The following is a 60,948-nucleotide window of genomic DNA, read 5'->3' on the forward strand; positions in this document are numbered from 1 at the left end:
ATTCCATTGATGTATTGAATTGCATTTATAATATTGGTGGGTTTTATGCATATCTACATTGTATTTAGGTGTTAGATGTATTTGTGGATGTGAATTAATGGATGTTTCTGGGATGATAGCCTCTATTTACTGCTTTCTTTTACATTTCAAAGTTAATTTGTAAGGGCACCTGTGTTTTTTGGCATAATTGACTTTGCTATCGAGTCTGTATTCAAAGTGTTTAGAGTGTTTTGAGTCGTTCGTGATGAAGCTTCAACGCATGAAGATGCAGTTCACATCGAGGAAGAAGACCAAGAGTTGGTCAGATCGTGTAACCCAGGCTAAACGATCGTTGAGAGGTGGCTAGGTGATCGTATAAAAATGTTCTACTCGATCGTGTAACATTTGCTAAACGATCACATGCCTGATGCTAAGCGATCGAGTAAAGAGTTTACTCGATTGTGTTGCGTTGGCTACTCAATCGTGTAAACAATGGGGGTAAACGATCGTTGAGTATGGAATACTCGTTTCATGGTAGGCGCGTGCACTAAATGATCGAGTAGGCCAGCATACTTCATTAGTCACTGGCTACTCAATCCTTGGTATATAGTACTCGGAGCATGCTCCTTTATCGTTTAGACGATCATGCTTCATCGCATAGTTGTCGTCTACTCGATCATTTAGGCATGTGTTATACTCAGTGCGCTACACGATCAAGTGGCCTTCATGCTTCATCGCATAGTCAAAGGCACTCGGTCCATGCTACACGATCGTGGTTACTCGGCCAATGTTACTCAATGATCACAAGGAAAAGCTACATGATTAGGGAGCGAGGCTTCGCCCGAGCGGTTCAAGACCCGGTTCGCCTGTTTGAACCTGTTGACTCGATGGATTTATGTAATAGATAGTTTTAATCTCCGGTTCTTGAGGCAAATCATCTTAGTCCATTAATTTTATGAATGTACATGTGATGTATGTTTGAATTATATGTCATAAGGTATGCCATATAGTTTTAAGTCCCACCATATGTTATGCATTTATTCATGCATCATCTTTATATTATAAGAGTTATAATATATAGTTTGCATGATTAAATTACTTTAAAGCATGCTCGTGAATCATATAATATAAGAGTTATAATATATGCATGCATTAAACATATCAATGCATCATCTTTATATTATAAGTGTTATAATATAAGGGTGTATGAAAGCATGTATGCTTGGTTCATTACAATTTATATAAGAGTTATATATACTAACGAATGAATATTGCATGAGGCATGACACATAGGTTAATTTATAAAAGTTATAAATACCTAGTATAGCTTAGCAATGTGGATGGTTTTAGTTGTTTCCCTTTATAAGAATTATAATAGAAATTAGAACTAAAATCAATAAGAAAGACATGCATTCAAACTTAGGCTATAATCATGTTTTAAAAGATTTTTAAAATTTGATTGAGATAGACCTAAGATCACGGTTCTAATGAGATTAGAAACGTAAGTTTAATATTTTACTCAGTTTAATAGGATTAAATTGACCAATAAAAGATTAAATATGTACCAAATCTATCTATAAGGGACCTTTTGTCTAGGTTGGGGTATTTAAGCTAACGGAAACGGAACACTCCTACTTGGGAACCTACGTGGAAAAGTGATTTAGGTAGATTTGTTGCATGCATGCAAATTTGATGATAACCTGTTAAAGTGTTTAATGGGACTTGATTCGAACTTGTTTAGTTATCAAAAGCAAGAGTTGTTTTTTAACAAATTAAACTCACCATAGATAAAATCAGTAGCTGGATTGTCTAAGTTAATGAATCCCTATGTAGAACATTCAGTGGGAGGTACTTAGGGTATATGATACTTCACTTAAACCCCTACACGTTTCTCCCTAAATTTCACACCGTGAGATCTATCCTCCGCCCACCCTAGGAGTGTCCCCCTAAAGGATGGTGTTTGGGTAGATTAATACCAAGGTGAATGGAGAGAATGTTCATAGTAAGTGGAAGCAGGACGTGTGACAACATATCCCACGATCTCTTTCATTAGGTTGGATAACGTTTTCGTGCATCACTTTGAGGCACCCTGGGAGTGTCCCCTTAAAGGATGGCAGTATTGCACAATTTTTTATCTAATCTCCTGAAAATGATAGAGTTGCTTTAGTTTCTTGTCCTAATATGCTTTTTCCTTACGGAGGGTGCATTAGAGCGGGACTCTAGGGCCTAAAATCAGGGTTACACTTACGCAGAATTGTTAAGATTGTTAAGAAATTCTGAACCGAAAATGGTGATTGTTAAAGTTAGTTACAAAAGTTGTTTCAATCTAATGGTTGAGAATATCTCATCCTAGTGAAAGGGCACTTGATCACCCCATCGGTGACTTTTTTCCTGCCTTACTGGGGCATCATTGTAAAATTGATATCTTTTCACTTAGGGTACACCAGAACTATTTTGCTCAAACCTAAAATTGGTATTAAAAGTGGCAATGTAAATAGACTTATTAAGTTTGTTCTTGTTTTCAGCAACTTTTAGATGGAAACCACCACTTTAGCTCTATTATCTACTGACAAATTAACTGGCAAAAACTACGCTAGTTGGAAAAACATGATTAACACCATACTAATCATCGACCACCTCTAGTTTGTCCTTACGGAGGAGTGTCCTCCTATTCCAACTCAAACCATCGCTCAATGTTCGAGAGGCTAAGAAATGGACACGGATGAATTAGAAGGCCCGAGCTTACATCTTGGCCAGTCTAAACGACGTCTTGGCCAAGAAGCATGAGCCCATGGTCTCTGCTCGCGAGATCACAGAATCCCTGAGGGGAATGTTTGGACAGCCATTCGGGCAACTCAAGCATGAAGCTTTTAAATGCATCTTCAACTCCAAAATGGAGGAAGGTACATTTGTTCGAGAACATGTTCTGAACATGATGGTCCACTTTAATGTGGCGGAGATGAACGGGGCTCGCATTGATGAGGGCAACCAGGTTAGCTTTATTCTGCATACATTGCCAGAAAGCTTTCTGTTGGGTTTTATGTCCTAAAACTCGCAGTTTGTAGAATGATAAACATTTTCTATAATCAATATACTTGTTATTGATTTCATAAATTGTATGAACGTCTAAATCCAATAAATTAAGACCCATGACTATTGTATGAGTACTTGAACTTTATGTGGAGACATAAGAGTGGATCGGGTTCGAGTAAATAGTCAAAATGATCTATGGTACATGAATGAGATTGGGTACCTTATTCTGGTAACACCATTGGATGCGGCCTACTCTGTAGTTATTACGAAGAGTTGTAAAGTGTTGCATACGATGTGATCTTAATTCGTACATGTTATGACATGAGGAGTGGGGGCGTCCTATGCAATGAGTTTACATAAGATCAGGACCAAGAAATAAGTCATTCTTACTTTATAACGTTGTTTACTGTTTAAGACTGACTATTTCACCTAGATGACCTAGGTAACTCGATCTTAATCCTGAGCTAACTATGAACTCCTATTTATTCGGGATTGCCCTTAGATTTGCATAGTTGAGGGTTGGCTCAACAGCACCGGCTCAATAAGACTTCCATTTTAGGGGTAAAACCGGATAGATAGCTGGGGACATAAGGTGCAAGATGGAGTTCACGCCTACCCATTTAGGGATAGGAGAAAGGTTTTTCTCTTAAGTACTGAATCTAGGTCTTGAACAAGGGGTCCATCCTCTCACTGGGCTGAGAGAGTTTGGTTTATGGATTGGATCACAAATAAGTTGTTCATTGGAGGATTAGTAGGGATTTGAGGAATAAGACATAATCTCAAGGGTAAAGCAGATATTTGACCCAGCCGTTATTACGAACAACCTGTGAAGGGTCGACTTGTTGATTATGATTAAATCATGTGGACATATTACAGTGAGTGGAGTGCAACTATGGACTTTAGTGGAGTGACCCATTAGTTAACAATCGTTGGAGCCCATGATCTGTAGGTCCGCGAGGTCCCCCTACTAGCTCATAACGGACTAGCTCTATAATAGCGTGATAAGTTAATTTGAATCGTTCAAAATAGAATTAAGGAAATTAGTAATTATATGAGATATAATTACATATTTAATTTGAGTATTAAACGAAATAGGAGAATTTATATATTTAAATATGATTTAAATATATAAAGATTGATATGTGTTAAAATTAATTTAATATTTGATATTAAATTAATTAAGTTTTATTTAATAATTAATTTATGAAATTGATTAAAAATTTTATTTTTAAAATTAAGATAGATTTTATAAAATCAAATTTTGATTTTTGAGATAAAATTGAATAGGAAAAGACAAAACACACAAAATGGAAAAACAAGATTTTCCATTATCCATCTCCGTAGTTGCTCACTCAAAATGCATCTTCCTTGCCTTGTCTTCTCCAAGCATGTGCTACAACTCATGCAAGTCTCTCCTTTGCATGTTGATCTGCAATATAATGAAGAGATTGGAGTGAAAATCGGGCATGCAATCTACAGAGAATTTGAGAGAAATTTCAGTTTGAAGAAAGAGTTCATCAACTAGATTTATGCAGTGAGCATTTCTCCTTCATCCCTTGATTCAAGCTTGTTTTGAGTCCCACAACTTAATGTAGAGCACCAAGAGAATAGTGGGGAAGATCTTGAGATGGTCTGCAACAAGATTTGGAGAAGATAGCAGCTAGAAAAGGAGTTTTGAAGAAGTTCTACAAGAGGTATGTCTTGAAACTTACATATTTATAGCAAGAGCATGCTTTATATTTTGCCAAAATTAGTGAATTTGAGTGCTTAGATGATCATTGTGCTTCCATTGTTGCTGATACTATCCAACACTTTCTACACTTCTTAAGCAACGCTGTTCTGAACAAAGTTGATTACACCCTTACAACTCTCCTCAGCGAGTTGCAGACATTCCAATCCTTGCTGAAAAGCAAGAAGAAGAAGGTTGGTGAGGCAAATGTTGCTTCATCATCTAAGAAGTTCCATCGGGTTCGACCTCAGGAACTAAGTCTGCACCTTCTACTTCCAACACTAACAAGTGGAAGAAGATGAAGGGTAGTAAGGGGAAGGCACCGTCTAACCCACAACCTACCACTCAGCAGGGTAGGCGACCAACACCGATTGAAAAAGGAAAATGTTTCCACTGCAACCAGGATGGGCACTAGAAGCAGATATGCCCACGCTGGTTAAAGGAGAAGAAGAAGGCTAAGGCCAAGGCCAAACAGGGTAAATGTGATTTACTGGTTTTGAAAACTTGTTTAGTGGAGAATGATGATTCTGCCTGGATTATAGACTCTAGGGCCACTAACCATGTTTGTTCTTCTTATCAAGGGATTAGATCTTGGTAGTAGCTTGAGGCTGGTGAGATGATAATGCGAGTAGGCACTAGGCACGTTGGCTCAATTGTGGCAGTGGGAGGCTGTCACACCCTACACTAGATTACTCTCCTAACCTGGATGGAATAGTGACTGTAACAGTTACCAACCCTTTTGCTGGCACTTACTGCCTATTTTACTTGTTAACTAATACTCAAACCTTGAATACATACATATTAACTCAGAACTTAATACATTTACACTACAGAGTTCCGCAACATTGATTATACATGGATATTACCACCTAGTGAGCCCTATCAAGAATACTAGTCACTAGACAGACACATGTGTACTAGCTAATACAGGTCTTCAATTACGATTCCCTCAACCTGTTTCTTTGAGTGGCAGAGCAGCAGCAGAAATGTCTTCTGGGAACTGACCGCTACCTGGAAAAGAAAACATTTCAAAACGTGAGCTAGAAGCTTAATGAGTGACTTAATAAACGTAAATCTCATACTTAAACTGAAAGCTTAAAAACATAATGTTGGAACTTAAAGTATACCAAGTAGAAGTGTACTTAAAACCTTTTAAACCAATGTATATGAAACCTGAATCTTAGTTGAGAATGAACATTCACCGCTCTAATTCCCAACGTCAAGCCATGGCTAGATGAGACCTCTACTTCAACCTGTTTACATTAAACTATGGCTAGAAGAGATCCCTACGTCGATCTTTTTAAATATACCGATGGCATCTCAAGAAACATCCCTAAGACATAAATGTTGATAACAACTTTTATACATCAATAATCATCATTACATCCTGGTTGAGAACGAGCATACATCGTTCAAGCTCCCACCGACTATTACCGGCCAAAAGACCTATACCTCGGCCTCTGAGTCAAACCTGCCTACATACACACGGAGTTTGTTACGTACCGTTAACACCTTAGGTACATCTATTCAGATACCTTCTCTACCAGTATCCCTACTCATTATGTTTAGAAATACCAACGCATGTACTTTGGCAACTTTAGGTATTTAAAACATAGTACGTCAAGCTTCATTCAACCTTAGCTTTAACCCTAACGCATGCTTCATATTTTGTGAAATAAGTTGGATTAAAACATATTAAACTAGCTTGTAAAACCACTAGCATGCGTTAGACATGAAAAACATATTTGGAAAACTGATACATTAGTAAACATCAAGCATTGATAAACATTCACAAGCATTAGAAATTTCAAACTATCCTTCTAGCCTAGAAGAATATATGGCTGCCTTTATCCTTAGTTGAAAGTGAACTAATAGTTATAACCCTCAACGTCAACCTTAGTCGGGGAGAACTCTTTTGCTCAATCCCTCGACATCGTATTACCTACGTGCACGTGGTTATAACTGAGTACCGTCATACCTTATGTACCTGACTAGAATACCTTCTCATTGTCCTTCAGTATCCTCAAGTACTTCTGCTCAGATACCTTCTCAAATGTCCTTCAGTATCGAGCTGCTAAGATACCTACTCATATGTCCTTCGGTATCAATTTGGTCGGATACCTTCTCAAAAGTCCTTTGGTATCAAATTGGCCAGGTACCTCTCAAATGTCCTTCGGTACCAAATTGGTTAGATACCTTCTCATATGTCCTTCGACATCAATTTGGCTGGATACCTTCTCAAGTGTCCTTCGGTACCTCGTTTTAAGTAAAACTAGTCATAAACATTTAATTGAAAGCATACCTTCTCATTGTCCTTCAGTATCTGTCACATAACTAGTCACAACATTCAGTTGAACACTAAAGATTAATGCTCAGATCATCATACTAATTCATCCATCATACTAGTTTATCATAAAAATAAAGTTACTTAAACATGCTGAAAGCATTTGGAAAAGATAACATATTTAAATCATATCAATTCCATGGAAAAACATGCTTTACATAGCATGAGAGACAGTTCCACAGTTACGTTGCTTGGCACTTCATCTATACACTTAACATGAGAATAACTTTAAAGAAATCATAATTTCTAAATCATTAAAAACTTTAATTCATCACATCTCTCACAACTTGTTGGCCTCTTAACGGGTTACATGCTTCTTCTAGCTCTTCTTGGCCTGTAAGGACATATTTCCCAGTTAAACCACTGAGAATTCCTAGTAAAATACCTTAATTAATTCATTTATTAAAGGAATTTTACATTGGCGGCTCTACTGGTGAGATCCCCATGAGCCACACCAGCGAGATCACCACAAGCGACACCAGCGAGATCACCATGAGTGACACCAGTGAGATCACCTTGAGCGAGACCAACGAGATCACCTTGAGTGAGATCTCATTACCAACGACACCAGTGATACCCAGACCCCCAACGATACTCAACCACTAGCGACACCAGCGATACCCACTCACCTGCAACACAAGCGATACCTGCCCAATTTCTGGTGAGATTCCCCTCTAGAGTGAGATCCTCTTCACAAAATTAGCGAGATCTCCTTCATTAGCGAGATCCTCTTCACAAATTCTCGCTATAATATCCACTGTAAGCTGTTTGCTTGTTCTTCCCAAGTAGCTGTCTGCTTATGCACAGGTTCTCTGTTACAACTTTAAAAATTCATAACTCAAAATATAGACCTCTTTTGAAGAAACTCCCTTCTACAAACATGTTTAGAATTGAGTAACTTTCTTACCTTAAAATTTCAGCCACAAATTCCTTATATTTTGGCCTAGAGATCCCAATCTTCACCTCAGGCCCTGATTAACCCAAGATTCCGTCCCTCCTGAAATTTCATCACTTTCCATTCTTCTTCTTCTGCCATCTTTCTCCAGCAAGACAATTTTGAAAATTAGATTCTCTCAGCTTTCAAATGGCACCGATTTCACTAAATTTGTTCATGTAGATTGCCAAAACCAAACTTTCGAAGTTCCTTTTCCCTTTTAATCTTCCTGTCGCCTCTCAAATTCAAGGATAATTCGCCACGTCAACTCATATCTAATGACTCAGCCCAAGCCAATAAGTGAGTTTCTTTATTTAATACGTTTTTCTTTTCCTTTCTCCTCAATCTCTATAATTTGCATGGATTTTCACTTATATGATATTTAATATATCATTCCTTTGGCAAAACATACTTGTTTAGGAACATAGATTTCGGGATTTATACTTAGCTTACACGAGCTTATTTCTTCATGCTTCCACCCTCTATCCTTCCTAAGTCATGGCGTCATTCAACTCATTAAGAGACGTCTCATTACTTTCTCTTACTTAAAATAATTAGGGTTCGAGCTTCACAAAGGCCTTCAGTTGACTTTACATAATAGATTTATCATTTTGAATGATGTGTATGTTGTTCCTGAATTAAAGAGGAACTTGATTTCTGTAAAGTGTTTGCTTGAATGTAAATATACTCTCAACTTTCCAGTGAATAAAGTGTTTATTCTGAAAGATAGTGTTGAGATATGTTCAGCCATACTGGAAAACAATTTGTATGTGCTAAGGCCATTAACAAGAAATTCCTTCCATAACATAGAAATGTTTAAAACCATCGTAACTAAAAAAAAAAAGACTTATAGTTTCTCCTAAAGAAAATGCTCAACTTTGGCACCTTCGATTAAGGTACATCAATCTCAATAAGATTAAGAGGTTGGTAGAGAATGGACTTCTAAGCGAGTTAGAGGAAAATTTTTATCGGTGTGCGAGTCATGTCTTGAAGGTAAGATGACTAAAAGACCTTTTACTGGAAAAGGTTATCGAGCCAAAGAGCCTCTAGAGTTAGTGCATTCAGATTTTTGTTGTCCGATGAATGTGCGAGCCAAAGGAGGCTACGAGTATTTCATCACTTTTACTGATTATTATTCAAGGTATGGGTATGCTTATTTGATACAACTTAGTTAGAATCCTTTGAAAAGTTCAAAGAGTTCAAGGCTGAGGTTGAAATCGCATTAGATAAATGGATTAAAACACTTCAATCTGATCGGGATAGAGAGTTTTTTGGATTTTGAGTTACAGAACTATTTGATAGAATATGGAATCTTTCCCCAACTCTCAGCACTTGGTACACTGATAACGGGCATAAATGCACGTTATTACAGTGTTAAGTTATTAAACAATGAAGGCTTGTGTTGATAAAATATGCTAGATTGCGTCCAAAAAGCATTAAGTTCACAACATTGCGGTTACATGCGTTCATCGCATAAAAACAATTAATTTGTGTATTTTTATGTAGAATATGCATTGACGCAAGGCGGAAAGCACGATCACAAAAAATCAATGGTCGAGTGCAACATTACTGCAAGGCTTTGTGGTGATTTTTGCTCGTAAACATCTGCTCAAGAAGGATTGCCGCATAGAGTTGGCACAACTTGGTGGGTGCATCTGGGTGAAAGGCATAATTAATCACAATGGGACAGAAAGCTGATGACAGTCGAATCCGAATTAAGTTGACAAGCCGCTAACGATAATAAGTACACTAGCTTTTCGGTGACAAATAATTGACGCATCAGTCAGAGAATTAAAGCCATCCCATTTGTGCAACCATAAGAGAGAAGTCGCCCTTCACCCCAAAGCTCAATAAATACCAAAGGCATCCTTTAGAAAAGGGGTTCAGAAAGTTTGGATACTTAGATAATTTCCTCCATAGTTAGAATAGCCTTGTTCTTAGATTTTCTTTTATTTTAAGGCGGGAGCGAGAGAAGCGAGATTATGCCGACAGATCGTTCCAGTAAACTTAGGAGAGTGTCGGAAGCTTCAAGATCAGAGAGAGGGCCAGCTCCGGTAGAAACAGGGATATCTTTTGAACCAAATAGAGTTGATAGTGTAAAAGCCTTGGGAAGCAAGAGATTTCTACCAGACTCTCTACCCTTATCTTCCATTGTTATTTTTACTCAAACTCATTCATAGAAATGGAATTTACTTCTCTATATCTGTTCACTCTCTGTTATTTACGCATAAGTAGCTAAATCTGTTGAATGGGTTAAGAAGCACTTAGCTAGCATAACTGAGGATCTTCATTCCATGCAATTATCTTGTATTATGTATGCTTCATTCGTCCATTAGAGATACTCAGGAGGGTAGTCTAAGGACAGGATCTAGGCTTGGAAAAATCAGGTTAGAATCTAGGCTCGAGAAAGTCAGATTAGAACGCATAATCAAGATATACAAGCTTAGGAATAAGCACTGTTTGCTATTAACGCATCGCATGCATCCTAGAGATAGGATATGATTGTGTGCCGTCACCTTGTCTTTGTGTACATCTTGCATCATCGCATAGGAAAAGAGTAGAGAGTTAGAAATAAGCTCTATGGACACTTTTGCATTCAACATATGCGTCCTAGACTTAGGAGCACCGCATTTGCATTGGAAAATGATTTGTTGTGCATGAGTGTAGCATGATCGCATAGTTTGACGCATTCCCAGGTAACGCTAACTAAAGACCTTCTCAACCCGTTCCTCCGCATACTCAGTGCATCTATCACATACTCAAACTTTTCTCAAATCCGCCACATTTATTTATTTTATCACTGCAACCAACAACACCAAAAAACTATTTGAGTTACCGGTTACCGCAAAGTCTTCCTGAAAATTACCATCGCATACCATTTTTCCAAGTCCTTAAGTTCGACCCTGGACTTACCAGGAAACTCAGTGGGATTTATACTTGGATTCCACTGAGAAAACTTGTTGCTTAACGCAATTCCATCATTGCATTTCATTCCATATTTCCACCTCATAAAATAATGCATCATACACCTCAGCATAATGGTGTATCGAAGAGAAGAAACATAACCTTGTTGGACATGGTTCGATCAATGATGAGTTATGCTTCCTTATCGACTCGTTTTGGGGTTTTGCAATAGAGATTGCAGCTTATATCCTCAACTGTGTTCCTTCCAAGAGTGTTGTCATAACACCTTTTGAGTTGTGGAATAGGTTTAAAGCTAGTTTAAGTCACTTTCGCGTATGGGGTTGCCCAACACATGTGCTCAAGGCTAATCCTAAGAAACTGGAATCAAGTTCGAGGTTGTGCCTATTTGTAGGATACCCCAAAAGAACACGAGGAGGTTTCTTTTAAGATCCTAAGGAAAACAAGGTGTTTGTATCGACAACACTACTTTTCTTGAGGAGGATCATATAAGATAGCACAGTCCACGAAGTAAAGTCATGTTGCATGAACTTTCCAAGAGAAACTACTAAAACTTTAATAAGAGTTGTTGAAGAGCCTGCTACATTAACAAGAGTTGTTGATGGAAGTTCATCTAGTAGGTCAAATCCACCTCAAGAGTTGAGGGAACCTCGACGTAGTGGGAGGGTTGCAAATCCACCTGTTCATTATATGGGTTTAACTAAAATCCTGGCTATGGTAGTCGATGGTGAGGTTGAGGATTCGTTGTTTTGCATGAAGGCAATGGAGGATGTTGACCGAGATAATAGGTCAAAGCCATGGATCTCAAGATGGAGTATGTGTATTTCAACTTAGTATGGGATCTTGTAGATCAATATGATGAGGTTAAACCTATAGGTTGTTAATGGATCTACAAGAGGAAACGGGGTGCTGATGGGAAGGTGCAAACCTTCAAGGCTAGACTTGTGGCAATGGGTTATACCCAGATGGAAGGAGTTGACTATGAAGAGATTTTCTCGCCTGTTGCCATGTTGAAGTCTATTTGCATCCTCTCATCCATTGCCTCATATTATGACTATGAGATATGGCAAATGGATGTCAAGACTGCCTTTCTGAATGGTAATCTCCAGGAAACCATTTATATGGTGCAACCCAAGGGATTCATAGCCTAAGGTCAAGAGTAAAAGGTTTGCAAGCTAAATCGGTCCATTTATGGACTGAAGCAGGTATCTCGATCTTGGAATATAAGGTTTGATACTGCGATCAAATCTTACGGGTTTGACCAGAACATTGATGAGCCTTGTGTCTACAAGAAAATCATCAATAGTTCAGTAGTTTTCCTTGTATTATATGTAGACGATACCCTACTCATTGGGAATGACATAGGTTTACTAACTTCAGTTGAGAACTGGCTAACGACCCAATTCCAAATGAAAGATTTGGGAGAGGCTCAGTTTGTTCTTGGGATTAATATCTTTTGGGATCGAAAGAACAAAGTGCTAGCGCTGTCTCAGGCATCGTACATCGATAAGATGTAGATCAAGTACTCGATGTAGAACTTCAAAAGGGGCCTTTTGCCTTTTCTGCATGGAGTTACTTTGTCTAAGGAGCAGTGTCCTAAGACACCTCAAGAGGTTGAGGAAATGAGATGATTCCTCTATGCATCTGTCGTTGGCAATGTACGCGATATTATGTACTAGACCTGACATATGCTATGCTGTGGGGATAGTCAGTGGATATCAGTCTAATCCAGCTATCAAGAACATCCTCAAGTATCTTTGGAGAACGAAGGACTACATGCTTATATATGGTTATAAGGATTCGATCCTTATAGGATACATGGACTCTGATTTTCAAACTGATAAGAATTCTCAGAAATCCATATCAGGATCAATGTTCATTCTTAACGAAGGGGCTATAGCATGGCGAAGCACTAAGCAGAGGTGCATCGCTGACACCATCATGGAGGTCGAATATGTAGCGACTTGTGAAGCTGCTAAGGAGGCCTTTGGCTCGAGAAGTTTCTGACTGATCTGAAAGTTATTCCAGACATGTCTAGGCTCATCACCCTTTATTGTGATAATAATGGTGTTGTGGCGAACTCTAGGAGGCCTAGGAGTCACAAGCGTGGCAAGCATATAGAACGAAAATACCATCTCATCAGAGAGATTGTGCATCGAGGGGACGTGATAGTCACAGAGATAGCTTCGAAGCACAATGTTGCTAAAAGCTATCAAGTCTTAAGCTCTCAATTCTCTCTACTCTCAAATTCTTGTCCTCCTTGCGCCTAAATTGGCCTAGAGTTATTTTTGCGAGTTTTTTTTTTTGTGCTCAACTTGTGTATTTAGCCTTCAAGAGGTAATATTGTGAGGTTTTCTTTTAATTTTTGGGAATTGTATTAAGGTATGGGTACACCTTGAGTTGTGAGAAGAAGAAATTGGTTTGATCCTGAACCAGTAAAAAGGATCTTGGGTTTCTCTTTAGCCTAGGAAAAAGAGAGTTGTGTGTCGGTTTGGCCCTCATCTGCAAGAGGATCACTTAGTAAAATACCCAAGAAGGAGTCTTGGAGAGTGGAGTAGGCAATTTGCCGAACCACTATAATTTCTGATGTTTTCTCTTCCTCTCTCTTTTATTTCTTGTTTTCAATTTTTTTGCTTCTTGTCTTAGTTATTTTTTTAATATTTCCAAATTGCATGATTTAATTTTTAGTATGTTATTTAAATTTATCCTTAATTAAATTGTCTTTAAATTTGAAGTTATCATAGCTTGCATGATTTAAGTTTTGTCTTGCATAAATTTTCTTTAATCAAATTAGTGTGTTAATTTTATTGAGCATTGTTTGAAGATAAAATTATTTAAAAAAAAAAAAAAAAAATTGGTTGCCCCTCCCCTCCCCCCTAGTGTTGTCTTTAGATTCCACAATTGGTATTAGAGTAGGTAGCTCGGTTTTCTTATTTCAAAAAGGTTTTGTATTTTTTTTTTTATTTTACATTCTGTTTTTTTTTTAATCTTATTAAATCTGGAATTTTTCTAATTTTTGCAAAAAGTTTGAAAATTTGAGTTTTAAAAGCTGTTTTCATTAGAAATTTTTTTTCTTGAAAATTGGTTATTAAAACCTTATTTTTTCCCTACTTCTTAATCTTTGAAATCTTTTTGATTAAAATCTAAATTTTGGAAAAGTATTTCTCTTTACAAAAATATTTTTAAAAAAAACATTATTATATTCTCTTCCTCTTTCGAAAAACTTAATTGTTCGAGCTTATGACAATTACTAGAATAAATGGGTATGGTGAATGTCAATATACCACTAGGCCACCTTTGTTTGATGGAAATAATTATGCATGGTGGAAAACTAGGATGAGAATTTATTTGATTTCTATTGACTATAATCTATGGGAAATTGTTTTTAATGGTCCTATAATTCCTATTAAGATAGTTGATAATAAAGATATTCCTAAGCAAGAAAAAGAATTTAATGATGAAGATAAAAGAAGTTTTCTATTAATGCTAAAGCCATGAACTGACTGTTTTGTGCTTTATGTCCTGATGAGTTTAATCGAGTCTTTGCATGTAATTATACTAAAGAAATTTGGGATATGCTTGAAGTAACTCATGAAGGAACTAATCAAGTTAAAGAGTCAAAGATTAGCATGTTAGTTCATAATTATGAATTGTTTAAAATGGATGCAAATGAAACTATATCTGAAATGTTTACTAGGTTCACGAATATTGTTAATGCTTTGAAGGGATTAGGAAAATCTTATACCACCTTTGAAAATGTGAGAAAAATTCTTAGATCATTGCCTAAGAGTTGGGAAGTTAAGGTGACGGCGATCCAAGAAGCAAAAGACCTCTCAAAACTTCCATTGGAGGAGCTCGTTGGATCTCATGACACATGAGATAATCATGAAGGCCAATGTGGAAGAATATGTCAAAAAGAAGAAGAGCCTAGCATTAAAGTCCACTCAAGTTCAAGAGGACTCTGAAATTGAAGCTGAACTAAATGATGAGGAGTTCGCTTACTTGACCAAGAAGTTTAAAAAGCATTTTAGGAAAAGGAACTTCTCAAAGAAAGTCAACAATCAAGAAGGCAAAAGAGAAAAGAGCAACAGAGATACAATCATCTGTTATGAATGCAAAAAGCCTGGACACGTGAAGCGAGACTGTCCTCAAAGAAAAGCCATTTCAAAGAAGAGCAGGAAGGCCATGAAAGCTACTTGGGACGAAAGCAATGAAAGTGAATCTGAAAGCGAGGAAGAAGTAGCAAATCTGTGCGTTATGGCTTTTGGAGACGATGACGATGATGAGGTAAGTCCTGAAAACCTTATTTTTGATGAGCTCATTGATGCATATAATGAAGTTAAAATTGAATTTGAAAAACTAGGTTGCAAATTTATGCCTCTTAGGAAGAAAAATGCTAAATTAGCTCTTGAAAATAATAATTTATTAATTGAGCTAGATAATCTAAATGAGAAAAATGAGACATTAGGAAAAGATCTAGATTTATCTAAATCAAATTTGCATGCTTTAAAAGAAGAGTATAAATTATTAGAAAATAAAAATGAAGATATTTCAACTACTCTTTTAAAGTTTACAAATGGGAAAAATAATTTAGGTATCATGATGGGTAAGCAACAATGCATATTTGATAAAAGTGGCTTAGGTTATAAACCTCACAAAAAACAAAAGGAATTTACAAACTACTTTGTCAAAGAAGGTTCTATTATTTGTCATGCATGTGGAAAACATGGTCATAAAGCTTATGCATGCAATTTAAGAAAAATCAATACTATGAATGAAAACTGATTAGAGCGTCACGCCATCCGCCACATCAGCTGCCACATCATCAATATTGACTGTTTGTGTGCCACGTCGGATGTCACGTTGGATTTCCTCTCCAATCTTCTTTTGCTTATAACTTTCTCGTTTGAACTCCGTTTTGAGCGATTAGATCCTACGCCATCCTCTCATGATAAAAAGAGACATGGTTTATTAGCTGAACTATAAACCAATTGTTCAATAGATGATCAATGGTGACTTAAGGAGCAATATGTATTTATAGGGGTAAAATGGTAATATTGACCAAGCCATAAATATGAACGACCTATGAATGATCGACTTACTGATTATGGTTAAATCAAGTGGATAGAAATATATCTACAGTGAGGTGAGTGTAACTATCAAGCTATAGTGGTATGTCTCAGTAGTTAACGAATATTGATTAATTCGGATTAAAGATTTTAACCGATTAATCTCAAATCATTGGAACTCATGATCTGTAGGTTCATAAGGTCCCTCTACTAACTCATAAAAGATCAAACCTTTGATTAACATATCGAGTGAGTTTGAAATGTTCAAATTCAATTTTAGGGTTTGGATTTGAAATGTTCAAAATCAATTTTAGGGTTTGGATAATTATATTCAATATAATTAACTTTAAATCGATTGAAATTAAACGTAATTGGAGATTTCAAAATATTTAGATAATTATTTAAATATTGATTACATGAAAAGGGATTCATTTTTTAATTAGGTGTTTTATTAATTTAATATTTGATATTAAATTATTATTTGATTAATTAAATTTAAATTGATTTCAAATTTAAAAAGGAAATTAATTTTTTTAAAAAAATTGAATTAAATTATATTTAATTTAATTTTAAATTAAATGTGATTAATTCATTTGAATTTGAATTTGGAGTTTTCGTGGAATTATCCAAGTTTATTTCTTAGTGGATTTTTCCACAATTCAACACCTAGCCCACTTCTATAATGCAATTTGAAGTGTTAAGTTGCTAAAAGACTAAAGTGCTTGCATGTTTGTATTGATTAAATATTTCAATATTTTGAACTTAGAGGCATGCATTCAATTTTTTTAGAAAAATCTGCAGATTTCTTAAGTGGCTCTCAAACTCTCTCCAATTCATCTCCAATTCTCTTCCAATTCAGAGTTCTACCACTCAAATCCAAGGTTGAGAATAGTAAAGAAGACTCTCTTGGTGGTCTATTGTAGATTTGAAGATCAAATTCATGGAGATTAGCAAGGATTTAGAGTAATTCTACAAAGGTTATAAATTATGAAACCCTCTTTGTATAAACTTGTGCTTTAGCATGCTTGTGACTCGAATTAAGTGTAATTAGAGTGCTTAATGATCATGTTAGCTTCCATTTTATGCATGTTTACTCTATCAGTTCCCCAGTAGGGATGAACGTCTTCAAACTGTTGTGGCCCACAATAGAGATGAACATCTTCAATTTGTTGTGTTGCCTTCAGTGGAGATAGACATCTTTAATTTGTTGTGTTGCCCTCAGTAGAGATGAACAACATCAATTTTTTTTGTAACGTCCCACGTAGGGTGATTGTGCCACTTCTTTTTTATGAACTGAACTTAAATTTCTTCGAGTTGCCTACGTAACCTTGAAGAAATAGATCAAGTCATGACGTAGTTTATGATGAATATTTTTTTTGCTTTTTTTTTTCTTTTTTGTCTTGACTGAACTTAAAGTTTCCTTCAAGTTGCCTACGTACCATTTATAATGACAGGGATCAAGTCATAATGTAGTTCAAAATATTTTTTTTAGGTTGTTCACCTTTTAAGCTCATGCAGGCCAGGAGCAACATGTAGTTTAGGCTCTTGCGATAAGGAGCTATTACATTTGCTTTTTCAAAACCTTTTACTTTCAACATGACTTTGATCATCCTCTTCATTTATAGGATTTTTCAATATAATGAGTTTTGGCTTCACCATCAAGGAACCTTTTGTACTTATATCAACAGACAACTTCCTTTTCATGCTTGAAGAAACACGATTGTGAATCTTCTTGTCTTGTTTTCTTCATGAAATGGTTTTGCCTGCAAGATTGTCATCTTTCTTGCATGTTGATCGCTTGTCATTTTGAGACAATCAAAAGCACATGTTGAAGTTCGATCTTTCTTTGATGTTGAGATTTTTGGCCTTTGAAGGCTAAAGTTCATGTGGAAGTAGATGTTGGACATTCGTTTTATTCTTCTATCGTGACCATACTCAATCTTTGGAAGGCTAAAGATCGAGTAGTTGAAGGCTTGATATGATCAAAGAAATAAGTTCTTTGCTTGGTTTCTTTTGAATTATCGACTTCTTCAATAGTTGTATAATTATTGTTGACTTCCACTATATGACAGCATGACATGTAATAAGTTCTAATACTTCATCTGGATGATTATCGAGGAAGTTTCTTGGGAGAAATTCTGCCAAAGTTACCGGTCATCGAAGTTGTGGGAAGTCCTCGTCTTCTTCCTTACCAGGCTTATGCTTCCATGCCTTTTTTTCCCTTTCCTTTTATGAGTCTTGTTCTTTCTTCTATAGCTCTGATAGGAGCGCGACTCTTTATGGGTGGAATTTGGTTGTCTTCTCTTTCGACAAGTCACAAGGATCCACCATTTTTCATTATCTTCAACAAGCCTGTCTTTCTTCTGGGAGTCTATCGTTTGAATCTCTTGTTGGAACCGAACAACTATAGGCTCAAAGGTTCCAAACTGGATCATGCTCTCTCTTTGATCGTAAGACGCAGACGGTGTCGAAACACTCGAAGTTGTCATTACCGTGGTGTGATTTGTTTGAGCTATTTCATCAAGATCCAACTCAATCTTTTTTTCACTAACTAACTTTAGAATCAGCTCCTTCAGAACGAAGCACCTTTCAATTGGATGACTAATGACCCGTTGATACTTGCAGTAGTTAGGATTATCTACTTTTCCTGCTTGTTCCGGTCGCATGCATTCTGGCAACTAAGTAAGCTGCTTCTCTAGCAGTTGCTTCTGAAGGTCCGCAACATCAAAATTAGATAATGGATAAACCTTGTCTTGTCTTTCTTTAAGAGTTGGGTGATACTTCTCATACCATTATGCTTTCTTTTAAATATTGTTTCTTTTCCTTTGGAGGAAAAAATTAACGGGGTCGTATTGATGATCATAGATTTTGTAATGGCACTATTCACAATTTTTTTAGTGCCTTTGATTTCTTTCTTATCCTTTTTTTCCCTTCAGGGACTAGAAAATCTTTAATTCCCCTGTTGACTCTGCTCAGTTCTATGTCATGAGCATGTGTCGCCAACTCCTCAAATGTACGAGGTTTAATTCCTTGTAGGATGTAGAAAAGCTCCTAATGCATGTATTGGATGCACATCTCCACTGCAGACAACTCTGTGAGCCTATATTTGCAATCCAGACTCAGAGCTCTCAATTGACCGATGTAGTCGATGATTGACTCTCCCTTCCTCTGTCTAATACTTGTTAGCTCCATCATGCGGACGATATGCCTTGTGCTATAAAAGCGGTCGAGGAACTCTCTTTCCAACTATTCCCAGCTATCATTCACTTCCGGCTCTAGATCAGTATGTCAATTGAAAGCATTTCCTTTCAAGGTACAGACAAAACTACTTGATTAGTTGGTCTCCTCTAGTTCCTGCATTTTCGTAGGTTTCAATGAAGTGAGCAACATGTTATTTTGGGTTGCTCTTTCCATCAAACTATTGGAACTTTGGAGCTTGGTACCCAGTAGACATTATGAGGTCGTCAATTCTCTTTGTGTACGACTTAGAGTACATAAAAGAAGCCTGAGATGAGCTTCCATACTGAGCTCTGATGGAGTTGATAATCATATCCTGCAGTTGCTGGACCTATAAGAAGACACTATAGTTGATTGTTGCAGCTGGTTTTGTTAGAGTTAAACAATATGTAATGGAAGTATCAAAGATCCATAAGCATTCTAATTCACTAATTTTGATAAAAACTAAAGCATGTTGTTCATAAAAATGGGTTTTCAGAACATACCTTTGAAGAACTCTTCAAGAAAACCGTTTGTACAACTGCTGTCTTCACTTTATATCAACATGAACCACCTCAAAGTCTTCCCTACTATGCTCTTATAGCTTTAGGCAGAGTTGTGGGACTCAATAACAGCTTGTAGATGTGGAGAAACAAGGGAAGCTCACAGCAGCAAGTTGAAGAAGACAACTTCTTCTTCACCACGATTTTCTCACAGAATTCTGTATTTCTCTCTTTTTTTTTTCATCTCCTTCTCCAACAACTCCAATCTTCTTTATATGTCAAGATGAACATGCAAAAAGATGGAATGCATAGCTTGCAGCTCATGCTTGGAGAACCAAGGTAGAAAAGTTCATGGTTTGTGTGTGAGCATAAAAGACGATGATAATAAAAAATACTCTTTTCCATTATATGCCATGCAAAAACGATTTTTCCATTTCATTTTTAAAATACAAAATGACTTTTAAATCATTTTAATTTAAAATTTGATGTTCAAAAATAAATTTTAAAAAAATAATTAATTTAATATCAAATATTACATTCATTTTTGCAAAATAATCATCTTTATATATTTAAATCATATTTACATATTTTATTTCTCTTGTTCCATTTAATTTGAACGTTTCAAATTAATTTCTCAAGCTACCCTAAAGCGTACCCATTTACGAGTTAATTGGGGGACCTCGCGGACCTATAGATCATGGGCTCCAGCAATCCGAGATTAATCGGGTAAACTCATTAGACCGATCTAACCCTCATTCGTTAACTAATGGGTGATTCCACTAAAGCCCATAGCTGAACTCCCCTCACTATAGATATATTATGTCCACTCGATATAACCATGATTAGTAAATTAACCCTTCACAGGTTGCTCGTAATAACGGTTGGGTTGAATTTCTTTTTTATCCCCGAAATTACCTCTTATTTCTTAAGTTCTACTGATCCCCTAATGAACAATTGATTTGTGATCCAATCAACAAATCGAATCCCTCTCAGACTAATGAGAGGGTGAGGTCTCTTGTTCAAGACCCAGAATCAACACTTGAAGGGAACAACCTCTCTACTGACTCTAATCGGTTAGACGTGAATTCCCTCTTGCACCCTATTTTCCCAGCTATTCATCTGGTCTTATCCCCAAAATGGTAAACTTGTTGAGCAGAGGCAATTGGTCTACTCTCACCAATTTCATATCAAAGGATAATCCCGAACAAATAGGAGTTCATAGTTAGCTTAGGATTAAGGTTAAGTTACCTAGGTCATCGTTTTGAAATCATCAGTTTTAAATAGTAAACAGCGTTATAAAGTAAGAGTGACAAGTTTCGTGGTCCGATATTACACAAAACTCATTTGCACAGGACACCCCCACTCCTCATGTTTTAACATGTACGAATTAGGATCACTTCATATGTAGCACTTTACAACACTTTGTAACAATTACAGAGTAAGCCGCATCCAATAGTGTTACCAGAATAAGGTACCCAACCTTATTCATATACTATAGATCATTTTGACTATTTACTCGAACCTGATCCACTTGTATGTCTCCACATAAAGTTCAAGTACTCATATAATAGTCAAGAGACTTAGGTTTATTGGATTTCTAAAAATATATTCAACAACAACTTTATTGAATTCTCAAAATAAGTTCTAATGTTTACAAACCACGAGGTTTAGGACATAAAACCCAACAAACTCCCACTTGGACTAAAAGCATACAACAAACCACGAGTTTTAGGACATAAAACCCAACAGGCTTTCCTGCAACACGGTGGCTACGGGTGACAGGTCCCGTGTAAGTGTCGCTTGCGACAGAAACTTTGGATGTGTCTTTCTTTGGTGCCATTTGTTGATTCGTTGACTTGGATGACAAGAGAGAGATAAGAGGTAGAAATGTCCCACTGGGTGTGCCAATTTATTCACACGAGGTTGATATTAATGCAATGTGATTCGATCTCTAGTACTTGATCCTCTAATTCTCTCTCGATTGAATGTGTAGGCTTGATGTATGGAAGCGGAGCATGTGGATATTTTTTAAGTTAGAGTCTTGGAATAATGCTTGTATCTCCAGAGGACTTAAGTCTTCAAGTTGATCAGCTTTAGGAGTCATATAGTCTTCTAATTATAGAAAATTTCCTCTAGGCTTTCTAGAGTTTAGAATTTCTGACCCCTACAAATGAGGAGAGCTCCTTTATTTATAGAGCTCTCTGCTGGGTTTCGTGAGCTTGGGCTTAGTTGGTCCATGTACCTGGCCCTTGGGCCCAATTAGTTGGATTTAGGCCTATTTGGCATTTGATCCCAACTAAACTTTTTTTTTTTTTTTTTTTTTGCTCAATTGGCATTTAGCTCAAATAATAATATCAAATTGGACCAAAATATTTTTATTCAATCTAATGATCATAAAGAAAACATATGGCATTAATGGAATTCGCCAATTTGTGTCTTCAACTTTACTTTAGGACACATGTCAATTTCTAATTGGACATAATTGGATGATTTGACAATTTTGTCATTAATTTGGTAAATGACGTGGCAATTTGCGATTAGTCTAAAATTTCTTATTCAACGACAAGTTTCTGTAATCTCCTAAAAAAAATAAAGATATATTATTTTTAGGGCAAATATCAATTTTTATACCCCTAAATTTTGGGAGTTGTATCAATTTTAAACACTAGACTAATAATTATATCGATTTAAACTTTAAAATTTGGGGTTGTATCAATTTAAACCTTGAAATTTCATGAATATATCAGTTTAAACCCTGGACTTTTGTAAGTGTATCAATTTAAACCCCAAACTTGGGTTTAAATTGATATAACTCCAAAGTTCAAGGTTTAAATTGATATAGCTCCAAAGTTTAGGGTTTAAATTGATACAATTATTAGTTTAGGGTTTAAATTGGGGTTAATTAGAGAATTAAGGTGGTTTTTAGAAGTTAATTGGGAAAAATGGCTAGTTTTCAAACTATTTAGGAAAAATGGGTGAAATTTTATTCTTATTGGAATGCATCGACTCAACATACGTATTCCACAGTTTTTTTTAATAATATGTTGACCAGTCAGAACTGAATGGGTCTAATTAAATAAAAATAAATAAAATCGAATTGAATGCGTCTTTTGAGCAAACACATTCCGCGAACGTTTTTTTTTTAATAAATATTTAATTCTTTTACCCCTAAAATTAACAATAAGATTTTTAATTGATTATTTTAACATTAAATTTACAATAGAAAATTTAATTCTTTTAATATAAATTAACCATCTCATTAGTCTCGTTTTTTATAGTGATAATAATGTTATTCATTTTAATTTGATATACACAACAATCTTACTTTGATTAAAAGTGAGGTTTATTTGCTTAATTTGATATATTCGATATTAATTTCAATAATGCTTGATAGTTTAATTCCAAACCATTGTTATTGTATTTTATATATGAAAAAAATATTCAATATTTATAAAGTTTGTACTTTGTTCCATTTTTTTTTCATAGATATACATTATTTAAAAATGATCATAGTTAATATTTATGAAATTTGCACTTTGTTCCCAAAATAATCTTAAAACTTTTAAAAGCTCCACTAATACCTTTAAACCAACAAATATATATATATATATATATATATATATCGAATATATATTCACTATTTTTTTTTTTTGAAATTGTTAAGAACTTATGTAAAAACATGGATATTAATTTTTAACAATTGAATTAATAATTTTCAAGGTGTAGACTAAAATTGCATTTTCTTACTTGAATTTGATTACAAGTACAATATCCTTTATTCATGACCAGAAGAAGATCCTCTATTACATCGAAATCAATCTTGTTGAGTCACATAGTATCCACAATCACCACAACCTCTTACACTTGATGATTGGCCCTCCTCTATAAAATGTATGCCCTCATCACGATGTCGGTATGTCATGTACTGATCATGAAAATCTCGAAAACATGTGAAGTTTGCCCTTCTTCCATACTTAGCGTACGCAGAGTTATTGATAAAAAATCAAAAGTTAAGGGGATGACATCATGGAACTATGTGCAAAATGATCGAGTGGGGTTAATCGATATTCATTGTGAACATTAGGTCAATAGAAATATCCTGATGTCTTGCTGGATCACCCTGTTCTTCGATTAGAACATCACCATCGAAATATCACATTCGGTATACAGAGATGAGTCTACGCAAGACCCTTGTAGTAGATAATATCATATTTGGTAAACTAGACTAAAAAAGAATTGAAAAACACGTTAACGCTTAAAAAATTATATTGATATGCAATTAATCAATAAAATTAAACAATCTTAGTAAATAATAAACTCGTACCAACAAGTGATAGGATGCTCATGCTTTCGTTATATATTGTTTGCTCACAATCGAATATCATTCAATATATTTAGGCTCATTATCTACACCTTGGTTAATAAGAAGTCCATTATAACCAAATTTTGTAGATTTTCCCAAATTGAATTTTGAGGAGCCAAATATATAATACAGTCTCGCTCATGCCTGCTTCTTAGATCATGTGAATGGAGTCGAACGTCTATATTGCAAAGTTGCATAATTTATTACAACATCCCATATTGATGCTTCACACAATCTGGGTGATGCCACTCCACAACAAAAAAAAAAAAAAAAAAACATATGAGTGGACATCTAGATGTCCATATCTCATTACTCTCGAGACAATATGCCAGCAATAGTTAGATGAGATGATTGTATGGTTCCAAAATACTCTGCATGTATATGTGTCAAAATATGAATGAATATAATGTTACTTGGTTAGATATAAGTGTATCCAGGATGAATCTATACTATAATATAACATGTGGAATGCATTTTTTTTAATCACAGTAGAACATGTGGAAGGCATAAGCGTATAATATTACTTGGTTTGACGTTTCGATTTTTTATTTAATGAATTGAATGTGTTTGTTGAGATATACTCAAATCTGACCGGTCAACATATTATTAAAAAAGTTGTGGAATGCGTTTGTCAAACACATTCTAATAAGGACGAAATTTCACCCTTTTTACCCAAATAGTTTGAAAACCATCTATTTTCCCAATTAAATTCTAAAATTATCTTATTTCTCCAATTAATCTATTTGAAGTGATATACCCCAAAATCCAGGGGTATAAATTGATATTTATCCTTATTTTTATTTTAACTCTAGGAGAGAAAAGTAATGTGAGAATTTTCTTTTACCAATGATTAGGTAGAGCACTACATCAGGTGAACTATACCTATTTTGATTTAAAAAATAATTTATGCTACTTATTATTATTATTTTTGCAACACATAGTTTTTAGATTTTTTTTAAATAATGTTTTTTAATATATAATGACAAAAATAGGGTAGGAGTGAAAGTATTGTCAAAAATAGGTTTTTAAATCGTGTACCCGGTACATGATTACACCTTAATCCGTACCCGATACACGATTAGCACTAAATCGTGTACTGGGTACACGAGTTCCTGTCGATCTGGCACGTGCAGTCTGTCGTGGCAATCATGCAGCGTTGCCTGAGGTAATCGTGTACCCGCTACACGATTTCCTTAAGTCGTATACCCGGTATACGAATTCCTCCTCCATTAAACCGTGTCGCGCCTCTTCTTCTTCCTCATCCGAGCTTCTGCCTTTTCCATCCAAAACCATCTTCTACCTTTTATTGTTTCGTCTTCTCCGTCCAAAATCATCCGAACGCTTTTGTGGTAAAATTCTTTCCCTACGTTGTTTTCCAATATATAATCTTCCTATATATATCATTTTGTTTGCATTTGGGCTGGACTTAATGTGTAGTTTATGGATCCATGATTTATTTGTTGGGTTGAATCTAGAAATATATGTATATATTTGTCTATTTGTTGGGGCTAATTTTGTCTAATGTAGTTTATGGACTTATAAATTAGATTTTGTTGGGCTATTTTTCTGGATGATTATGTTTGTCTATTTGTTGGGCTTTTTTTTTTTTTTTTTTTTTTTTTAATGATTAATTCATTGGATGATTATGTATTTGTTGGGTTGAATGTAGAAATATATTTATATGTTTATAAAAATGAAGATTGGTTCATATATATATTATTTGTTTGCATTTGGGCTGAATTAAATGTATGATTTATGGATATATTATTTTGTTTTTATTTGAGCTGATTTAAATGTATAGTTTATGGATCTTAGATTTGGGTATAGTTTATGAATCTTAGATTTGGGCTGATTTAAATGTATAATATTTAGATATTATTTGTTGAACTTAGAAATTGAATTTTGTTGGGTTGACATATTAACATATTTTTTTGTCAACTATAACAGTTAAAAAAATCATAATAAATATGTCGATGCGTCCTGAAGATTTAGTTATTCTTGAACCTGAAAATGATGGAGATAGTGACATTGACGTTGAAGTTGATGAATTATTTGGAAACGACAGTAGTGGGGAACATGATCTTGAGTTGGTACCGTCGGATATGTTCACCCAAATAGATTGGGAAATTATAAATTCAACGTCTGAACTAGAGTCTACTTTGGAAGAAATTAATATAGGTGTAGATAATTGTAGTTTAATACCAAAGAAGATTTACAGCTTGCTGTAAAAAAATATTGTGTGACAAAACACTACAAAATTGTTGTAGTGGAATCAAATCAAGATCTTCGGTATATCAGATGTAAATCGTGGAGTGATGGTTGTGCTTGAAGGTTACAGGCATATCGGCGTAAAACTCATGGGATATTCGAAATCACCAAACTTCAAGGGGAATACTCATGTTTGTTTTCAGAATTGGTACAAGATCATTCATAGCTTGATTCAAATTTTATGAGTATTGAAATTCAAATTTTAGTTAGAGTTGATTCTGGAGTACCTGTGGCCTTACTCCAAGAAGCAATTAAAAAACAATATGGCTGTAATGTAAATTATAGACGGGTGTGGCAAGCCAAGAGAAAAGTGTTGATTGCTGTGTTTGGTGATTTGGAGAAATTGTTGGGGTTTGTGCCCTAAAGTCTCGTGTCCAGTAGTTTGTAAACAATTTTGTACGAACACTTGTGATGTATAATATAAATGATATTTACTTCACTACTTGACTTTACACATTTAGATTTTATCACAAACCAATAAACATAAAATCTCTGGTTATCTTTATGTGACTCAAGCATGTATGTGGTGACATACAAGTGGATCATGTCTTGAGTGATAACCAAAATGGTTTGTAGTATATGGATATAGGAGGGAAACCTTATCCCGATAACGCTACGGATGCGGCATGCTTTGTGGAATGGTCACAAGTATTGTGACTTATGACAGATGGTCTGATCCTGATCATTCGTGTAAAGAACATGCGAGCAGGGGCATCCTATACAAAGAGTTTGTATAAGACCTGACCACGAAGTGTTAATGTCTCGTTATATAACACCGTTCACAATTGAGACTTTACTTCACTAGGATGACCGTAGGTAACATGACCTCAATCCTGAATGAGTTGGGAACTTCTACCATTGAGGGTGGTCCTTTGATTTGCATGGGTGCGAGTGGCCAGAATGCCGACTTAAACCTACCATTTTGGGAATTTGTCTGATTTGGGAGCTAGAAACTCAGCTATACAAGATGGAATTCACTCCTTCCTCGAGGCAAGAGTAACTAGATAGATAGCTCCCTTAAGGGCTAATTCCAGGGCTTGAATGATGTGATGCCAATCACCTTGATAACTTGTAGAAATAAAAGTTATTATGACTCAAAAGTTGGAACAATTAGGGTCTTTAATGAGAAAATCTCATCATTTTTAGAGAAAACGCATGGAATTACTCGAACACTATCAAACTCATGTAAAAGAATGTTTATTGCTAAAATATTGTGGCACTAACGCATGACATTACAGGATTTCAACAAATATTCTAAGTGGTGCAAACAATATCAAACGCATGGGCATGTGTCGGAGGGATTCAACGCAAGGAAGATTCATTGATTCAAGCTGTTTGTGTCAAATCACCACTTGCAAGCATGGGCATCTGCAGCTGGCGGCATCTGAAAAGCATCTGAGTGTCAGGTGGCTGACCAGGGTATGGAATTTAATGTTGCCCCATCATCAAGTTGGAGAAGACCGACGCCTATAAATAGAATGAATCCCACCATATGAAGGGATATTTTTTTGAGCTCATTGTATAATTCTGAAATTTCGAGACTTTAGAGATGTGTTATGGTGATGAGAAGAACACGAGAGGGAAGAGAACCACCATCACTACTGATCAAGGAGTGGAGAAAGCTGAGCTCGGGAGAACTTTCTTCCATTTATTCCACAAGTAGTTGTACACGAATTAGAATTGAGCCAAAGAGGACAAGAAATTGTACTGTGCGACTTGACTCCTTTCATTTCATCTGAATTATCATTTTCGCCATCTCATTTGATTGAGTATTGGTTTTGTAAAGACAATCAGTTTCTTTATAAATTCACATATTTGATTTATCTCACTTCGCCACTGTTTATTTCTTGCTTTATGTTAGATGCATCTATAACTTCATGCAAATTCCATTTCTAAACGCTTGAGCCAACTAAATCACTTGGTAAAAGCCACTTTAGCTTGAATTATTCGAGAGAATAGGCAAACCAACATTAAGTTAGATACACTTGGTACATTTAGAGATAGACGCACTTGTGTTTTATTGCATCCTGTGACTGACGCATACATCCTAGAGATAGGATATTGTATGACATTCACATTGAGAAGTGCCGAATAGAAGTCCAACACATAAACAGAGATAAGTAAGTCATCTTATCCACATCATATTCTTGTTCGTATATATCTAACTTAGATCGACACATATCCCCTACGCTAAACTCCATTTTCACACGATCCCTTGTTTTCTACTTGGCCATTTAGTATCTTCTTGCACTCACATAGCAGCTTAGTATAAATAACTCATTTCTTCATTCACTTAGGATATTTCTACAATAGCTACAACGCAAGCTCTGTGTTAGCTTGAATCTGAATCCCTGAGTTCGACCCTGGACTTACCAGGAACCTGAATTGGATTTATACTTGGATCTGATTCAAGAAAACTTGAACGTCTATAGAGGAGTGTCATGCGTTCCGTTGCACATCACTAACGCATCACTAACACATCACAAACGCATCAATGCATCATTCACATTTTCACTTATTTTTCCAATTACTTTATACAATACACTCCTAAGCTCGCATCACGAATTCAATGAACACACCTTCTCATGGCCCGAGAGGTGTTCACACATAGTAGGACTATGTTGTATTGTTCATTAAAGGGATCAGTGGTACTTAATGAGGAAGATGTAATTACAGGGGCAAAACGGTAAATTGGTCTACTGTAATTTCAAGCATCTGTGAAGGGTCATCGTACTGATGATTGGTTATTCCAATGAACATAGAAATATATATATGGGAATAAGAGTTTAACTATTGGTCTTTAGTGGAATGCCTGGCAGTTAACGGATGGTGGATATCGTGACTAAAGAGTTTAGTCAGCTATTTATGTACCGTTGGAGCTTCGAGCCATAGGTCCACAAGGTCCCCTTGGTAGCTTAGATACAAGTTGAGAGTTAGTTGTTGGGTCAATTTGAAATGTTCAAATTGACAAGAGGGAGTTCGATTATATATGATATAATTGAACGAGTTAATTAAATATGATATAATTAACTTTATGTATGAGATACATTAATTTGGAGGAAATTAGATATAAATATGATTTATATCTAGTAGAGAAAAAATATTATAATTAATATTTGATATTAATTTATAAGTTATGAATGTGATGAGATCACATTCATTGGACGATTATAAAGGAAATGGGAAGGTGCCTCTTCGTTCTAAATAACGGATGAGTGCTTTATAAATAACAGACAGTGTATTGATCTCGGTGTGTGCGGTTATGTGAAAAAGACAGTGTTATCATTTAGAAAATCAGTGCCTATATGATAGGGACTACATGATCGCTTACATATACGATATTGCTAAGCGATCGCATATCGATTACATCGTCGCACGCTATTACCTAAACGATCGTTTACTTTTTTCTTAAGCGATCGTTGTGTACGGTCACTCTTCCTCCTTCCCTCTATCAAATCCGAACAAAGTCCACACTTTGGATTCTTACTCCAAGAATACTGAGGGCTCTAGGTGGTGTTGTCTTCTCCGTTTCCTTCTATCTTAGTGGTGATTGTTCGAGGTAGACGGTTGGGCTTCAAACTCTCAGTGAAGAATAAATCTTCATCTGGTATGATTTCTTGATCCCTTTATCATTATGAAAGTATGTTTGAATGTATTTGCGATAATTCTGTCACAATGAATTGGAAAGATCTGCTTTCGCTCGTAGGTACTCTTGAATAAGAGTTCCTTTAGAAATCATATTCAGAGCTTCCATATTGGTTGAGTGCTCTTGTTCATTACAATCCAGGAACACGAATAGATTGGTTTTTCCTTCCTTCTGATATGCCAAGTACGACCATTTTTTGATGAGCTTTTTGGTCCTCTGGTCCTGCAAGAGAAGGTTCAAACATTGTAGGCCATTAATCCAGATCGATGGAACTCATCTCTACAGAAAGTATAAGGGGAAATTATTGACCGCCTTATCTATTGATGCAAACGGACATATATTTCCCCTTGCTTTTACTATTGTTGAAGGTGAAAATTCGTCTAGTTGATCATGATTTTTGTGGACATTGCGTGAATATGTTAACGAAAGAGAGGGTATTTGCTTGATTTCTGATAGACATAAGGGCATTCTTGCTGCAATTAATAATGAAAAAATTGGTTGGAGTGAACCTAGAGCGTATCATCGATATTGCCTTCGCCATGTTGCCAGTGATTTCAATACGAAATACAAATCAAAGCAACTAAAAAATTTGGTGTTTAAGGCAGGAAATCAACACCAAAGGTGCAAATTCATTCGATGCATGAAAGAATTGAAACAATTGCCCCCTGAATGTCTTGAATATTTTCCAAACATTGATTTGGAAAAATGGACTTAATCACACAATGGTGGGTACCGCTATGGGTGGATGACAAGCAATGCAGCTGAATGCATGAATGGTGTTTTCAAAGGCGCTCGAATGTTACCAATAACTTCTTTGGTTAGGCTAACATTCTATCGCACAATACTATATTTTGAACGCCGGAGACAAGAAATCAGTGAAGCACTCGATCGTGGGGACATGTATGCAAAATATGCCCTAAAAAAACTTAAGAGGTGGGAAAAATGAGCATCTGCACATACGGTGATATCTATTGACAGGGAAAGTCAAACTGGCATAAGTATGATTTCTCCCTATAAAGGACAACACACCCAATTTTTGAACTTGAAAGAAGGAACATGTTCTTGCAATAAGTGGCAGTCATTCAAGATTCCATGGTCTCATGTAATTGCAGTTTGTAATTACATGTGTATGACATACATACCACTTATTGATGAATGCTACAAATTGTCCAATTTCAAACGTTGTTATGAAGGTCGCTTCCATCCAATTCAACACCCAGATTATTGGCCAGAATTATCATTTACAGAAGTTCATCCAAATGCGGATTTACTAAGAGAACAAGGTCAGCCAAAAAGTACGTGCATACATAATGAAATGGATTGGAGAGAGGCAAGCCAAAAAGTGCGATGTACAGTTTGCAAGAGAGAAGGACATAACAAACACACTTGTCCACAACGTACATTAGGTGCTTCGTCTTCGGGTCATTAAGTGTATTTTCTTTTACTAGTATTTTTTTTGTAATTGTATATTTTATGTACTTGTATTTTTTATGTACTTATATTTTTCATGTAATTGTATATTTTATGTACTTGTATTTTTTATGTAATGAATTTATTTTATATAATTGTATCTTTTTATGTACTTTGTATGTATCTTTTATGTCATGAATTTTATTATGTAATGTAATTTGAACTTCTTAGGTAATAGAGTCTGGTTCTTCTAATCCTGTACAATTATACCAACAAAATACACATCGTTCACAATCAGTATGAGATAGTTCTTCCACTGTAGTGTTGAGTGTCGGAGAAGGGAGGTGACTGCACAACATATTGTCCCATCTAATCACAGCATTGTTCCCTATGTTCAGCAAGCAGGTTTTCTTGGGGTTGCACAAATTGGTTTTATCCAGCTTGATTGGTACCTTATTACTTCTTTAGTTAATCGTTGGAAACCAGAAACCCACACATTTCATCTACCTTGTGAGGAATGTATGATTATGCTGCATGACATTGTCATACATTTTGGGTTACGAGTGGATGGACAACCATTGACAGGTTCACTACAGTATGACTAGAAGAACGTTTGTGAAGAGTTCTTAGGCGCTCTACCAGAGGATCTGAAAAGATCGAGATTGAGTATCCCTTGGTTGGCGTCCCAGTTTTAAAATTACCTCCCGATGCTGACGACATCAGCGTACATAAGTATGCACAAGCATACATCATGCAGCTTATTGGAGGATTTTTGTTTGCTGACAAGTCAAATACTCTAGTGCATCTCATGTTCCTGCCACTATTGTCTGATTTCGAGCACGCTGGTACGTACTCATGGGATGGTGCTGTCTTGCATGGTTGTATATAGAATTTTGTCGGGCTTTCAATGCACAAGTGTTGGAAATAGCGGGGCTAATGATACTACTACAAGTATGAGTTTATGACAGATTTCCAATTATAACACCACAAGTTCAACTACAGGCCCTGGATCATTGTCTACTTAGTGCCATATATTATTTCATTTATATATTTATTTCGTTACCATTTTATATAAGAATATAAATTAATTGTATTTTTTATAATTTTAGATGGAGTGTGTTGAATGAGAAATTTTGGACTAATCACAAGTTGCTAGGTCATTTACTAAATTAATGATGAAATTCCAAATCATTAAATTTGGGCTCAACTAGGAGTTGACATATGTCTTGAATTGAAGTTGAAGACAAATTTCGATGACGCTACGTGTTTTTATCATGACTGTTGAATTTGATAAGATTAATTTGACCCAATTTGATATTATTATTTGGGTCAAAGTCCAACTAAGCCCAAAAATAAGTTGAATTTGACCTAAATGTCAAATCAGGCCTAAATCCGATTAATCGAGCCCAAAGGCCAGACCTATGGACCAACTAAGCCCAAGTCCAACTAATTGGGTCCAAAGGGCAGGCCCATGGATCAACCGAGCCCAAGCCCACCTGTGAACTCTATAAATAGAGAAGCTCTTCTTATTTTGAGGGGTCAACAATTCTATACTCTAGAGATCTTATAGGGAATTCTCTATAATCAGAAGACTCCTGACTCTTGAAGCTGACCACGCCTGAAGACCTTTGAAGATGCAAGTATCCTGAAGACTGAAGTCTTTTGAAGATACAAGCATTCTAACCACGCTTGAAGACTGAAGTCCTTCGAAGATACAAACATTCTGAAGATTGAAGCCCTTTGAAGATGCAAGCATCCTGAAGACTGAAGTCCTTTAAAGATACAAACATTCTGACCACTCTTGAAGACTGAAGTCTTTTGAAGATACAAGCAATTCTACATTTAGAGAACCTAGAGAAAATTCATCAACAAGCATGAATCTCCAAAGACTCATGAAGCTGCACTTCTAGAAGACAGAAGACCCTTGAAGACACAAACACTCTTCCAAGACTTCTACTTCAAGAACGTTCGGTGCTTTTCTTCTTCAAGTCAAGCACATCCACCAAACCAAGAGAGAATCAAAGAATCAAGTACTAAAGATCGAATCACATCGCATCAAATTAACCTCAACATCAACACCAACTCAAGTTCAACTCCATGAAACAAGTTTCTCCGAAAACCTCGTGCGAACACTAATCCTCCAAGAAGATCAACAAGCCCAAAGACCATTCATCCAAGAAGATCAAAAAGCCCAAAGGTCGATCACCCAAGAAGATCAACAAGCCCAAAGGCCAATTGTTCAAGAAGATCAAACCAACTTAAAGATTATAGTTTATTTTGAAAGCATCAAAATACCATGTATTAGAGATTGTACTCGCTTTCCACGAAATTAATAAAAATACAACGTACAAGTTTCACGAAATAAATTTCTTTTGAAATCTCGTGCGAATAAAGTGGTGTATTAGCTGCCTTTGAACAGTCAGCAGATATGTTGCTCGTGTATAGAAAAATATTTGACACGCTAATGCACAATCAGGTAGAAAATGTATATATATAAATGAATATTTAAAACGTTTTAGATGTATACTTATTATTATTTTTTGTTAGATTATTTGGATGCCATACACACAATAGATTTGGTTATCTTTACCTGATTATTGTCGTGATGGTGAAGACATCTGGTTGACCGTTAGCCCTCTTATATGCTTCCATATAGTAAAGTGGCATCATCCTGATTGTGTGTTGAGATAGTTCGGTCTGCAACAAACGATACCTCTCCCAACATTACACCAGATCGATTTGAGAGGTAAGCATGACCAAGACTGACATCGAATTCATGCAGAGTATTTATCCTACTAGCATGGACGACATGATTGTTGTACACAGGGAGAATTAATAAATGGACCAGCTGTATCATACGACTACTTTTCCTGGTACAATTCAATCACGAGGCGACTATTACTGCATGGTAAGAGATTTAAAATAGACATTTTCCATATATATGATATGAATATTTTTTAATATTTATTGTACAAAATAATTTTATCGGTGATGTTCAACGATATTCAGTGCAGAACAACTTACCAAACTTGGGTTCAATGTGTCAGCAAACATTGGTCAACGTAGATCGAAGACGTATTCGTCGTAGACGACAGCGAACCTAATTTAGAGGGACACGAAGACAACCCCCATGAGGGGTTAGGGCCAGGGGTCGTTTTTAAATTTCATATAAACTTTCATTTTCAAATTGTAAAGTAATGAACTAATTGTAAATATTCTTTAATACCATTACATTTTTTTTTTATAAATATGAGTGCAAGATGTTTTCATGGTAGATTAAATATATAATTAAGTTTAATAATGAGGGAATTCGTGGACCCATTCCTAAAGTCTTAATATTGTTGTACATCTACAATTAAAAAAAAATTAGTCAACACACTTAAAAAAAAAACAAATCGTGGACCGGGTCCACGAATTTGCATCTGACCGGTCAATCAGTCATCCAATGTGGTGCTGACTAGATTAAACGGTACTTGTATATCGGGTACACGAGTTTACCACATAGCAATTGTGTACCCGTACACGATTTCACTACTCCAATTTTATCAATATTTTCTTCAAACACCTATTTTTAGAAAAAGTTTTCATCTTACCCTATTTCTGTCCTTATATATTAAAAAAACATTATTTTTTTTAAAAAATCTAATTTTTACATATTTTTTTCTGGAAAAAAACTATGGTGCATCAATTTTCATAAAAGATAAAACACATGAAAAAAAAAATAAAAAAATAACGGAAGTTGCGTGAAGGAAGGAAACCTATATATAAATCTGGCCACCATACTCCCGCCAAATAGCAAAACCCTAAACCCTCGCCCCTTTCATTCCCGCCTTCAAATTCCGGCGGAGTACAATGGTATAGCCGCCGATTCAACTACAGGATATTGAATGTAAAACCACTGAAATCTAACGCACGCAATCGGAGTTTAGAGCATGTACGGACGACCATCCAGTTTCGGTGCTCGCGGCTCCGGCCGGCGGCAGCCTCAGCAGCAGCAACCGCCGCCAGAAACGCAGTTTCCAGCAGCGCCATACCTGAATCCCGATGTCGCGGTTCAAAACCTCAATCATCTTCTTCAAACTCAAATCGGGTTCATGCCTCATCAGAACGTCAACTTCCCCATGCAGACCTCGAACTTGCCGATGCAAAATATTGGCTTTCAGTTTTCACAACCTTCCAATCCTGGTTTACACTTTCCACAAGCTCCAAATCCCGGTTTCCACTCTTCACAATCTCCCAATCCGGGTTTCCGTCCTCCACAACCTTCCAAAACAGGTTCACAGCCGCAAAGTTCGACTAAGAAGCTGGCAGGAGGCATCTTGATGATCAACCACACTGTAGCCAAGGCACACAGCGATCTTCTTGCGGCCGGGGAAAGCATCTCAGCTTGGAAGGTCTCTCAATCAGCACTTTCAATTCTCCAGGTTGATACCTGGGATTCTTTAGGGTACCGTATGCAGGAAATCGATGCCCTTCACCGCCTCATGATGATGGAAGGGAAGGTAGCGTGAGAAAATACGTCTTTAACTTCTCTCTCTCTCTTCTGTTTGATTTATCTGGTAATTATTGGGGATAGAGTCTATTTTAAGTATGGATTCTCCGGGAACTTGGGTGGACTTGAATTATAAGCATTAGTCTACTAGGGCCTTTAATAAACTCAGGAATTAGGGTTGAGGAGAGGGAGACCGACAATCCCTTCCAGTTGAAGTTTAAATTTTAAAAACGGAAGATGTCAAATTTTTGAATATTGTAGATATAATCGTTCGCAACAGGCTTCTTTTGTTTTCTCTGCAGTTCTGGGCAATAATCGTTCCGCAAGCATTGATAACTAGTGATGTTGTATCTTTGGTTGCTCAATGACTGTAGTCTGAGCTGATTAAAACTATTAACTATAAGTCAGGGATAATGCTTTATAGATTTTACTATAAAGGAAAAAAGAATTTAGATCAGCTTTCAAAGAAAGACAAAATTTAAATTAGCTTAAAAAATTATTCTTCAACTCTAAGATAGTTTCTTCGACTTTTTTCATTTATCTGTTTTCCTTTAATTTTTCCCCTAAAAAATCTCTGGAATAAGTTCTATAGATCGTCATTAGGGGGAAGATTTGATAATTTTTGCGTTCTTCTCCCACTATCTATAGAACCAAAATATCACATGTGAACCAGATACTATGGATGAGAAGGTCAATTGACTTATTGAGTTTGTGTCAGTCTGTAATAGTAGCAATAGAGATAATGGAAGGTCACACCATATTTTTGATAAACATAAATGGGGGGTTACAAATTTCCGGTCAAAAGTATATTACCGTCAACAAGTTATTGATATTGTCTGTATTGGTTTAGATCAATTCATTTATTCACTGCTTTGTGGGGGTGAGAAGAATTACTACGTTATATGAATTGGAGAAGGCTATATGCAAGGATGAGGGAGTTAGGAAATTTGAAGAGTTGAGACTGGGCCCTTTTCTGCGTCATCCTCTTGTTTTGCATTATTTCTCAGTGAATTCTGAGGTAACTGAAGTATGTAAAATAAAGAGTGAGGATATTATTTCTTTTCTATCTGAGTTCATGGATCTGGATGTTTGTAGTAATAAAAATATTACGGTCGAAGACTTTTTGGACTTCATTTCCAGGAAGCGATCGGTCACAAAGAGGGAAATGCTGGGCATACGTGTTCAAAACTTGGGGTACGTAATTTTATTCTCCCGGGCATTACATCACCAGTAGAAGAACAAGAATATTTAAATTTATGGTTCATGCATTTATAGATATAAATGTTTGATATGATGCAGGCTAGTTTGTATTTTTATTTTGATGTTATGAATTTGCTTTTGGCTTTATGAGTAAGATGAACTAGTTGTTGTAGGACCCATATTTCTGTTATCCGAAAAGCTAGGAGATCAGAAGATGATATTCTCAGTAAGTATCTGACAAACTCTGATGAGAAACGCCGGAAGCGGCCTCTTTTCTCATTGCAGAAGCAAAAGTTAGATGAGCGTTTTAGTGCAATATCTCAGCGAGTTGAATCATTTTCCTCCGTTCACAAAGACTTTTGTGGCAAGCATGTTAGATTTGATTCTTCAAGCTCCGAAGACGAAGGCTGTGATGATAACGCACATGAGGAAAAAAAGAATGGCACTGACTTAAGCTCTGGTCTAAAGCTTTCATTGCAAAGCAATAAAAGTTCCGATCGTTCAAGTAGCTGTCCTTACCCATCTGCAACTGAAGAGATGACGCGACTTGGGTTGAAAGGTGAAGTAAGTGGCCATGCCACTCCTATTGGCAGCCAAAACCACAGTATAGGTAATAGTACATCCAAAAGGAAAAGGAGATACAGACATCAAAGGCACAATACTTCTGGATCCCCAACATTAGGTAAAAAAGTTAAGGTAGAATCCAGCATCCTTGACAAAGATAGTTTTGATAATTCAGATGAAGGTAGTGGCGTTGAAGCTGAATATAAAATTACAAATAATTCTTTGAGGATGTTCATTGCAACATGGAAGGATGGATGTAGAGATATGACTGTGGCTGAGGTGTGCTACTTCTTTTTGCTTTTATTGATTTCCAGTGCCATATATTTGTGTGTATATATATCCCTGTATGCATTAAATTTATTTATACTTCCCATCTCTTCTTATGTTAATATAAAGTTCTGCATGTAACACACAAAAGATGCTAACTACTTAATGTTAATTTAGACTTTCCCAGTGATTAGCTCATTCTGTTAAGTGGTTTCTAGAAAATTGACCTCAAAATCAAAACTAAGTTTTTTATTGTCATACTTTTACTTTTATATGTTTCTATTTCTTATAAATGAAATTTAATTTTGAATTTCTCTAGTGTATACCCTGTATTATTTCATTTTTTCTAACTTTTCATTGGTAGGTGACAAGGAAGAAAATAATGTTCAAGGATACGATCTCTAAAAGGGAGAAGGAATAAATAAAACACCCAAAGAAACAATAGAACACCAAAAATACAAGAGACTGAAAAAACAAAACAGAGGAACCAAAACCATCAAACCAAACTGCAAAAGCTACTTGGTTTAGGTTAAAAAAAAACTGCAAAAGCTACACCAGAAAAAACATCACTTTGAAATTTCTTTTGAAACAAAAATATTACTGCCAATGAAAAGAGGCTAATGTTCGAAATATAATGAGATATAAGAAGTAAAAGAAACTACGGAAACAAAGGAAACATGAATTAACAGGCGCACCCGACTATCTCAACTAGGTTGACACACCCATAATGCCCCCATCACATCCCAACACAGAGAATTACATAATAAGTCTCTCAAGACTTTGAAAATTCAAAGACAACATTGAAGACGGAAGCTTTTATCTATTATTATTATTTTTATAATAAGAAACGATGTCATTATTAGATGAAATAAAGAACAAACTCCGACACCTGTTAGTGTGTTTCAAAAGAGCTCTTCAATTGGAGATTAAATAAGCGAGGCTGTAATGAGTAAAAAGATATGATATAGACTAAAAGAAGGCAGTAAATATAACCCTATCCAAAAAACAATCAAATGAGGAGGAAATATCTCTGAAAAGACTACCATTTCGTTCACCCCAAATCAGCCACAAAAATGCACAAATTAGGGCTAAACATAGAACTCTTTTGGTGCCACCAAAAGGATGCCCGCCAAAATTGAAGGCAAGATGTTCCAAACATTGTAAGGGTAAGTGAATGAAAGATGTCCTGAATTATCAACATTGGATTCACACATAATGCACTGAGGAATATGAATGTAGAGCATACACGCTGCAACTGATCAGCCTATTAATAGCTCCAAAACTAAGCTCCCAAAGAAAATTTTTAATTTTCTTAGGATAATAGTCCTTCCAAATCACGTAATAAAGCTCCTTTAAGAGATTGATTAACAAAGCTCACTAAGTCTTCCAAAGAGATTTGAGGAACATGCAAAAAGGATCAAAGAGCCACAACCAAGTATCCAAGGTAGGCCGTAATCTGATTGTTGATAGAAGATGTGAAAGGTTAGCCCATTAAAATATTCAAGCTCTGTTAGATTACATACTTGCCAAAGTATGATTTAGGTGCAAATCAAGAAGAGAGAGTTGAGGAAACACGGTAGTAACAATAACAAGGCCACAACCAAGCCAATAGTCTCTCCAAAACAATGTCTGAGATCCATTTCCAAGACAATTTGAACCCAACTAGCAACCAAATCAATAATGTGATGAATAAATCTTCACCATGCTGAAGGGGTTGAGGCCAATGTCTCTCAATTGAAGAAACATAATATTTTTTTTGGATAAGACTCTTGAGTTCTCTTCAGTAAGGAATCTCCAAGGCCATTTTGAAATTACAGTGTCTAAAATTACTGATGCCAAGACCCTCCATCCATTTTTGAAGCTGAGTATATTCCAATTCACATCGTGCACACCACCATCTCCACAAGAAAAAATCATGAATCAACTTATCCAAAACCTGAATAACATTAGAGGGAATTGGGTCTCAAACCAAACTCTAGAAATCTATCAAAAATTAATCTCTCCTCAAAATGAGAGAGGAGGGTCTTATTTATAGAAGAAATTAGTTACAAAATGATTAACTAACTATAGCAATTAACAATTAGCTAATCAATTAACATCTTCCTATGTAATTACAAAAAAGGGCCCTCCGGCCTTACATCAAATCCACCCCTCCCAAATCAAACTCGCCCTCGAGTGAACTAGGAAGCTAAATTAAAATCATTCGGTGCATGGTATGGCTTCAAATCAGCAACATTGAAGACGAGGTTGACATGTAGATCTTCTGGTAGCTCAATTCGATAAGCATTGGTACCATATTTTGCTAGTATTTTACATGGTCCAAGCTGTCTACCCTTCAATTTATTATAAGTTCCCGTAGGAAATTTGCTTTTGCGTAAATGAACCATCACAGGATCTCCTTCTTGAAATGTTACTTCTCTTCTTGACTTATCCTTAGCTTCTTTGTAGGATAAAGTTGTTTTTTTTTTCTAAATGATCATGGGCTTCCTTGTGTAATTCTTGAATTCTCTCCGCCATATTTTCAGCTTCCATACTAAGTTGGCAAGGTCAAATGTGAGTCTTGGAACTCGAGTGTAAACTATTTCAAATGGGTCTTCTAGTTGATCTGTTTCTCATGTTATTGAAAGCAAACTCGGCTTGTGCAAGGGCTAAGTCCCATTGTTTAGGTTTAGATACACTTAAACAACGTATAAGATTCCCCAAAATTTTGTTGGTCACCTCCCTTTGAGTGTCTATTCAAGGATGAGATGTGGTACTAAATTTCAATGTAGTGTCAAATTTCTTCCATAGAACATGCCAAAAATGGTTAAGAAACTTGATATCTCTGTATGACACAATGGACGACACTCCATGGAGTCTAACAACTTCCCTAAAGAAGAGGTTAGCAATGTAAACCGCATCATTTGTTTTCTTGCAAGCTAAAAAAATGAGACATCTTGCTGAATTGATCAACAACTACCATAACTGCATCATATCCCCATTGTGTTTTAGGATGACCAAGTACAAAATCAACCAATAAGTCTCCCCAAATGGTTGTGGGAATAGGTAAAGGTGTGTATAAGCCGGCATTTGTGGAAGTTCCTTTGGCTCTCTGGAAAATGGCACACCTTTTAACAAAGTTATTAGTGTCTCTTCAAAATTTGTGGCCAATAGAATCTTATAGAGGCTAATTCAGGAGTCTTATCTTGACCTTCCCCCCCACCCTGAGTGAGCTTCCTTTATCAAAGCCTCGTGAAGAGAGGCATGTGTGTATTCTTCATCTTTGAATAGGAAACCATCTACGATATGAAAATCTACTGAAACTATGTGATTAGTGCAATTGTACCATACTTTCCCAAAGTCTACATCTTCATCATATAATTCCGGGAGATGGCTGAATGTAATCACTTCAGTAGAGAGAATGGTTAGGAATGAACTCTTACGATTCAAGGCATCGGCCACCTTGTTCTCTTTGCCGGCTTGATGTTTAATAAGAAAATCAAACCGTTGGATGTATGAAATCCATCTTGCATGCATTCTGCTTATGTTCTTTTGAGCTTGCAAGTATTTTAATGAAAAGTGATTGGTTAATAAAAGGAATTCCTTGGATATTAAGTAGTGCTCCCACTGCTTTGATACTCGGACAAGAGCATATAACTCTTGTTTATAAGTGCTCCAAGCTTGCTTCTAAGGACTAAGCTTCTCACTAAAATATTCAACCGGATGCCCTTGCTGAGATAGGACAGCCCCAATTTCTACATCACAGGCATCCACTGCTACGTCAAAAGGGTTTAAGAATTCTGGAAGCTTTAAGACAGGACTGGTACTAAGCCTTTCTTTGATATTTTCAAAGCTGTCTTGCTGTTTTTGTCCCCAAAAGAAGTTACCTTTCTTCAAGCAATCTGTGATAGGGGCTGTGATTGAGCTGAAGTTCTTAATGAACTTTCTATAGAAGGATGCTAGGCCAAGGAAGGCTTGAATATCCTTGACAAATGTAGGAAACGACCAGCATCTAATTGCTTCAATTTTCTTCTCATCCATCCTTATTTGATCTTTGCCAATGAGGAAGCAAGAAATGAAATTTCTTAAACAAGGAAAATGCATTTCTTTATCAATTCATTCTCGAACAAAGCTTGAAATAGGTCATGTAGGTGCTGCAAATGTTCTTCTTCATTCTTGCTATACACCAAAATGTCATCAAAATAAACTACAATGAATTTTTTAAGGAACGGATAGTACTTGGTTCATGAGCCTCATAAATGTGCTAGGGGCATTTGATAGTCCTAATGGCATGATAAGCTGTTTTCCACTCATCGTTCGGCATTATTCGTATTTGATGATAGTCACTCTTCAAATCAACCTTTGAGAAGATCAATGCCCCTCCAAGTTGATCAAGTCAGTCACTGATTCTTGGGATTGGGAAGCTGTATTTCACAGTTATTCGGTTGATTGCTCGGCTATCTATGCACATCCTCCAACTTCCATCCTTCTTTGGGGTAAGAAGGGCGGGCACTGCACATGGACTCAAGCTTGGTTGGATGTGACCTTTCTTGAGGAGTTCTTCAATGTGTTGGTGTAGAATTTCATACTCCTTTGGGCTCATTCAATAATGTGGTAGATGAGGAAGTGAAGCTCCCAGAATTAGGTCAATGTTGTGTTGAATCTCATGTAGAGGAGGTAAGTTCATAGGATCTTCTTTAATTTTCTGAAAATTTTCAAACAAGGCTTGTACTTGGGAAGGAATTTTGTGGTATGTTTCTTCCACTTTACTACCTGAAACTACCTGAAACTACTAACCCCAAGATGTTAGCTTCCCTTTCTCTAGCAAATTTCTTTCCAATGATTGTGATGAAGAGATGGTTGCTCCTGCTCTTCTTGGAGTCGATTCCATCTTCATTCTTCTTGTTTAAAGGCAACAATGCTACCTTCTTGTCCATCCATTGAAACTCGTAAGTATTTTCCCTCCCTTTGTGTATAGTCCGAGTATCATATTGTCATGGACGTCCCAACAAGACATGGCATACATCCATTTCTAGCACGGCGCACACTACTTGATCTTTGTAGCTATTTCCAATTGAAAGAGGGGCTGAACAAACCTCACTAACCTGTGCTTCACCTCCCTTCTTAATCCACCCGACTTTATATGGACTAGGATGAGGTTCCACCTTGAGATTTGGCGCTATCATGAGCTTCTTCGACACAAAGTTTTCATTGCTGCCACTGTCAATAATGACATTACATACGTTGGTATGGATTGTACAACGGGTTTTGAATAGGCAATGCCTTTGTGGGTGAGATTCTCCCTTTGGGGCAATCAAAATTCGTTGAAGAATGCAAGATAGTCTTTCCCCCTTATCGGGTTCCCTATTTTTGGCTCAGGGATGCCCACTTTGGTCGCATCGAAAGCATTTGCCAAGTGAGAGATGATTGTATGAATTTCAGGCCTTCTTCTTGAGTTCAAGATCTTCTTTCTTTTCATTCTTATCTTCGGGTTTATCTTGCTCTGTATTCGGCAGGCCACTCTTCTTGTTTAAGGTGTCTCCCATGGCCCTCTTCTTGAAACTCTCCTGGAGCATGACTCATTTAATTCTTCTACTGTTTCAGCAAAAGAAATTGCTTCGGCAAGAGTATGAAAAGGTTGGAGCTTCACCTTTTTCTTTGATTTCCAGCTGTAGACCTCCAACAAATCAAGCAATTAAATGTTGTTCATTCTCCAACAGATTGTTCATTCTCCATCTGGCTTCTTGATCTCCTCGGGGACGAGTCTACTCTTAAGGAGGGGCAGAATATGGTGTAAGTGCCAAGAAGGCCTTTTTTGTAATACTAATCAAAGAGTTGGTTCATTTGAAAAATTGTTTCACATTTGGCATTACACCACACCATCAATAATCTACTCAAATGGGTATGGTTCATTCCTACATGACAATAATATTACGCCACAATGTGTTAGGTTCGTTGGAGAATTGCTACAACCATACTGTCAACAAGGCCTCATTTCTAATCTTAGGTTACCAATGTCTAAACCTTTGCCTCCATCGACTTTGAGAGTTCGAGACAACTCCCACCTAACTAGATCATACCCTCCATCCTCTTCAAGAAGATTTTTTTTTTTCCTGGATTTTCTCCATCACTGAGTTCCAGAACAACACGCTGTTTGGATTACAACCTAATGGAAGTCTCAATACAAACTGGGGAGTTGGCTATAACCTCACGTCCCACCAAAGAAGCCCATGAGTTCACTTTAGATGAATCACAATTTAAGCTGATCATAATAGTTTTTCCCCTATCAATCTTAAGACCCGTAATAGCTTCAATGAAGGACAGAAAACGATTCAGATTAAAACAGGAACTCTCCATCCCTGAGCCAAAAATAGGGAAAAGAAAAAAGATAAAAAAAAAAGTATCATTAGCAAACTGAAAATATGAAAGATGAAGAGTATCGACAGAAATGGCATCCATCTGAAGCACTAAATGCAACAATTTCCAACTGCTCAGCGTCCAACCACCGTGGCTTTATATCTTCATTAAAGACCCTGTCATGCAATAAAACAACATCGATTTCTTCTACAATACGAACTATTTTTGTTTCCCATAAATAAAATTTATATGGAAATAATTTATGTAATATTCTATTCCCTCACTCGTGTAATAGCAAAAGACTAAATTTGAATGAAATGATTCTCTCTCTCAAAATGAGGGGAGGGGACTTTGTTTATAGGGGGAAGTAATTACAAGATGTAAGAATGCTAACAAATTCACATAACAAACATAACAAACTAACAATTAACTAACTCCTATCCCTTTAGCGAGTTTTTACAAAAGGGCCATTTCGGCCTTACACCACTCACAATATATTGACAAGTTTCAGGAAGATAAGCCCTAAGGCTATACAAAATGCTCCCAGCCATTGCTGGTAATTTCTCCTTTCCAAAATCAAAATAAACATGAATAATCTCTTCGTTCACAGTTTGTGACTAGAAGGCGGCTCTCTCTTTTAAATTTCTTGACCTCAACTTTTCCTTCAAAAAGACATTAGATTGGCTTCCATAAGTGCCTTTTGAGATGCTAGCTAAAAAACAGCTTTAATTTTATGGAGAAATATTATTAGGGGTTTTGTTCCGTTTGGTCCTTGGTGAGAAAGTAACAATGGGATCTAGAATGATTATTTCAAGTATTATTATTATTTTTTTTAATTTTTAAATATTGTTATTTATTTTTAAATTTAATGAATCAATTAATTAAAATTTTTCCATGCTTTTTGGCAAAATGTACAGCACATGTTCTCAAATTGAAGTGCCCATCGTAAGAATTTTTGTAATTACAGAAGCTTTTGATAATGTTAGGGAGTTTCCCCCTTCCCTTTCCTCCTTGGCAGAGGGATCTCTCTTCCACTGGGCTTTTTGGCTGTTCCCTTTTATTTAGTGAAAGTTTGTCTCTTGTAAAAAAGAAAATAATAATAAAAAATAAATAATGGTACCCAAAAGGCATTGGATGGTTGTTTATTTACTTGTTGAGCATTTAGAATTGGATTTGGGAGCAGGATCATGTGTGTTTTCTTGTTTATTTGTTAAATCAAAGCAGGAAAGCTAAATTGATTCTATATTGTAGGTAGTCAAACGGATGCTTGACCATTACGGCATAAAATTTCGATCGACAATAAGAGTGAGATCGATGCTATCGTCTTACCCATTCATTGGATTACTCAATGTTGCTGTAAGGGATTCATTACTTTGAATATTGTTTGTTATAGTGTGTGTGTATGTATGTATATATATATATATATATATATATGTAACCTATTAGCCACTTGTTTTTTATGGTAATTTTAATATTATATTAGTTTAGGGCTTCCGCGTATTTCTATATATATTTAACTCTAGTATATAGAATGAGATGAACTATTCTCCCATATTTAGTATCACATAACATGATTTTACTTTTATTTGAGAAGTTCGATTTTAGTTTTAGTGAGGTTTTATTGTAATTTTCCTACATTAGAGAGTTTTGTTAATGGCTGCTTTGTCTACTTTTGGTTGGAGAATATGAAACCTCTACTAGTTGGCTACGGTGGTCGTTTTAAAGCAGAATGATTTTCAGATTTTTAGACATGCTGACGATGTTTTGAGATTATCCGCATATGCATAGCTGATGTATATTTTTTTTCCTTTTTTTCACAATAAAAAAGAATTCTTGAACGATGAGAACACTTGTGTTAAAAAAATAAATAAAAAAAGATGTGGATGCGAGATCTCCATGCAGAATAAATAATACCTATCAACCCTAATAAAAAGTGAATGCCACAAACCTCATATGTTGTTAAACCTCTCACTTCTTTTTGTCCTCAAAATCCCATTCTTTGCTTTTACAAATCTGTATGCATGATTGCAAAATTGACCTCGACCATGTTGGTTTATTCTTCACCCACATGCTTGAGTGCTATCCACTTCTAACAATTACCCAATGTATGCAGGGCAATGAAAAATATACAGAAAGGTGATAAGGAGGTTTTGCCTCTTTCTTCTGAAAGCGCACCTCCCTATATATTTTTATCTAAATTTGTCATAACATTTAGAATAATCAACTACTCACGGTATTCCAGAGGGTTACACATTGGTTCTGATAAACCCCAATTTATTACCTATCTGCAAATAATCGAGTCTTTAATTTGTCCTGAAAAATAAGGTTTTGTTTTATGAATTTTTTCAAATAATAGGTGATTATATAGATAACTGGAGAAAACTGGACATATATTTATTTAGTAATGAGGTATAACAACGATGACTCCTCTTATTTGAAAAAAATATGTATCACTCTCATACTGAAACTGATAGCTAGAAGCATTTGCATTTCGTACATAGTTTAAACATCATCGGTGCATACCAATCTACAATTACTAATGGTATACTTATATCATTCTGTCCATATTATTCAATTTCAAGTTCTGATAATTGCACAGTATATGACTATTGATGTAAGGTCACTTTTCTTTGCTTATCTTGTGATTAAGTATTCTAAGCCACTTATTTTTCATTGTTGCCATTACTTCAGGTTTCATCTATTAAGAATGGGATGTGGGACAGCATTTATGATTCTCTACAAATGATCAATCTACATGAATTGACTAATACACATGTCGAGAAACAACCAGTATATGAGTGCATAGATGTAGGTCCAAGTGCAGAGGGTGCTCTTATTAAGCATGTTCCAAAGTCTACATATGGTGAGTAGTGTTTGCTTGCTGGGCTTATTATCATTCTTGACACTGAAGTTAATATATCAGATGGATGCTATAACCCTTTAGTTCTTCATAAACTAGGGGTGAGCATCAGTGGGTCAGGGTTGCTCTTTTGACCAAACTGATGCTGAGCTGACCATGGATGGTTCCCATTTTGGCCAAGCTGGCATAGATTGAAGAGAAATGTTAAATCGACCGAATTGGTCGGTTAGTTTAGTTGTTTTTTTTTTAAAATATTATTATTATTATCATTAAAATTTAATTTACACTTTTACTTCGACCTTTTTATTTACTTTTTTTTTTTTTTTGAGGTAGTTCAATGAAAATTTTGTATTAATAAGATTTTTTAATTACACTTTTACTTTAATTTTTCTAAAAATATTATATATAAATGTTAGAAAGAAAAACCAAAATTTTTAGAAGTTGGTCAGTTGGTCAGTTTTGTCTCCCTTTGATTCAGCTGACTGATCGACCGCAAAACCGACGTTGATCGAGTCTCATGCATAACTGACCGAGCTGATGGTTTCGGTTGGTCGGTTCGGTTCGGTTTTTCAGTGCGTGATGCTTGCCCCTATCGTAAACAACAGAGACATAGACCAGCATGGAAGAACTAGATATTGCTTCCTTGGACTTGAAATATCATGGTCTTTTTTTATTTTTAATTTATTTCTAATTTTTATTTTTATAAGAAACTGAGAACTTTATTAAAAAACAAAGGGACATTTTAAGGGTTGGGGGTAGAGGAAACCCTTGCACAATCACTATGTGGTGAGAACTTTTTGATCGTTAGTTATCATCAAAAGCCATTCTGTGCGTAATAATTATAAAAAGAATCAAAGGAGGAAGACTTATCTTCAAAAGTCCTAGTATTCCTTTCCTTCAAAATGCGCCAAAAAAGAGTTCTAGTAGAATAGTTCCTCAAAATCTTTGATTTAGGATTCAAGAAGTCAATTCTCCACCTATTTTTGGAAGACAAAGGGGCAGTTTGAACTTTCCCATAATAAAGTGCCATTCTTAGCGTAGTACCTTTTAGGAACAACTGGAAATATGTTGAGCTGTACCTTTTTCGTTTCAGTTACATTTCACGATCTTCTGAATTTTGAATAAGACTGGAGGCCAGAAATTATATTGGGGACTAATTGCGGTCAAATTTCTAGAGGAGAATTGTTTGTGATGTTAAATAGTAAAACTTGAAATGGTTGAGCTTAATTGAATGATCATAGAATTCGGCAGTTCCATTGTTTGATTTCGCTTTATATGGTACATTTGTTACTTGTCGGGACTCTGATGTGTTTTTATCAAATATTTACTTCTGCAATCTTGAAATAATGTTGGTAATGAAATTGATATAACTTGATTAATCCTTTTTTTTTTCTCAACTCCAAGGCATCACTGTGGAAGATGTCCTCAACAAAGTTGGTCAGCATATCAAGTTTGAGCAGGAGGTTCACAGCAATGGTCGATTTCTCCTGGAAAATAGAATTCACATTTTGAAACAGCTTTGCAGCTGTGAGTCCTGGCTTGTGGAGCAATTTTCTGCCAAGGATTTTAAGTCTCTTGGTCATGAAGACTTTTTCACTTTCTTACAGAAGCATGCCTCTATGCTCCCTGATGAGCTACGCAAGTTTCTTATGCTTGAGATTTCTGAAAGTTCCCCTTTGGAGGCTTTCATGCTACAGCGTCAGTTAGTGACTTTAGTATCACAAGCTTGTAATAATTTATCCGAGGATGAAATAATAAGTAAGCAGATGATATGTACACTTCTTACTCAGCAGTTTCCCTTGATCAGTTTCAAAATTACTGAAAATGGATCTTTGGAAGATTTTATGGAGCTTGTGGAGCAGCAAAAGAACAGTGTTGTTTCAAAGTGTGTCACATTTTCTGTTTCATTGTTAGGGAGATGTCATTTAAGAGATTCTTTGGCTATGACGGATAATGATTCACTGGGTGCCACTTCATTTACTGCTGAAGTTGGACAAGGATTGAGAGCCGTCGAATCTGTGACATCGGAGGATGCTATCAAAGTCTTGGTTAGAGCACCAATGCTGTTGGATTTGAACTATTGGTCTCATTGGGATATCTTATTTGCTCCAGCTCTTGGTCCTCTTCTACCCTGGTTGCAGAATGAAGTTAATACAGAAAACTTTATGTGTATGGTTACCAAAGAAGGGAAAGTCATACGAATAGATCACACAGCTACTGCTGATTCATTCTTGGAAGCTGTACTGCAAGGATCTCCATTTCATACTGCAGTGAAGCTTTTATCTATCTTTGCTTTACTTGGTGGAGAAAAATATCTTCCCTTATCCCTACTTAAACACCATGCCAACCGTGCTTTTGAAGTTATTATCAAGAACTCTGTTGAAAACATAGAAATGTTTGAAAATTGGGCTCAGGGGCTTGAAAAGGTGGTCTTTCATCAGAACCTCATTGAGCAGCAGGTTGCAGCTGGTAATTTGAGTTTTGAATTGAAGAAGAAGATTGATATGAGGAACAAAGCAATTCGCTTGTTGTCCAGGTTTTTTGTTGATTGCCTTGGTTATCTACCAGTAGAGTTTCGTTACTTGGCTGCAAATATATTGCTTTCTGGCATAAGTTCTGTCGTTAAAGATGCTGCATCGGCTATTTTACATGAGTGTTGGAAACCAGAGCAGCGTCTAATGCTTCATGAAATAGGCCTCTCTCTTGGTGTGCTGGAGTGGATCCAGGACTATCACATGGTTTCTTCTAGTGCTTCTTCAGACCTGTTCACTGATGCATGCTTGAATGATAGGTCTGAGATAAACAGAAATGGACATATAGGTGGTCTTTTGACTAAGCACTCTGCTTCAGAACAAAATGCCCCTCTCTCTATTAAAGAGAACACACCTAATGAAGAAATGAGCGTTTCTAGCGCAAACTGTACTAGCAAAATTTTTAATGATGCAAATGGCCTCAGTTCTATGTCACTTGCTTCAGAACCTGTTGGAAATGAGGATGCAGCTCAGATCATCCAATCCATCAGGCGTGAGGAATTTGGTCTTGATCCTGATCTTCCCATTTCTGAGTCTGGTATGTTGCGGAAGCAGCATGCTCGTTTAGGAAGAGCTCTTCATTGTCTTTCACAGGAGCTGTATTCGCAGGATTCACACTTTCTGCTTGAGCTGGTGAGCGACATAACATATGTTATTTCTCACTTTATTTTGGATAACAGAGATAATTCGTATTATAGAAAGAGAGGGGGGTGGGGGGAGTTGAGGCAATTCCAGAGCTGCTCATAAAATGGTGTTAGACTATTGTTTGGGCCTATGTCCTAGTGCGTATTATTCCTGCACAATAGTGCTCCTCTACTGGGTTACAATTCTGTGACAAAACGCCACCTGTTCTAAGATCTGAAGGATCAAGGGAACTTAAAAGGGATTTTTTGAAATTAGGCAAGTCTAAAATATGCTCTAAACATAACAACATTTTGATTTCTTTAAGACCATCCTGTCGGTTCTTTTCCAAACAAATTCACTATTCTGTGGACAATTGGTTACGGGTGGATATATTTGAGTTATTTTCTAAAAATATCAAATTTCTATAAATGTAGAAGAATCAAAGAAGTGTCGTACCTCCCGTACTACTTTAGAATTTTTAGGATAAGCCAATGTTCGATGATATAGACTTTTAAAGGATCAATGCGAATAGCCCGTTACAAATTACCTGCTAATTTTAAAACCATATAAATGTGCAGTCGGAGGTATACATATAATTTCTTATCTCTTATTGTCAAAACACTCAAATGATGTAAGTGGTTCATTTGTAGAATTGCTAAATATAAGAATTTCATTAAAATAAACATTATCCAAGAGATTTAAGAAAGGAGCCAGGACCTGGATCATTAATGTTTTGAATGTTCTTGGTGCACAAGGTAATCAAAAGAGTCTGAGAAGCCATGCATATTGCATTTCAATTGTCTTGAAGGTTTAGTTTTCCATTTCATCCACCAAATTTGGTTTCATTACATGAAGTTGAAAATATCTATTCTATGACCACGATTTATTGCAATCATTTGATCAATCTCCTGATCTTATTTTAGGTTCAAAATGCTGACGATAATATCTATCCACAAAGTGTCGAACCCACTCTAGCGTTCATTTTTGAGGAGTCAGGGATTGTTGTTTTAAATAACGAGGAAGGCTTTTCTGCTAAAAATATCAGAGCACTCTGTGATGTTGGGAATTCCACAAAGAAAGGATCAAATGCTGGATATATAGGAAAGAAAGGCATTGGCTTCAAATCAGTTTTTCGGGTACGCCTGGGGTATCATTATGTTACTTTTCTCTTCATTATTTACTAAGATATTTCCATTTCAGATCATTCTTTATTTTCCTTTGGTGGGTTGAGGCTTTCCTCTTCCTTCCTCTTATGTAATTTCACACCTCAATGAAATATTTTGAATCTTCTTTTTAAGAATTAAATAAGATATTGATAATTTATAAGTGTTTATGTGCGTGTGTGCGCATTCCTTTTTTCTTTTTTCTTTTGGTTCTATATCATGGAATGAATTGTCCGGTTGGCATATCTCATATCTCAGATGCTTCAAGGATGAGTAGAGATAACCACATTGAATACCATAACGCTTGAAAATTATGTATTATTTCACTTGTATTTGATACGAAATGTACAACTGTAGTCTAATAGGTTTTTTTTTTTTAAATATATATATATATATATATATATATATATATATAGGACAGTGTATTTGCTCGAATAAAATGTAACTAAAAAAGGAGAAAAACCAAATCTTAGGGATGCAAATTATGAATGCTCTCAGTGGTTACATAGACATTTAAATCCTTTGTCAATAGGTTGTGGATAGAAATGTAAATTAACTGTTATCTTGGACGATGGTTTAGCAGCAATAGATGCCTTTTTTCATTTGCCTTTGTGATGACTATTGAAATTTCATCGACTTGTTATAAAACATTTATAAATTGGGTACATATACATCACACAAGCAAATTTCATGCAATGCATCTGAATACTAAAGAAATTAAGATTATTTCAGCATTCACATGTTTTGTTCTTTTGCTCTTCTTTCTTCCTCTTCTTCTTCTTCTTCTTCTCTCTCTCTCTCTCTCTTTTGTGGAATGTCTTTTGTATATGCAGTCTGTTCTGATGAGTGCTAGGTGCTCTTTCTGCAGATCACAGATGCTCCTGAGATTCATTCCAATGGGTTTCATGTTAAGTTTGATATAAGTGAGGGGCAGATTGGGTTTGTCTTGCCAACTATCATTTCTCCTTGCAATGTTAACTTGTATGGTAGGTTGGCTTCCAGTGCGTCTGATCAGCAGGATACAAATATTTGGAACACTTGTATTGTGCTACCTTTCAGATCAAAATTATCTGGAGGGGGGAACTTGATCAATAATATTGTGAATATGTTTGCAGACCTTCATCCGTCTTTGTTACTCTTTCTTCACCGTCTCCAGTGTATTAAGATCAGAAACTTGATCGACAATTCACTTATTGTTATGAGGAAAGAAGTTGTTGGAAATGGCATCATTAGGGTTTCTCATGGGGAAGAAAAAATGGCATGGCTTGTAGTGTCTCAAAAGTTGAAGGCTGGTGCTATTCGTCATGATGTCCAATCTACTGAGATCTCAATTGCATTTACACTCCAGGAAGAAGAGAATGGGGTTTACAGTCCATTTCTGGACCAACAACCAGTTTTTGCATTCCTTCCTCTAAGAATGTATGGCTTGAAGTTTATAATTCAAGGTGATTTTGTTCTACCTTCCTCCCGAGAGGAGGTGGATGGTGATAGTCCCTGGAATCAGTGGTTATTGTCAGAGTTTCCTAGTTTGTTTGTGAGTGCAGTAAAATCTTTCTGTTCTCTTCCATGCTTTGAGAGCTGTCCAGGGAAAGCTATTGCAACTTTTATGAGCTATATTCCACTAGTTGGAGAAGTACATGGTTTTTTTTCTAGTCTTCCTCGATTAATTATTTCTAAGTTACGCATGTCTAACTGCTTACTTTTGGAAGGAAAAGAAACTGAATGGGTTCCCCCATACAAGGTTTTGAGAGGTTGGAATGTTCAAGCTCTTACTCTTCTTCCTGATAATTTGCTTCGTGAATATCTTGGGCTTGGATTCCTAGATAAAGATATAATCTTGCCCGACTCACTAGCAAGAGCATTGGGTATTGAAGAGTATGGGCCTAAAATTCTTGTGCAGTTTATGACCTCTCTGTGTCAGAAGCATAATAGCCTCAAATCTATGGGACTGGCTTGGTTGGGCTCTTGTCTAAATGTACTTCACAACATGCTTCTTCAGTCTTCTGGGAAAACGACATTAGAATTGGAAAGGAATGCTGATCTTATAAGATCTCTTCAGAAGGTTCCACTAATTCCTCTCTCTGATGGTACCTGTAGCTCCGTAGCTGAAGGTACAATATGGTTACATTCTGATTCCTCAAATACCATAGTTGATGGAAAGTATGGACTTGAAGCTTTCCCAAATTTGAATGCCAAGATTCGTGTAGTTTGTCCAGCTTTCCTTTCTCTTTTTTCTGTTGATAACTCACAAATGGATGCACCCTCGGTGGGGAATATTAGCAGGATGCTTCATAGGATTGGCGTTCAACGTTTATCTGCCCATGAAATTATTAAAGTACACGTCATTCCAGCTATATCAAATGAATCAAATCTAAATGACAATAAAATTTTAATGACAGAGTATGTTTGTTTTGTAATGACTCACCTACTATCCAGTTGTCCTGAATGTCACATAGATAGGGGGTTTATCGTTTCAGAGTTACGTAACAAGGCCCTGATTTTAACAAATCATGGCTACAAAAGACTTGTTGAGGTACCAGTTCATTTCAGTAAAGAATACAGAAATCCCATTGATTTAGACAAGCTCATTAATGTGGAAATGAATTGGCATGAGGTTGATGACACCTATTTGAAGCACCCAGTTACCCATTCACTCTCCTGTGGACTCACAAAATGGAGAATTTTTTTCCAAGATATAGGCATCACAGATTTTGTTCATGTAGTTGAAGTTAACAGGAGCATTGCCAATATGCCTCATGATATTATGATGAATAGAATGTGGGACCCAGAAATAATATCTTCTGGTTCAGTGGTAAAAGATTGGGAATCGCCAGAGTTAACTCATTTATTAACCCTGTTATCCACGCATGGAAACCAAGAGAGCTGTAAATACCTTTTGGAGGTTCTTGATACTTTATGGGATGATCAGTTGAGTGACAAAGTTGTGGGTTACTGTATTTCTATATCTGGTGATTCTAGCAAACAATTTCAGTCTGCTTTTATGAATAGCATTTGTGATGCCCAATGGGTAGTATCAAGTATGGACAACAAGCGTCACTACCCTAAAGATTTGTATTATGACTGTGATGCAGTGCGGTCAATCCTAGGAGCCTCTGCTCCTTATGCTGTTCCAAAGGTCAGTTGACTAGACTAGATGAGGGTTTTCTCCTGACATTGATTACTACATTTCAAATAAATTTTCCTCTCCTTTTATAATATCCTGTAAGGCTATAACTTGTGTGAGGTGCTTCCTGAAGCTCTTTCCAATGTATCAAGTTGAAAGAAAATAAATTGAATGCTTCAATTTTTTCTTGTTCTACACCTCTGCATTTGAAAGCTATCAAAAATAAAGGGTGAGGCAAAATAATTCAAGTAATTAGAGTGACTTTCCAAGTTAAATTACTGTGCTTCTTTTCGGAAATTACAATGGGCAGTTTTGGAGTGCGTTAAATATCCTTATGCAATGATCCCCATACAGTTTCATCAATTCTTTTGATGCTTGATGAAGTGCTTTATCTTATCTACTGCATGTTTCTGTTACCTTCCCTGGTGTATTGGGTTGGTCTTAAAGCTTTTGATCGTTATAGACCTGTAGATGTTGATTATTCTCATTGTTGCAACAGGTTAGAAGTACAAAGTTGGTACGTGATATTGGGTTCAAGACTAGAGTTTCGCTTGATGACACTTTCAATATTCTTAAAGTGTGGAGAACTGAGAAACTTTTCAAGACAAGGTACCGTATCTCTTTCTAATAGTTTGTGTTAATTCACAGAATGACTACCAGGAATTAGTAAAATTGAAAGGGGGACAATAGTTTGAAAACATTTAATAGGACCTCATGGAGTGAGCCAAAAATAAAAGCTTTAGCTACCCTGGCGTCTTCCTTTTGAAGCTGTCTTTATAAGGTCTTTTTCTGCTAAAAAATCAAAGTAATGGAGAATTGTTCTGACGTCCTTCAACTGTAAATTATAATCTCTTTAATTGAATTAGCCTAGGTCTTGTATTAAGTTTTCATAACCTCTTATATCAATTGTTGATACCTCATGGGTTTCATGTGATTCCGTGTTTTATGTGATTGTGAAATGGACATAATAAAATGCTCGTAAACCGGTTCACATATGAACTGTAAGGACCTTTCATCAACCTAATATGATACCTTTATATTTATAAAGGATACCCAGAGATTTAGTCACTGTTATTATTACGTTTTATATTTCAGCCTAATAATTTTTGTGGGAGATATGCAATCCTCTCTTTGTAAACATCTTCAATTCTAGGTTAGACTTTGTTTGATCTTGTTCAAAATTATCCATATTTATATTGCCTTCTTTGATATGTCAGCATCTCACAAATGTGCACGTTCTATACATTCTTGTGGAATGAGATGGCTGCATCAAAACAGAAAATTTTGGAGGAATTACATTCAGGGCCTTTTATATTTGTCCCTATTGTAGCTGACTCTAGGCATGAGGATGTGGTGTCTGGTATATTTTTGTCTCCTAAGGAAGTATATTGGCACGATCCCATTGGCTCTATTGACAAGGTTAAGGATATATATCTTCAATGCAGCTTGACTAAAATGGTTGATTGTCCCATAATCAAGACTTTGTGCAATATTTATCCAGGGCTTAAGAAATTTTTTATTGATGAATGTGGAATACATGAATACCCTCCTCTACGCAGTTATCTTCAGTTTTTGAAGCAGATATCAGCTGTTGCTTTGCCTTCACAAGCTGGTGATATAGTAAGTCATTTCGATAATAGATGCTATTTTCTTGGAAATAATTTTAGATGATCACAGACTAAAGTGCTACTTTCCTGTATTAGGTATTCGAAGTCTTTCTAAAATGGGCTAATGGACTAAAATCAGGACTCCTGGGTTCTGAAGATATGGCTTACCTGAAGGAATGTATAGGAAGCTCTGAGTTCAAGGTCCTTCCCACTGAACAAGATAAATGGGTTTCGCTTCATCCTTCCACTGGCATTGTGTGCTTTTGTGATGACAAGGAATTAAGACAGCAATGTAAGAATATGGGCAAAATAGATTTTATATATGTCGGTGAGATTGGCAATGACAAAACAGAGGTTTTCCAGGCACATTTCTCTCGCCTCTTGAAAGCTCTAGGGGTTCCTCTTCTTTCTGAGGTAAACCTCTCTTATTTATTTTAGCTCTGGTACATGTAGCTTGTGAGTTCTGTGGAAATCTTTGGAATTTGAGCCTTGCAGTACTACTGGCATGTTTCACATGTCGTCCAAAGTAATTGGCTATTCGTTTTGCTTTTCTTTCTTTTTATTTGGTGTTGGGGGTGGACTTGACTTAGTTTTCTGAACATATGATTGCCGCCAGTCAATACAGTTTTCCTCTGCGATAACATCTCTGTAAACCATGGGACAGATGGAGTATTTTCACGATACTTACAGTATGGTTATTTGCTGTGTTTTCCATTTGGTCCTTGAAGTTTCAATGAAGAGAAAAAAAAAAAAAAAAAAAAAAAAACCCCCGAAAAGAATCTCTAATTCCATTGAAAGGAACGAAGAGAACAGCTTAGGGGCACCCCTGTCTGAACACAAGATAAGAGCCTTCCAATCAAACTTAGATATATCTATAGTCTTAATTTCGAGTAGAAAAATGATGGGAAATATGATACCTTTATATTTGAAAAGGACACACAAATATAGTTACTATTATTATATATTTCAGCAGGGACGCATGAATCTGATGGTGTGAGTCGTGTGACTACACTAAAATACCATAATACATCAAAAATATATTAGGAAAGTCCTGTTTCAAGGGATTCTATAAGCATGATGTAAAAAATCTTGATTCATTGCTGTTATTGTTGTTTAATGTGTCAATCCAACAAAATGTATAGCATCATCATGGCATTGCTTTTTTAACTTACTAGTCAGAACTTTGGACCTTTAAAAGACAATTGGTATTTTCGAAACTTTTAGAACTCCAGGACCGAACTGAAAATAGGCTTCATAGGCATTTCATTTAAACCTAAAATAAAGACATTTTAAAGTAATTTTACATTTCTCTTGTTTGGAACATAAGAAGCCATCTCAAATAAGTTGCAAGTTACTGGCATGGACATTACGTTATATGGAAACAGGGGTTTTAAAGGCCACCCGATACTATGCACATGAGAATGATTTAATCAACTCTGCTAACAGGCTCTACATACTCCACATGTTGATCTTGTTTGTTTCTTTTCCTTCAGGTATTATCATGTTCACTAATAAATTACTATTTATGCAGATTGTAAGTCGTGAAGCGAAGTATAATGGTCTGAGGGACCCTAGCTTCAAAACTTCATTAATGAACTGGGCTCTTCCTTTTGCTCAGCGCTACATGTATAGTGTGCACCCTAACAGATACACCGAGCTTAAACAATCTGAATTTGACATCCTGAGTCGTCTGCAAGTAATTGTTGTTGAAAAGCTGTTTTTCAGGAATGTTATAAAGAGTTTCGGGTGTGCTTCTGATGACCAGGTTCCATGTAGCTGTCTTCTGCAGGTAACTCTGTCATCGAGTTCTTTTGCAAATAATTTCACTTGATATATATATATATATATATGTATATATATATATATAAAACGAGAGACTTACTATCTTGAAACCATGTTTCGTAATGCATCAATTTGAGCTATTTTAGGATTGCCTCAAATAAATTGAAATATGCATATATATGCTTAGAAACGAGAGACTTACTATTAAGATATTGAAAGGTACATGAGAAGGATCTTGTCTGATCAAGGGGATTTAAAAAATTCCTCTTTAATTGGTAACCAGAATTGAAAAAGAGTAATTACAGGAGGCCTTTTTTTTCCATGCTTTTTTGCTTGGACGAGAACGGATACTCCCAGTTGGAAGAAAATGATTGAATCTGCATGTCCTGATTTGTATGAATTTCTCATGTTATGATTTTGCAGGATAATATTTTATACACAACCCAAGACTCGGATTCTCATTCCTTGTTTATGGAGTTTTCTCGTTTACTATTCCATGGAACTCCTGAGCTTCATTTGGCCAACTTCCTTCACATGATCACCACCATGGCTGAATCGGGTTCCACGGAAGAGCAAACAGAGTTTTTTATCCTGAATACGCAGAAGGTGACGAAACTTCCTGAAGAGGAACCAATTTGGTCTGTTTCATCTGTCACCTCATTGGTTGAGACCCACAACTTACTTCAGACATGTCTTAGTCCTACCTTACCAAACGATCAAGGGTCATCTTCCAAAGCTAAAAACAAAGGAGGAAATTGGCCACCTGTTGACTGGAAAACGGCTCCAGGTTTTAGTTATGCTCGTGAAAATGGTTTCAAAACACAACCAGCAACCTCACTGACTAAGTGCAACCCATATGTGGAAAACGTGTTTGAAGGCATCGACAAGCAAATGGAGAACTTGGCTTCAATTTCAACAGATGCAGACTGGACCTACGAGGGTGATTCATCCGCAGTGTCGGTAGCATCAGTTGTTGACAGCATTGGAGAACTTATCAGCCATGGTGATGTAGATCCTGAGGCAATTGGTTCTCAATCCGATTCACGTGGTCTTTTCTGGAAAAATCAGCTTAGAACCGGCATCCCCAATCCAGTACAGGCAATGGTGACCGGGAGACTCGGCGAGCATGCGGCCTTCAAATACTTCACTGAAAAGTTCAGTGATGCAGTAGTTAGGTGGGTTAACAAGGACACAGAAACTGGATTCCCCTTTGATATAATTATAGGAGATGACGAGGACAATAGGCAGTATATTGAAGTGAAATCAACCAGATCTGCAAGGAAAGATTGGTTTGACATATCAGTTAGAGAATGGCAATTTGCCGTTGAAAAGGGCGAATCGTTCAGCATTGCACACGTTTTATTGTTAGCTAATAATGTCGCCCGGGTTTCGGTTTTTCAGAACCCAGTTAAAGCATGCCAGTCAAGCAAGCTCCAACTCGCTCTTTTAATGCCCAAACAGCAAAGGGAATACTCGAATGTCTCCTCCTGAAATGGCATTCTTCTTTCCATCCTTTCTGGGGATTTAGTTTTGCTTTGCAGGGAAATGCAGCAAACAAGTAATGCCAGTTCGTCAGTTCGATTTTTCGATCTTGTTGTCGAGATTCAAGGAGAACATCTCGGTGAACTCATTTGTATACATGCTTTTCTCAGTAGTTGCAATTCATAGTTACATGGAGGCTTCGTCTATTTATTTGATTATATACTCCCAAGTCTCATCTGTGAGCACCAGCAGCGGGCTATTTTTTAATTTTTGCCCATCCTCACTTGTCTACATGTAAATAAATTTTGAGGGTAATGAAGGGACAATATTCTTTTTAAATGATTACAATTAAGATTTTGTTCCACAAAAAAGAAGAAGAAAACCTTGTCAGCGTGTAAATAGTTTTGAGTTTTTAAAATACTTTTTAGCTTTGTAGTCAAACATCATAATTACCGAGCAAAATATAGGACGTACTGAAAATTCATTGTACCTTTTTTCTTTTTTTCTTTTTTTTTTATACTTCACAACTAGTCCTAGCTTCCTTTTTTTTAAAAAAAATATAAAAAATAATAAATAAATAATCTAAACAACTAAAAATGAAAAATCGAATGATTACCCAACGATACCTAAATATTATAAAATATAATAATTTCATAGGCTTTAGAGGATAGTTGGTCAAATTAACAAGATGATTGTAACAAATATCTCAGGGGTGATTTTTCTGCAAAAATGTATTTTGACACGTTAAATCACTATTAAATACAAAAGATATGTCGTTTTATATTTACAACATCAGAGACTCAAGAACAGAGAGCAAACAAAGCTTAATACTCTAACATCACAATCTTGATGGAAATGATTTCATATTCTAGAATTTTAAAAAAAATAATAACAAAGGGAAGTATGACATTTTGCTCTTCTACTCTTACAATTTTGTATAAAATTATGTTAGTAATCATAAGAGAATTCATTAAAAACATCAAATAGAAGTATACCACTAAAAAAAAAAAAAAAAAAAAAAACTTGCATATATCATTGGAGATTTCTACTTTCCTTGCGGAGAATGGGAGGGGAAAAAATTATGGGATGGAGACGAGGAATTTCCTTGACTTTGTCCCACCATGTATGTCGATGTTTTAATTATTATAGTTACAAAAAGGACAAAATACATTTTTTTTATCTCTAAAGTTTGAACTCAAGGTCAATTTGAAAAAATAATTGCATCGGTTAAATTGACCATTAGTTACCAACAAAAAAAGAAAAGAAAAAAAAAGGAGAAAAAAAAAAGACCTTCATTTTCACATGTTTCTATTATAGAATAATTATTTTAAAGTAGAGATTTGTTGAAATTTTTTTTAGATATAGCCAAATATATTCACTGTTTTTTAATATTTATAAATAAGTTGATTTTTTTTTTTTTGTGGAATATTGGGCAAAATGACCCATTGGAAGTTACATTTTGTTTTTTTGACCTATTTTTTTAGATCCAACTTTCTATTC

At 36.0% G+C, this 60,948-nt stretch overlaps 1 protein-coding gene across 2 annotated transcripts; it reads left to right on the plus strand.

Moving 5' to 3' along the window:
* Window positions 1-35,198: 35,198 nt before the first annotated feature.
* NOV (Histidine kinase-, DNA gyrase B-, and HSP90-like ATPase family protein) lies at window positions 35,199-59,787 on the plus strand. 2 transcript variants are annotated; one of them, XM_090308577.1, is made up of 14 exons: window positions 35,199-35,918; window positions 36,759-37,102; window positions 37,282-37,334; window positions 37,464-37,951; window positions 45,527-45,631; window positions 46,967-47,138; window positions 48,540-50,299; window positions 51,214-51,426; window positions 52,322-54,589; window positions 55,077-55,186; window positions 55,795-56,197; window positions 56,281-56,598; window positions 57,716-57,973; window positions 58,390-59,787. In XM_090308577.1, exons 1-14 carry the CDS (start codon window positions 35,349-35,351, stop codon window positions 59,455-59,457), a joined length of 8,130 nt encoding a protein of 2,709 aa, XP_090164703.1. In that variant the 5' UTR covers window positions 35,199-35,348; the 3' UTR covers window positions 59,458-59,787. The 2 variants fall into 2 exon arrangements, with proteins under 2 accessions (XP_090164703.1, XP_038891959.2); XM_039036031.2 differs by having other exon boundaries at window positions 37,282-37,951.
* The last annotated feature ends 1,161 nt before the right edge of the window (window positions 59,788-60,948 follow it).

The sequence above is a fragment of the Benincasa hispida genome, chromosome 1 (genome assembly GCF_027475165.1).
Source record: "Benincasa hispida cultivar pf3 chromosome 1, pf3_genome.v1.1, whole genome shotgun sequence".
NCBI classification, from domain to species: domain Eukaryota; kingdom Viridiplantae; phylum Streptophyta; class Magnoliopsida; order Cucurbitales; family Cucurbitaceae; genus Benincasa; species Benincasa hispida.

What these genes read in the sequence shown, in the direction of transcription:
- NOV (XM_039036031.2), top strand. Translation starts at nt 35,349, where the DNA reads ATGTACGGACGACCATCCAGTTTCGGTGCTCGCGGCTCCGGCCGGCGG. An exon ending in ATACGTGTTCAAAACTTGGG is followed by an intron (nt 37,103 to 37,281) that starts GTACGTAATTTT and finishes TAGTTGTTGTAG; the next exon opens with GACCCATATTTCTGTTATCC. An exon ending in GAGATATGACTGTGGCTGAG is followed by an intron (nt 37,952 to 45,526) that starts GTGTGCTACTTC and finishes TCTATATTGTAG; the next exon opens with GTAGTCAAACGGATGCTTGA.